Raw genomic sequence first — 72,089 nt, forward strand, 5'->3', positions numbered from 1 at the left:
TCCACTCTCTCTGGCACAACCACTCTCACTCTGGCACCACCACTCTCACTCTGGCACCACCATTCTCACACTGGCATCTCCACTCTCTCTGGCACTACCATTCTCACTCTCGCATCTCCACTCTCACTCTGGCACTACTATTCTCACTCTGGCATCTCCACTCTCACTCTGGCACCACCATTCTCACTCTGGCATCTCCACTCTCTCTGGCACTACCATTCTCACTCTCGCATCTCCACTCTCACTCTCGCACTGCCATTCCTATTCTCGCATCTCCACTCTCACTCTGGCACTACTATTCTCGCTCTCGCATGTCCACTCTCGCACAACCGCTCTCACTCTCGCATCTCCACTCTCACTCTGGCACTGCCATTCTCACTCTCGCATCTCCACTCTTACTCTGGCACTATTATTCTCACTCTCTCATCTCCACTCTCACTCTGGCACAACTCTTCTCACTCTGGCATCTCCACTCTTACCCGATACACAAAACGGTACCAGTCAGCATAATACCAAATTAAATTATACAAGATAGTTTGGTTATCTACCATTTACATTGATTAATTTTGAGTCACCTACCGTGTGGTCATTCTTGTGGGGTGGGGTGGGGGTGGGGGGGATAGAAGACACTGACAGTATAGATAACCTGTTCTGATGACATTTCTTCTCTCACAAAGTACACGAGAACATAAATGAGAAAGAAACTGGCTTACCCGATACACAAAACAGTACCACCTGTTGGGGATAGACATAGGTGTACCACGATCCAGGCGTGGCTATTGGCCCCAACTTGCCCACATCACTCGCAAGCTTCGCGGGGTTTAGCTTCGTGCGCCGAGCTGTTTACGAAAATAGACACTTTTTGCCGCATATTTCTCCATGCCGCACCTCTTTTTCTATAATCGGGATCGTTAGCTTTTTTTCTCTTCCTCATATTCTCCATATTATATTCCTCTGAGCAGCAGTACCGTACGTGCTTGCTTCCGAATTCCCCGAGTGATTTGCGTGACTCGACAGTGATAGGTTTGTCAATGTTTACTATGGTTTGCCCGAGTTCAGACGATGTATCATGGATTTGTAAATTGCGCTGAAGGACAAAAAGAAGAAAGGGGTAGAAGAACTTCTGACTAAGAAATTCCAGGAGAGAGAGAGAGAGAGAGAGAGAGAGAGAGAGAGAGAGAGAGAGAGAGAGAGAGAGAGAGAGAGACTTGGTTGGTTAGTGCAGGGATATGCTGAGAGAGAGAGAGAGAGAGAGAGAGAGAGAGAGAGAGAGAGAGAGAGAGAGAGAGAGAGAGAGAGACTTGGTTGGTTAGTGCAGAGATCTGTTACTATCTCTGGTTGTTGGTTCTTTTGTCTTTCTTTATTTGGTGTTTAACGTCGTTTTCAACCACGAAGGGTTATATCGCGACGGGGAAAGGGGGAAGATGGGATAGAGCCACTTGTCAATTGTTTCTTGTTCACAAAAGCACTAATCAAATCTTTGCTCCAGGGGCTTGCAACGTAGTACAATATATTTACCTTACTGGGAGAATGCAAGTTTCCAGTACAAAGAACTTAACATTTCTTACATACTGCTTGACTAAAATCTGTACAAAAATTGACTATATTCTATACAAGAAACACTTAACAAGGGTAAAAGGAGAAACAGAATCCGTTAGTCGCCTCTTACGACATGCTGGGGAGCATCGGATAAATTCTTCCCCCTAACCCGCGGGGCGACGGGTTAATGGTTACACTGCTAAAGTTTTGACAAAGTGTTTACAGATCAGTAATCGAGACGAGAGTGGTGTATGTCAGTCAGTGTGTGTGTGTGTGTGTGTGTGTGTGTGTGTGTATGTGTGTGTGTGTGTGTAGTGTGTTAGTAGTGTGTGAGTCCGTGTTTGTGTCAGTGTGTACACAGTGTGTGTGTGTGTGTGTGTGTGTGTGTGTGTGTGTGTAGAGCGCTTCCAAGAAAACTCATGCACAGCCTCTACATGAAACTGTATAGGCCTGCAACATACTTCACTGAGATGCTATAATTATTCATAATCCTCAGACGTGTTTTTTTTATACATGTTTTTGATGACGTCAAATCCGTTTTTCCTCACTGAAAGTCGAGGCGGTACTGTAGCGACTTCCAGTAACCACTGCGGAGTTTTTATCAGTTTGACCCAATGCAGGCTATATAGCCTGGGATTGCTTTTAATAATAATAATGATATGGGAGATTTATAGAGCGCTTTTCGTTCTCTAAGCGCGTTACAATGAAAAAACCCATACATATACATACAAAGCAAAGCAAAAAAGCATGTGCAGCAGCATTCAGCACACAAGCTTTCAAGTCTGAAGCTTCAAAATTAATGAATAAGTATGTTAATTAAAATTGTGATTATAAATCTTCTTTTCGACAACAGATTTAAAAATCATTGCATTGTATTCATTATCATCTAATGAATCCCAAAATAAAATACTTATGTTGTGTGTTTGGAGTGAAAATGAGCAAAAAATTAACGCAATTTCGGGCAAGAGAGAGAGAGAGAGTGTGTGTGTGTGTGTGTGTATGTGTGTGTGTGTGTGTGTGTGTGTTTGTGTGTGTGTGTGCACGGTGTGTGTGCGTGCGTGTGTGTGTGTGAGTGTCATTCTGTGACTTCCGTCCAAAGATTGATTAAATGCATTGCCAGATTTCGCTTTACGCGACTTGTTTCGCAACGTCCTTCAACCGATGTGGCTATGCCGGTGGGACCGACAAGAGAGAGAGACTTATGGGGAGAGAGATAAAGCAGTGTGTGTGTATGCCCTGTGTATGTGTGTGTGTGTGTGTGCGTTCGTGCGTGCGTTTGTGTGTGTGTGTGTGTGCGCGTGCCGTGTGTCAGTGCGAGTGTGTGCGTGCGTGGCTTGTATGTGTGCGTGTGTGTGTGTGTGTGTGTGTGATCGTGCCGTGTCAGTGTGCCGCATGTGTGTGTGTGTGTGCGTGCGTGCGTGTGCGCGCGCGCGTGTGTGTGTGAAATTGATGAAGCGACAAGAGACAACGTACTGGCGTGGCTGATTCTGGTTCAATACCACCTTTAAACTAAGGCACAGACTCCTTCCCATGTAGGCTAAACAGGTCGGCTCCCCGTCTCACAGGCCAGTCACGACGATGCATGGCATATAAGACCATCCTTCCACTTCGACACTACAAAAAGTGAACACTGAGCCTTGGTGCTCTCATGAGTGCACAGTGGGATTTTATTTCATGAGTTAATTTCTTTTGATGAATTAGTTTAGGCTGCTACGAAAATTAATTCTTAAAAAAATGCATATAGTGAACCGGTTCAACATAGGAAGCGCCGTCAGGGGGTTGCTTTGGGGTATGTGACAAAGTGGAGGGATGGTCTTCTCCCGCGTAAAAAGCCTGGCTAGACTCACTCTGCGATGGTGGTCCAACTTGAACTTCTTTGGACGGAAAGGCCGGAGTGTGGCTTTAAACCGAGGTGACGTAAGCATATGACCTCAGACACAAGTATATGATCTCAGTCAGTACATGTTCTAATTACTTCTGCCGCAGATCATAGTTTTCCTCATATTCATGACTTCATATGACCTAATTATATGTCGGGCCTGTTGAAAATTTGAGTACGTGATAAAAAAAAATTTAAAAATGGAGAAACTGAACCATCCACGGCAAAATGGTTTTTTTCCCCCCAGTTGATATTGTCAGGTAACAGAAGATCAGTCTCAGAAATGGCGCCAATTGTAATCAAGTTGTTGTACCTTCTCAGTCCCAACATAGTTCTCCCGCTATCTGGACCGCCAGAATGTGGCGCACCTGCAATTAAACTTGGAGCTTTTTACCTGCACACCTTTTGTTCCAGTGATTCCAGATGGGTGCGCTGTTGTAAGCGTGTGCACGCGACTGACGCGACGGCCGTGCGCTCGCATGCAGCTCAAAGCGCATGAAAAATGGGCTCGTGTGTTTACACAATCCATCCGTGGAATTTTGGGCTGAAAATAGCAGCTTCAACTCTGTCGGAAAAGAAAGTGGCGCTCGGAATAGGCCTCTATGGCACACCTCAGTAGCCTATCAGCCAAACTGTGTGAAGTGAGGTTGAGTTAGACCAAAGACTTGGTTGTACTTCCAGCGCTCCACGCACACGGTTCTACACTGAACAGCTCGGCTGCGCCGCCGTCTTGCCTTATTGCTGTACTATCTGTTGTTAAAGTAGTCTATGAGTCTTCGGCATCCCCCTCCAAAACTTTTCAATTATCCTCACTGAAGTGTGGGTGGGAGGGGCGATTCCATTGTGGCTGTGCGCTTGGAAATCAAAACAACAATGCCCGCTGCAGATCCCGTCCCCTTGTCCCAGTGACGATTACTGTCGGCTAGTGCTCAGAGAGGGGTGATCGCAGGCGAAAAGAAGGGTCCACTGTGGCCGGTCAGATGGCCGCGCGCGGCATTGCCACTACAGTGCTGGCAGTCCCATTTTTACAGGGGGGTGTACGGTATTGGGGGAACCAGCCAGTCAGCCTTATCACCTAACCAAGATGGCGGAGCTTCCAATTTCGCATCGTAGGTGAGAAAAAATGTTCGCTTTTGCGTACTTTGTCCATTCTTTTCTTGTATCGTTCTGGCCGGCGGTGATCTTTTTCGTAATCTTTCCTTGAGATGCAAGGTAAGGCGCTTAGGTATGTGTCGTTTCGAAAACTTTTAACCCCCTTTGAAAAATGATTGGGATGGGGGCTGTGTTTTGGCCCGGGAGGTAGGTCGACTAATCGGATGGAAAAGGAAACTGCAAGGCCCTCTCTCTCCGACAAATATAGCCATCTTTTGTGTAAGGACTTCTTCTTCTGTGGGGAACATGAAGTTATTGGGTTTGAGCCGGATTGTGTTGGATGTTGTGCGGTGTTTTGGGAAGTTATGATGGCTGTTGTGTTAACTGTTATCACCTTGATTCGCATAATGAGCCGCGCCAGCTAATCTGATGCTACGGCCCCTTCTCGCTTCACCTCACACACTCCAAGTTTGCAAAGTTACTGGGAAAAGATTTTCTCGCCGCGTTTATCATTCTTTATGTGCATTTATGCTTTGATGTCGAGTTTGGCTTTCGTTGAGTGCAGTGCAAGTGCACTTCAAAGGTGTGAGTCTGGGTGCAAAGTGTCGTCTGTCAAAAGTCGCGTTGGGGTGTGGAGGGGGAGTTCGGATCCAAAGAGGAACAGCTAGAAAGGGAATTAGTTGAACTTGAACGCTTTTCGCTTCTGCTTGAGCAGTAGGTAGAGAATGACAGATGCTTTTATTTTCTTTTTTTCTTTTTCTTTTCGAAGCTATGACTGTATGAAACTTTTATCTTTGAGTTTGAGTGAATGTTTTACTTTCAAAGTAAGCTTAGTGGAAAGTTTATCAATTATCATTTGTTGTGCATAACTGTGATTGAGTTTAATAGGGATACAGCATGAAGAAGGTGAAGCCCTGTGCCTAGTCTTCATCAGAATTCTCTGCCACGCATCATTCTATTTTAAATTCTGGGCGTAATGAAATTTTTCTTCCACTGGTAGAATTTATTCATCATCATAGCTTTCATTATCATAATGTTATTCTGTCTTCTGTATTATTTTTTCACAGTATGTTATTTGTAAAAAAAACCCACAAATTACATACACGTGCAGGGTTTAGCATGGGAGAAAAAGGCAATGTGACATTTGTCCCCCTCTACCAAATTCGGATGGGACATAGTCGAAGGCAAGTAGCGCTTTGACCAAAGATGCAAAATGGTGCAATATGGTGCCATCTGAGAATTAGCCGCTATATTGTGTTATCTCTGTATAGATGTGTGTGTGTAATCCGATGTAAAGTGTACATTTGGTGGCGCAGTGGTATGTTATCTCAATGCGCCCTTTGACGCACTGAAGGGAATTGTGATGGGACATTTTCAGATTTAATGGTGCATGGTGCACTAGTAAATGAAACCCTGCATGTATACCTTCTTCTTCTGCGTTCGTGGGCTGAAACTCCCACGTACACTCGTGTTTTTGCACGAGTGGAATTGTACGTGTATGACCGTTTTTACCCCGCCATTTAGGCAGCCATACGCCGCTTTCGGAGGAAGCATCCTGGGTATTTTCGTGTTTCTATAACCCACCAAACTCTGACATGGATTACAGGATCTTTTCCGTGCGCACTTGGTCTTGTGATTGCGTGTACACACGAAGGGAATAAGCCACTAGCAGGTCTGCACATAAGTTGACCTTGGAGATCGGAAAAATCTCCACACTTAACCCACCAGGCGGCCGCGGCCGGGATTCGAACCCTCGACCTTCCGATTAAGAGGCCGACGTCTTACCACCCCGCCACAGCACCCGTCTGCATGTATACCTAATCACAATATTTCTGTGGTGTGAATGAGAAATCGTCAAGATGAAGTAGAATTCATGTCAAACATACAGGGGTGGGATTTTCCAATTTCAGCAGACAAACAGTTACAACAGTGTTGTTGCCAGGCCTCGGTCTTCAGTCTCTGAAGCATTCCTTTCTGATTTGACGCTTTGGACCAAACCTTGTCCGGTCGATGGACCGATAGTTTTTACGTTTTGGTGGTCAACTGACCGATACATATTCGTACAAGGCGGACAAGGTCTGCAATGAATGGAATGGAAGTTGCAAAGTCGAAAAACAAACCCTGATCGAAATGCTCATGTTCCCTACGAGTGGAACAGTAACAGTATCAATCACTATCACTACAGTGGAACAGTGACAATATCACTATCACTACAGTGGAACAGTGACAGTATCACTACAGTGGAACAGTGACAGTATCACTATCACTACAGTGGAAGAGTGACAGTATCACTATCACTACAGTGGAACAGTGACAGTATCACTATCACTACAGTGGAACAGTATCACTACAGTGGAAGAGTGACAGTATCACTATCACTACAGTGGAACAGTGACAGTATCACTACAGTGGAACAGTGACAGTATCACTATCACTACAGTGGAACAGTGACAGTATCACTATCACTACAGTGGAACAGTGACAGTATCACTATCACTACAGTGGAACAGTGACAATATCACTATCACTACAGTGGAACAGTGACAGTATCACTACAGTGGAACAGTGACAGTATCACTACAGTGGAACAGTGACAGTATCACTACAGTGGAACAGTGACAGTATCACTATCACTACAGTGGAACAGTGACAATATCACGATCACTACAGTGGAACAGTGACAGTATCACTACAGTGGAACAGTGACAGTATCACTATCACTACAGTGGAACAGTGACAATATCACTATCACTACAGTGGAACAGTGACAGTATCACTATCACTACAGTGGAACAGTGACAGTATCACTATCACTACAGTGGAACAGTGACAGTATCACTATCACTACAGTGGAACAGTGACAGTACCACTATCACTACAATGGAACAGTGACAGTATCACTATCACTACAGTGGAACAGTGACAATATCACTATCACTACAGGGGAACAGTGACAGTATCACTACAGTGGAACAGTGACAGTATCACTATCACTACAGTGGAACAGTGACAATATCACTATCACTACAGTGGAACAGTGACAGTATCACTACAGTGGAACAGTGACAGTATCACTATCACTACAGTGGAAGAGTGACAGTATCACTATCACTACAGTGGAACAGTGACAGTATCACTATCACTACAGTGGAACAGTATCACTACAGTGGAAGAGTGACAGTATCACTATCACTACAGTGGAACAGTGACAGTATCACTACAGTGGAACAGTGACAGTATCACTATCACTACAGTGGAACAGTGACAGTATCACTATCACTACAGTGGAACAGTGACAGTATCACTATCACTACAGTGGAACAGTATCACTACAGTGGAAGAGTGACAGTATCACTATCACTACAGTGGAACAGTGACAGTATCACTATCACTACAGTGGAACAGTGACAGTATCATTATCACTACAGTGGAACAGTGACAGTATCACTATCACTACAGTGGAACAGTGACAATATCACTACAGTGGAACAGTGACAGTATCACTATCACTACAGTGGAACAGTGACAGTATCACTATCACTACAGTGGAACAATGACAGTATCACTATCACTACAGTGGAACAGTGACAGTATCACTATCACTACAGTGGAATAGTGACAGTATCACTACAGTGGAACAGTGACAGTATCACTATCACTACAGTGGAACAGTGACAGTATCACTATCACTACAGTGGAACCGTGACAGTATCACTATCACTACAGTGGAACAGTGACAGTATCACTATCACTACAGTGGAACAGTGACAGTATCACTATCACTACAGTGGAACAGTGACAGTATCACTATCACTACAGTGGAACAGTGACAGTATCACTATCACTACAGTGGAACAGTGACAGTATCACTATCACTACAGTGGAACAGTGACAGTATCACTATCACTACAGTGAAACAGTGACAGTATCACTATCACTACAGTGGAACCGTGACAGTATCACTATAGTGGAACAGTGACAGTATCACTATCACTACAGTGGAACAGTGACAGTATCACTATCACTACAGTGGAACAGTGACAGTATCACTATCACTACAGTGGAACAGTGACAGTATCACTACAGTGGAACAGTGACAGTATCACTACAGTGGAACAGTGACAGTATCACTATCACTACTGTGGAACAGTGACAATATCACTATCACTACAGTGGAACAGTGACAGTATCACTATCACTACAGTGGAACCCCTCTTTTCAGACTTTCTCCTTTTTACGACCCTCGTTTCTCAGATTATTTGTTCATAGTAAATTTACCTCCATTTTAAGACTCCCTCCATTTTAAGACTCCCTCCTTTTTAAGACTCCCTCCTTTTTAAGACTCCCTCCATTGTAAGACTCCCTCCTTTTTAAGACCTGATTTTCTCAGATTTTTGCAGGGCTCTTAAAGGGGGGTTCCACTGTATCGCTATCACAGTATCAGGGGACCCATGGTACTTGCGTTGCAGACCAGCTCTCTGGTATGGTCCAGGCATTTTTGGTGTTTGTCAAGAACCAAATCTTTGTCCTGTTGATTTGTTGTTGTTTTCTCTCATTCTTTGTTTGTGTATGACTGTGTTCAAAATGTATGATGCCTGCACATCTTTTAAGGGTTACACTTACAGTGCAGGTTTACTGACATTTTCATTATTTAGTAAGTCACTAAGTAGTAAGTGGCAGGGAAAGTAAAATGCCAAATAAATATGATACTGAAACAAAAGAGACTAACTAAAAGTTATTTACAATATAACAACTGGAAGCATTTGAGGCGAGGTGCATACCTCCGTTGGTATTTCCTTGCGTGTCAAGTGAGGGGAGAAGTTTATTCTAGTTGATAGCATTGTTCAGTACCTTGATGATATCCTAGTTGCGAAAACGTTCAACTGTGCAGATGATTATGCAAAACGTAGTAAAATACCTGTACTGGCAACACCTGTTTCAACATTGAGGTACTATGCTCATTGCTGAGAAGATCTACATGTTGTTAAGGTTATTCGACGGGCGCAGTGGCGTGGTGGTAAGACGTCGGCCTCCTAATCGGGAGGTCGTGAGATCGAATCCCGGTCGCTGCCGTCTGGTGGGTTAAGAGTGGAGATTTTTCCGATCTCCCAGGTCAACTTATGTGCAGACCTGCTAGTGACTTAACCCCCTTGGTGTGTACACGCAAGCACAAGACCAAATGCGCACGGAAAAGATCCTGTAATCCATGTCAGAGTTCGGTGGGTTATAGAAACACGAAAATACCCAGCATGCTTCCTCCGAAAGCGGCGTATGGCTGCCTAAATGGCGGGGTAAAAACGGTCATACACGTAAAATTCCACTCGTGCAAAAACATGAGTGAACGTAGGAGTTTCAGCCCACGAACGCAGAAGAAGAAGAAGTTAAGGTTATTCAAACTGTCCTGTCAGTGAACACTCGGCACAGCTTAGTACTAGTAGTACAGTGGAACCCCTGTTCAGACTCACGCTTCCAATATTTTGTTTTCTGTTTGCTGAGAACATGTGCTTTGCCTAAAAATACTGACCAATCAAATTCATGTCACTATGCTTATATAGCCACGCCCAAACAAGTGCAGGAACAGTTTGACACTGGAGCGCTGTCCAAGCTTTTTTTAAACGCACGAAATGCACGGGATTTGAGAGGAGTTTTGCGCTTGGCATTTTCCAAATAAGGATATCCTACTATGAGTACTACGCTGGAATACTACAATGAATTTTCAAACGGCTACACTGGCTTCGTCTTTCCTGATCGAAAGGGGGTGTATTGTTGATATTTGTAGATAATAGACTCTGCATTTTAATGGTCAAATGGCGATTTCGGTATAAAAATGTAGACAAGGACCTTTAAGACCTTTAAGACCTTGCCTTTTTAGATTTTCTGTTCATCAACATCTGTAAATTGACCTCCATTTTTGGCTCACGTAAGTGTAGCCTATGCGATGATAAACTTTGTCTGTCTGTGCGTGCGTGTGTGTGTGCGTGCGTGTGTGTGTGTGTTTGTGCGTGTGTATGTCTGTGGTAGAAACTCTAACATTTGAAGACGTCACATTACATTGACGTCACATTATGACGTAAGAGGGTTAGACGCGAAGGAAGTACTGAAAGTCTCGGTCATTATTATTTTGAGCGGGCCGAAACTAGTGTACATGCAGACAGACAGATCTAGATCTAGTGTCTCGCTTTCTTGCACAGTTTCACCTATTCTCTTTCTGTGTGTGTGTGTGTGTGTGTGTGTGTACTGTATGTGTGTGTGTGTGACGGAGTGATTGAGTTTGTGTTACTGTTTGTCGATTTCTTACGTGAGCCTTGATGGCTTCGCCTCTTGTTGAGTATTGTAACAAAAAGAGGACACAACAGTAACCTAAGGTCTGGTACATTCTTAATCAGTATAATGAGTATTTCGACAGCTTGTCGCTGCCTTCTTCAGGATGGTAAAAAGTAAGGCAACAAGTATTGTGTATTGTGGAATATAAATGAGATTCAATCAATGACAACTGTTTCGTAATTCAAGCCTTTGCTTAGCTTAAGTAGACTCTCCACAACTCTATTCTGCTTTGAAACTCTCTACCCTGAATGTACTGTATGGTCTCTCTGTCAATGGTATGATTGTGTGTGTGTGTACGTTTAAAAGTTTAACAATGTACGCCCAGTTTGCTTAGTGCTTTGGTTCTTGTTGTTTTAGGCCTAAAAAAAAACCATAGGTGTGGTTACGGTAACCCGACCTACCCTATTTTTAGGGGCCGACCCTATAACTTTTTAATACATTTTTCACAACAACAAAAAACAAAACAAAAACCCGAGTGCAGAAAACGCAATGAAAGCGAAAGCGCTCGAGTCGCACACTTATTTCCCTGTCAAGTAGGTTTAATTTGTACACATTAGAAAAAAAAGTTTTTAAAAAAAAGTGATTGCCTACCTTCCTACCCAATTTTTTGGCTATGTTACCTTAACCGCACCTAATTTTTTTTGTGGCCTTATCTCAGTTATATGTATGCTTGTTTGATTTGTGCTAGTTTATTTTAGAATGAATTTGTAAAGCGCCTGGAGCCAATTGATGGGACTCACGATATAGCTCAGTTGGTAGCGCGCTGGATTTGTATTCAGTTGGCCGCTGTCAGCGTGAGTTCGATCCCAGGTTCGGCGGAAATTTATTTCAGAGTCAACTTTGTGTGCAGACTCTCTTCGGTGTCCGAACTCCCCCCCCCCCCCCCTGCCCCCCCCCCCCCCCGTGTACACTACATTGGGTGTGCACGTTAAAGATCCCACGATTGACAAAAGGGTCTTTCCTGGCAAAATTGCTAAGGCACAGTTAATAATTGTCTACCTATACCCGTGTGACTTGGAATAATAGGCCGTGAAAGGTAAATATGCGCCGAAATGGCTGCAATTACTGGCCGTATAAAATTTCATCTCACACGGCATCACTGCAGAGCGCCTAGAACTGTACCCACGGAATATGCGCGATATAAGCGTCATTGATTGATTGATTGATTGATTTATTATTATTATTATTTAACTGACATGACCTTCTGTCTACTTCTATATATCGTAGTAGTCTGGTACGGGTGATGCTGAAACAAAAAATGGTATACTATAAAGACTCACTTCCATGTTTTATTGTTGATATTGAGCGTACACTGACTTAACACTGGCACAGGCAGGGCCGTTTAATTTGGTACAAGGAGAGTGACTGTCATCCTAATGGGAAGATTACGTTTACAACCGTTTATGGGCAGCCTCACTACATATTCATAGGAAGGATTTTACAATGAAGCTTCCGTCACACAGCCTAAAGATTGTGAGGAGGGAACCATAGGATAAGAAGTACAGGACCATATCTGATCTTTGAAGTTTAATTTCTTTTAAATCCCAAAACAAAACAATAGAGAGAAACCGTGCAAATTCGAGAATCTTGATAACCTCATGAACAATAAGTACCTAGTACCTTGGACAGACAAGCCAGTTCATGGCCTGAGTACAGCTAGGTAGGGGATGCATTCCAAGTCAGCCAGTTTTAATGCCAGTAAATCTTTGTAAACATATCACTTTACCCTATCAGACAAATCTTGCGGTGGGTAGAACATGTATGAGACAGTGACAAAAGGTCAGGTGTCATGTCTACTGTCCCGAATGACACACGATTGCTGACATTTCACCATTGCCAACAGAATAAACAAATAAGAAATAGGTAGAAAATGAATGTGAAAACTGACCTTAATTGTTGATCAGTATTTTCTATACCACTAACAAATAATCTACTTGCACATAGCTGTTTGGCAAATGTATGTTGCATGGGACACACTGACATGAAAGTGGAAGATGTTTTTCCCTCTAGAGAAACTACATATCAAGTTACACTTTTTGTGCTCTTCCATTCCAGTTGGCAATCAATTGTTAACGCATGTTATTGGAAAAAATAGAACGAAAACAGATTAGATAGAATGAAAAATGTACTGGTGATGTCATTTGGGACATACTGACATGAAAACGTCACCTTTTGTCATTGTCTCGTATACACACAATGTCTAATGCATTGTAAGGCCAGTGAGGGAGATATCTGACCTGTGGCCTGACTTCAAATACAGTGGAACCCCCCCGCCTCCCACAATTTAAGACTCACTTCCTTCTAAGAACCTTTTTTCTCCGAATTTTTTTCTCATAACCTCTGCAAATTTACCTCCATTTTAAGACTCTCGTTTTTTAGGACCTGATTTTTTCAGAGTTTTGGAGGTCTGAAAACATAGGTTCCACTGTATTCTTCTTCTTCTTCTTCTTCTTCTTCTTCTTCTTCTTCTTCTTCTTCTTCTTCTTCTTCTTCTGCGTTCGTGGGCTGAAGCTCCCACGCACACTCGTGTTTTTTGCATGAGTGGAAGTTTACGTGTATGACCGTTTTTTACCCCGTCATTTAGGCAGCCATACGCCGTTTTCGGAGGAAGCATGCTGGGTATTTTCGTGTTTCTATAACCCACCGAACTCTGACATAGATTACAGGATCTTTTTCGTGCGCACTTGGTCTTGTGCTTGCGTGTACACATGGGGGGTGTTCGGACACCGAGGAGAGTCTGCACACAAAGTTGACTCTGAGAAAAGAAATCTCTCGCCGAACGTGGGGACGAACTCACGCTGACAGCGGCCAACTGGATACAAATCCAGCGCGCTACCGACTGAGCTACATCCCCGCATGGTTCCACTGTATTGAAAATGGAGGTCAAGTTTGGGTGACCTTGTTTTGTACACAGGACATGTGACACGCTTTGTCTGCTGTTGTCTACAAGAATTTGTGGATCTTCTTATCGTATAGTCTTCTTACAGCATTCTACATATTGATGTTTATGTTTCAAGTTCGGGAAAAAGAGAGCTTTAAAAAAGAGTACTGTCAAGTTTTTCAAGTGATACAAATAGAGTTCATGAATTCATTGGATTAGAATAGAAGATTGCACAAGTTTGCCTAGTGTGATGCGTGGCAGATATATTTCTTGCAGTGAATTTCTCTGGCAGGTATCTACTGTCTTACCACTAAACACATAAATGGCTGAGATTTTACACACATGTATACACATGCACATACACACACATATATATGTGAGCACACACACACACACACACACACACACACACACACACACACACACACACACATGCACACAAAGATGAGAACATGTGTAATCCTGAAAAAATAAAAGGACTGAAGCTCCTTTAGCTTTTTGTTTTGTTTTGCTGGTACATTTCATGGAGTTTCAATTTCAAATGATTTTTCTGCGAATATTATTTATCTTTTGTATTTTGTGTAACTGTAACACCTCACCTATTTTTTTATCTTCAGGATGTCACCACAAACTTACATTTAGTGCAGCTTGACATGAGTTCTTATCTTAAATCTGTGTGCAAAGCCTGCCAAAATCCAATCTTTTTATAGCAAACCACTGATCTTTCTGGGCCTTTTGTATCTGCATTCATTGTGGCTTTTCTGTTCTTGTTTGGTTAGATTTGATTTTGCAGAAGAAATATTCTTATTTGGAGTGCTAATTTAATTACTTTATCTTGTGTGCTTCACAAAGACATTTAGATGTCCAGTGTTTTCAGTTTTTTTGTCAAGAGTTAAGTAACACTATGCATTTACTCTTGCTGTCAGGTATGCTTTTGTCATTGGCTCACGAAGTGTAGCCTATGCGATCGTAACTTTGTCTGTCTGTGCGTTTGTGCGTGTGTGTGTGCGTGTGTGTGTTTGTGCGTGTGTATGTCTGTGGTAGAAACTTTAACATTTCCGAGTCTATGTGTGAGTGGTTATCCAAGACTATGGATAAAGCTCGCATAAGATTACGTCACGGTCAAAAGTGTTTGACGTCAATTAATGCATCATGACGGCATGCCTCCCTGTAGTCTTTCTCTCTCGCGTGGTGTGTGTGGTCTCGGTCATTGTTATTTTGAGCGGGCCGAGACTATTTGGCAGTCGTGTCCCTGTAAGTAGACTACATGCAGACAGACAGATCTAGATCTAGTGTCTCTCTTTCTTGCACAGTGTCACCTAAGCTTACTGTGTGTGTGGGTGTGTATGTGTGACGGAGTGATTGAGTTTGTGTAACTGTTTGTCTATTTCTTACGTGAGCCTTGAAGGCTTCGCCTCTTGTTTTAACATAAGTATCGCGATGGTTAGCAGAACCATGCCCCCCGCGGGTTAGGGGGAAGAATTTACCCGATGCTTCCCAGCATGTCGTAAGAGGCGACTAACGGATTCTGTTTCTCCTTTTACCCTTGTTAAGTGTTTCTTGTATAGAATATAGTCAATTTTTGTAAAGATTTTAGTCAAGCAGTATGTAAGAAATGTTAAGTCCTTTGTACTGGAAACTTGCATTCTCCCAATATCCCCCCTTTCCCCGTCGCGATATAACCTTCGTGGTTGAAAACGACGTTAAACACCAAATAAAGAAAGAAAGGTTAGCAGAACCATTGTTATATATATAGTTGAACCTGTCCTAATGGCCACCAAAAATACTGATCCAAAAGTGGTCTTTATACTACTTTAAGACAGGCGGTCACTATAGAAAGGCGAATTCAAAGGAAGAAACTTCTCAGGGATCCTTGGGGGGGGGGGGGGTGTCCTTGTGGACAGGTGGTTGCTTTAGAGAGGTGGTCACAAAGGCATGTTCGACTGTACTACTTCTTGCACTAGGGATTGTCTACTTCCCTGAAACTGTTTTCTTTGTTTAAACTCTGATACAGCCTAAGTTAGTGTATCTTGAAATTATGCTGATTTTTGATGTCTGAGAACTTGATTTTCTTTTGTGTCTGTATCTCATGAGTAACTATGTTTTCTGTGGCAGTTAACTTTATTGTGTATGTTGTTAGGACAGCCCCTTTAAGATGTGAAGCCGGCCAACAGACTTTTTGTTCATAACCTCTGTAAATTTACCTCCATTTTAATGCTTCCTACTTTTTAAGACCTGGTTTTCTCAGAGTTTTAGAGGTCTTAAAAGGGGGGTACCACTGTAAGTGTAACATAACAAGATGTCATCCGGTTTTCAGTGACTGATACTGATATTTTTGTGTTGCAGGTTACCCACGGACCACACTGTGACGAAACAGAAGACAGAAATTAATCAGAAGTAACAGGGGGTGCACTGTTGTGTTTGTTAGAAACAGTATCTCACAGTGGAGATGTAGAGAAACCAGTTGTTAGTAGTGTAAGGATATATAGCCTGTGTGACTTTAGGAGTGCAGTTTAGTGATTGGATTCCAGGGAAACGCTCAGCTTGCTTAGTACACGTGATTCATTGTGATCCCGAGCTCTCTGTTGTGTCACAGAGGTGTGTTTCCAATTCCTGTTCCATGAAGATCAGCTGGTCAGTGTAAATTACACTGCTGAGTGAAACTAAAAGTGACTGCTGTGCAGACAAGTCGTCAAACTATAGATCCCGGAAAGTTTTTATCTTTAAATGACATACTTGTCTTCTGATACTGATAGCTAAACAGAAGTGTTGCACACAGTTGGTGGCCTAGCACGCTTGCATCACCCATCACAATGTGGACTGAACCAAAGACTTAACAGAGTAGCAGCTCTTCTCTCTATCGGTGGTGTCCTGAGCCTGCCCAGCCTCACTGAGGGATGGAAGTGAAGGGAGACGGCGGTGAAGGGGGTGGGGATGGGGACGAGAACACCCTGTCCAGCTCCCCCCTCACCATACCCAAGTCCAGTTCCTTCTCACCCAAAGTGGCGCGCCCTAAGCTCCCCGCCTGTGCCGGCAGTCGCTCGCCCTCACGATCCAAGACAGACCCAGGGCGAGAAGAGATCAAAGCCATCCTCGAGGACATCAAGAACCTGAAGAAGATCGACTTCAAGACTTTCATACGTCCGCGCAATGTTGCTGGACAGCCGCAGCAGCAGCACGTGCAGCATCCAGGCGGTTACTCCACGCTGCCGTACCGGTCACAGTCCACCACCACCTCCCCGAGTCACTCTCCTCGCATCGGCTCTCCCACAGTGGACGACCCGCGTCTCACCCGCGACCGCTCTCGCAGTTTGAAGATGCTGACAGACCGCTTGAAGAGCAAGAGCGGCAAGCTTCTCAGTGAACACGCCTTGCAGCGAGGGCAAGGAGACAGCGCAGAGTTCATACGAGAGGGCTCCGTGCCCACAGAGTTCATGCGAGTGTCGCACGGACCCAGCCCCGAGCGCCTGTCTGTAGAGCGTCTGGACGAGGAGGAGGAAGAGGCAGCAGAGTCCCCCGAGCCGCAGAAAACAGCCGACCGCAAAACAAGCGCCAACACCATGATGAGGCTCTCCCCCCAGCACAGCGACGACGGTAGTTTAGACAGCAAGGAGGCCTATCCTCACAGTCGCCATGACACCCCGGACCCCCACCCTGGCTCTCAGCACCCGCACAGTGACAGAGAGCGGACCCCGGACAGTGATGCTCAATTAGGGGCCAGGGAGAAGTCTCCGCTCAGTGACGATGGCCTCAAAACGCCTGACGACGAAACGGGCGACCAACCCAAGATGGTTCGCGACCGCTTGCCAGAAGACGAGGGGGTAAGCGAGATCTGTGACACACCGAGGCCAATCATCAGCGCCCACACTTACCACCCCACCATCGGTCGCAACAAGAAGTTCCTCAAGCTCGTGGCCACAGCCCCTTGCCCCCAGCGCAGAACGGGGATCACTACTCTGGCCACGCTGGGCCGTGTGCAGGCCATGTACGGCAAACCGACGGGTGAGGAGGGAGCTGGGGCGGGGCCTGTGGGAGCCGCAGAGGAAACCAGCGCCCGGCCTCGCTACCAGAGACGCAGCGAAGCTGGTCCCCCCACCAGTCAGAAGGTGAAGTCTTTTTTCATAAATGTATGTCTGTTAGTGTTACTAGTGTTGGTTACTTTTTATGTTTGGAATTCTATTGAATTGTTTTGTTGAAAGGTGGCTGAGAACAGATTTTGTTGGTTTAAAAAGATTACAGTGGGTCCCCACGTTTAAGACCTCCAAAGCAGGGCGGGGATGTAGCTCAGTCAGGGCGGGGATGTAGCTCAGTCAGGGCGGGGATGTAGCTCAGTCAGGGCGGGGATGTAGCTCAGTCAGGGCGGGGATGTAGCTCAGTCAGGGCGGGGATGTAGCTCAGTCGGTAGCGCGCTGGATTTGTATCCAGTTGGCCGCTGTCAGCGTGAGTTCGTCCCCACGTTCGGCGACAGATTTATTTCTCAGAGTCAACTTTGTGTGCAGACTCTCCTCGGTGTCCGAACACCCCCGTGTGTACACGCAAGCACAAGACCAAGTGCGCACGAAAAAGATCCTGTAATCCATGTCAGAGTTCGGTGGGTTATAGAAACACGAAAATACCCAGCATGCTTCCTCCGAAAGCGGCGTATGGCTGCCTAAATGGCGGGGTAAAAACGGTCATACACGTAAAAGCCGTGGGAGTTTCAGCCCATGAACGAACAAACAAACAAGACCTCCAAACATGTAGGAAAATCAGGTTAATACAAAGGAGGGAGTCTCAAAATGGGGGTAAACTTACTGAGGAGATGATTACAGAGTCTAGAAAAACAGAGTCTTAAAAGGGAGGGAGTCTTAAATTGGGGGTTCCACTGTATATCAACATTCATCAGGCGAAACTGGAACTGTTCAGGTTGAGGCTGTTGAAATTCAAATGCTGGTAGAATAATTTAAGCAGACCAAGGTCTTTCACTGAGTGAAACTTTCAGTTGCTTTGTGATTACTTAATTGATCTTGCAGTTCCAAGCACTGAGGTGGAATCTCATTGTTGTGTTTTGTGTTGATTGAGAATCTGTGATAGCAGCTCATTAGTTAACTGAGAAAAGTCATTGCTTAATGAGGTACGATAACGATACACGCACAGCCTGGTGGTGACCTTACTACTACTAGAGTTTTTCCTCTGCTGGTAGCACGAAGTCGCCGAGACAAACTTTTGTCCCAACATTCTTTGTCATTTCCTCGGGAGACTTACATATGAAGTGATAGAACTTAACTGACACCATTATTTGCACTAATGACGTCTCCTCGAACTGCGCTTTGTTTTTGACGTCGGAGATCTTACTTGAGATGGGAGGGTCAAGAAGAGATGTCTTGGTTTGTTCAATCGATACTGAATCTCATTAACATTGTATGTAATTGTATGGTTGCAGGCTACCACCCGCTTCACCACTCATCCTCTACTGAATCTCATTAACATTGTATGTAATTGTATGGTTGCAGGCTACCACCCGCTTCACCACTCATCCTCTACTGAATCTCATTAACATTGTATGTAATTGTATGGTTGCAGGCTACCACCCGCTTCACCACTCATCCTCCACACAAGAAGGGCTCAATACGAGAGGAGGGTTCGGTGGACAGCAACGGCTTTTCGGCGCTCAAGAATTCGTCCGGTGATAGTGACGAGGAAGGGAAGCAGCAGTCTCAGACGTCCCTGGCGGACTCCCAGCTGACATCGGAGGGTGCTGATGCCCTGACCTATCAGGACGTAGTTGACAGTGTTGTGGGAGGCCCAGCCTCCGAATCCTCCGACTCGGACAAGGCGGAGCGAAAGAACGGCAAAGCGGGGAAGCAGAAGTCTCGGTCCGATCCCAACGGGGATCGCTCTCGGGAGAGCCTGGACTTTGCCCCTCACCTGGACGCGAGCCAGTCACACAGTGCCCCCATGCTAAACAAGGACGAAGAAGATGACTCAGTGATTGAAGACGATTACCGCGCGACCCGCTCTGATAACGCTCTGTCCCCGCCACCCCACGGCTTGGCGGAGGAGAGCGGCGGGGAACGGACGTCGGAAGACGAGGATAACTTGGACATGGAGGGAAGCGCGGAGAGTGGTGACGTTTTAGCACTGCCCGCCACCAGCGTGGCCTTCTGTTCAGGACCCCCTACCCCGGTCAGCCACTCCCCCACCAGCACGCTCGAGCGTCCGTCTTCTCATGCCCAGGTCACCCTCCTCACCGTCCCGTCTTCGGCCTCGGGGTTACGCAAACCCATCTCAAGGTCGGCCAGCTCGGCCAGCGTCTTGCAGAGTCGCAAGCACCTGACTGCGGGTGGCCGTGGCCTTGAGGGGCCCCGCAAATACAGCATCACGGCCGACGAGTCCATGACGCCCTCTCGCTCCGCCACGCATCTGGTGCCAGACTTCACTCCCTTGGCGGACTGCAACGCGGCCACCAGCATGCCGGTAGTGTGGAAGGACCGCCTGTCCAGCTCCGACTCTCCGGAGAGGGAGCCAGGCTTCATAAAGGTGAGTTGTGGCTTGTTTTGCTGTGGATAATCTTATTGTTTTTCATGAGTTTTTTTCTTTTCATCAAGCTCAGTCATGTCTTGGTTTGGCTGTGGACAATCTTGATGTTTTTCCTGCGGTTTTTTTTTTCATCCCGGCCAGTCATTTCTTGATTTGCTGTGGATAATCTTGTTGTTTTTCCGGAGTTTTTTTGTCATCAAGGTCAGTCATGTCTTGTTTTGCTGTGGATAATCTTGTTCTTTTTCCTGAGGTTTTTTTCTTCTTGTTCAGATAGACAAAGATGAACATTTGCAATGTTGTTCTCAATCTCAGGCATGAATGAGTCAAGTTTTTTGATCTGACGCATTGTTCTGACCCCAGGCCGGTCAATTGTCCAATAGTCTTAACAGTGACACAACAATTTGATTGCGGCCAGGACATTTAACTGCGGCCAGGATATATATATTTTTTAATCCAAGTCCGGCTGACCAATTGTTTTGTTTTATGTCTGAGAGTGGGAACAGCACTGCCTCTGTGTTGGTGCACGGTTTTTTTTCTTCTTCATCTGTTCTGCTTATGAGAATAGGGAAGTAATTAATCATCAACGGCTGTCAGAAAGGTGCACCCTTGCATGGGAGAGGTCAAGATTTATTTGGGTAAGATGTTTGTGATGTGGGCTTTTACAGTTTTATTGTCATCAATTTTACTAGAGAAGAAGGACGCAATGGCCTAGTGGATTTAGACATCAGCCTCCCAAGCGGAAGATCGCGGGTTAGAATCCCGGCCGCACCAGGTTGGTTAAAGGAGGAGATTTTTCCGATCTCCCCGGTCAACTTATGTGCAGACCTGCTAGTGCCTTAATTATCCCCCTTTGTGTGTACACACAAGCACAAGACCAAGTGCGCACGGAAAAGATCCTGTAGTAATCCATGTCAGATCTTGGTGAGTTATAGAAATACGTCATACACATAAAAACCCACTCGTGCAAAAAACACGAGTGTATGTGGGAGATTCAGCCCATGAACGCAGAAGAAGAAGAACTAGAGCAGAACTTTGGGGCATTGTAAACATTGAAACGCTCAAAACAAAGGAGCTCCAGACAGAAGCAGGCACCCAGTCACTGCATTGTTCCTACACCTGTGCCCAGAGACAACAAGAATTGTGTCGGTGTCACTAGCACAGGTCACACTAGAAGGGGACAGAAGCTGTATGCTAACTGGATTGATTTTGTCTCCCTTGTTTGTATCACTATCAGAATTTGTTGTGTCAACAGAATGGTATTTTGAATTTACGACTCTGTGTCACTGTCAGTGTCAGACACCTACTGCAGCCAGTTTAAGTTTACATGTACTTTGACGATGTAAACTTGGATCAGCTATAGTACCCCTTACCACTACCAGACACACCCACCAGCCATGGGCAAAATAATTGAAAAATGTCATCACTTAGCAACAGTAAATGAGTAATACTGAAAACTTCTGATGGTTCTGACAACAAAATACCATTCATCTTTAAAAAGTTAGATATTTCAGCTAGGAAGACGATTTTCAATTCATCTTGTATTCAGATCTTGGCATTCCAGAAAATCAACAACACTTGTTGCTTTGACTATGAGAGATGGTAAACGGACATGATTCTGTTTGTGTACTAAATCAGCATTGTTCCCAGACTGAGGACAAATAGGTCCGTTGGATCTGGATTGAAAGTATCATTAGTATGTATAGGCCCATTTGCCCTGGCTACAGAAACATTGTTCTTCTAGAAGACCTCCTAGTCCTAGTCCCAAATGTCAAAACCTTCGGATGGTCAAACCTGTAACTTGTCAGAACAGTCATAATAAGCAGAATATGCAGTCATCTGATTCTGAACATCCTCTCCCCAAAGAGAGAGAGAGAGAGAGAGAGAGAGAGAGAGAGAGAGAGAGAGAGAGAGAGAGAGAGAGAGAGAGAGAGAGAGAGGGGGGAGGGGGGGGAGGGGGGGAGAGAGAAGGAGAGAGAAAGATCATTACAAAAGAGTGTAGCAATACGCCAACAGAGCCCGAAATCTCTTTCTTTCTAGAAGATATAATGACAACGACAATTCGTTGTTTTACAAGTGTACTGGAATTAGCAGTCATCTGATTCTAAACATCCTCTTCTTAGAGAGAGAGAGAGAGAGAGAGAGAGAGAGAGAGAGAGAGAGAGAGAGAGAGAGAGAGAGAGAGAGAGAGAGAGAGAGAGAGAGAGAGATCATAACAACAACAAAAGTTTATCAGAAGGACCAGCAGGCACTTTGTTACAGCTAGAGAGGGAGGGGAGAAAGAGAGAGAGGGGGGGGGGGGGGGAGGCCCAGAGAAAGAGAGAGGGATTAAAAAAAAGTGTATCACTATCAGATTAGACCAGAAGGCAGTTTGTTATAGACTTAGAGAGAGTGAGGGTGGAGAGAGAAACAGACCCTGCAGGGCCTAGGAGGCTAGGCAGGCAGTGAGGTGAATCAAAAGCAGCAGCCCACCTGCCCTACCTGCCACTTCCTGTCTGCCAGTTCCACTATATCCTGCAGAGGATAGAAGGGGGGGGGGGGGAGGGGTGTCTATTTTTAGCGGCCAGGTATCCTCTGCAAGTAGCTGAGGCTGGAACACAGGAGGGAGAAGACAGCAGTTAGCAGCAAAGGTTGTGCGAAGAGGAGAAGAGGAAGAAGAAAGCGTGCACAGTGTTTGTGTTGCCAAACTCTGGCACCGACTGGTTTGTGCTCCCATTCTTTCCAGTAAACTTCACTTCACCCGCACGCTTCTTCTCTTCTTCGCCAAGCTGCAGTGTGTGCGCGCGCTTGTGTGTTTTTGTGTGTACTAGTGCTCTCAATTTGGCGACTTGTAACAATAAACTGCAGGGTGTTACGGGTGTTGTGCTAACATTCTTGCAATAACAGCTTCATCTCCACAAATTGAACATCGATGACTGAGATCATTTTGATAACCTGGTATGTCAGGTGCTCAGAATAGTATGATTTTTAAATTCACTAAAGATATATTTTGTGGGTGTTCATGTGAATGAAAAGTCAAGTCTTCCATGTAGGCCATGAATCTGTAACAGGCGCATGCTTTTGGATTTGAATTTTTTAGTTCAGTACAATTTTTGTTTGTCTAAAAAAATTGATTTCTGTGTACCAGATTAAAGGGAGCTTGCTCAAACAAAGTGAATATGAACCCTGAATGTTTGGGATGAAAAAAGTGCTGGGGGCCTTTTTGAGTTTTGTTTTTGTGGAAGACTGGAAAGTTGCCTTGGATAACTAGTGCATTCAATCTAACAGTAAATGAGTAATTGTGCTAAAGGTGAGTCTGCCTATCAATCTAAAGCTTGGACAACAGAATGATTATGAAAGAAGGTTTGAGAGGCAAAGAAGTCACAGAAAATACCCACCTCTACCCTCTCATTATACCCCCCCCCCCCCCCTCTTTTCCCCCTACAAAACATACACACACATGCACAAATGCACATATGAGTGGATTTTTGGGAACAACGAGTTTTAGTCATTATTTTTTAATTTGGCAATGTGCATTCATGGGGATATTTCTGATCAGTATACAAATTATGACTTGCATGTGAATTTGTATACAGATATTTGGTCAGTGAATATAAAAACTCACCTGTGCCATTGAGACTTGAACAATTCTTTCTGGGACTCTTCAGCAACAGGGTGAATGATTTCCTTGCAAGAAAATGAGCTGCACAGTACAGAAAATAATGCAGCAGGCGTTTTCTTTTCAGTGAAGGAAACTGGGATTTAATGCTGTAGCGTCATCTAGTCGACACCTTGACGTCGTCTTGGAAATAGAGAGAACTAGAGTTTCTGGAGAGACAAAACAATTTTTTTTTAAATTATGAAATACTCAAATAGTGTTTATATTCGTTCCTGATATGGTTGGAAAGATGCATTGCCAATCGTATCTAAGAGAATATTTTTCATGGAGAATGATTTACTTAGTTAGTCTAAATCTCTAAAACATCCAAATCGCAAAGAATCAAGTTACGCCAAATTTCCATGACAACATCAATCTGTACAAAATCATTAAATGGTACAAGCAGCTACTGATCTAGACAGGTCAGAGAAAAACGATATCAGCTCTCATACCTGTGTCTCATTTATCACACAGAGATGGGACAGGTGTGTAGCAATGAAAAATGTCTGTGCAGCATTTGGGGGTGTTGGTATACTAGACTGTGTTTTTTGTCACAATGCAGTGTTTCTTAACGTTGTTGCAAGTACAGTTGAACTTATCCATGAGCAAGAATTGTCTTATTGATTTGTTCATGCAGTTTGGTTGTTTGTTTGATTACATTTTTCATTTCCCACTGTTCTTTTTATGTTTGTGTTGTAAAACTTGTAGCAAGGACTAGCTGTTTACCTAACACTTATAATATTATTAACAACCCTTATTCCCCCCTGTGCTTCTTTCTCTCTGTAAACGTGTAGGGCTAGTTATTTTTCGGTAACTTACCCAACAACCAAAATCACTTACCCAACAACGGGCCTGAATCCTTGATAGCTCACAGGTTGATGAGTTAGACTTTGAGGGAACTACTTTAGCGATTGAAAAGTTCCGAACGCTCCAGTGTACGAAATATACATCTCTAGACCAAACAATACAAACATACTGCATTTAAACTGGCAACTACAGGCTTGAGCACATTAATCTCCATATAGAATCCATGAGTTTGGTTGTTATCTAAATCCAAATCTAACGATCAGTGCCGAGAGACTCGCTTCAGATCTCTTATGAGTGCACGCAAACTACCAAGGCAAGTAACTCTCGTACGACAAGAGTAGTTCCCCTTCCAAATTTTCTGAACTGAGTTGCTTGGACAAAAGACTGCAATCTGACGGTTAGTTTTCGACAATATTTCATTTTATAAACAGATCACACGGAACCAAATGCACACATCGCATCAATTTGAAGAACATACAGCGGTTTCATACACTATTTTGCCCCAGAAAACTGAACTTCATGCAGTTTTTAACGTTGGAACACAGGTGCAAAACTTCATCTGCTTGTCCCATTCGAAGAAAGAACATTTCCTAAGCGATACCAAAACATGAACAGAACACACACTATCTGCCTTTACCGCCACAGCAGAATAACAACATAACTGTGTACTTGATTTTAGTCCAAAACAGGGAAGCTGACAAGAAGTGTTAACAGAATTGATTGATTTTCCCTGAACTATACAACCGCGCATTATTCAATCGCCTGCGCAGGTAGACTGGTTGAGTGATTTGGATTCGATCAAACTTTCGCACAAAAACTCCTCTTTTCTTTGAATAACTGAAGAAAGGAGGAATAAAGAGGTTACATACCTCGTCTCAGTGATTATTAAAAATAATGGTCTCAGTTCGCGGTCATGAAAAAGCTTGCTGAAGCTTGCATTTTTCATGATCCGCTAACTTCGACCATTATTTTTAATAATCACTGAGACTCGGCATGTAACCTCTACTTCCGTATAAATGGTTTTTGTGTTTTGTTCTCTCTCTCTTGTAGTTGGAACCATAGTGTGAATTTAAGATCCTTTTTAGACAGTCATGTACTTTCACCGTGGTGTCATTTAAATGTCTTAGTTCAGTCATTTTGGTGACAGTATTTGTAACTGTCTGCTGTTTTTTCTCCCCAGGACAAGCGGTACCATATAGTGGAGGAACTGTATAGAAACGAGAGAGAATATGTCGAAGCATTACGGGTTCTTAAAGAGGTAAGCGTTGCTAGATTTATAACTTTGTGTCTGGTCTTTCTGGTCTGTCTGTCTGCATGTCTGTCTCACTTTTTATTGTGGTCAAAATGTTGGCCTTGTGGTTAGGCCAAACAAAAAAATAGGTCTGTTTACGGTAACCCGACCGACCCTAGTTTTTTCGCGCGACCCTAGACTTTTTTTTGGCATTTGGGAAAAGAAAAAAAAGAAAAAAAATCTTGTTTTTTGGGCAAAATAACGTAAAAATATGGTTTTTTGGGAAAAAAAAAATATGAAAAAAAATCCCGACCTATCGACCCTATTTTTTTGGCCTATGTTACCGTAAACAGACCTATTTTTTTTTTGGCCTTATGTATTCAATCATCATGTCAGTTACTTTTCATGTCAGGTAGTTTTTCATAATGTTTGTTGAAATTTGAACTCTAGATAAAATTGTTCATGGTTTGAAAGCTAGCTTTTAAAACTGGTGTATCGTCTAATAAATAGGGGCTGATTTATGTAGAGAAGGGCTCATTTTCTATGTACATGTACATACAAACCGGTTACAAGCTCAAGGTGTGATTTGTTGGTGGGTTACTGTGTGTGTGTGTGTGTGTGTGTGTGTGTGTGTGTGTGTGTGTGTGTGCGTGCCTGCATGTGTGTGCACGCCTGCGTGCATATGTGCAAGTGTCTGCTGTGCGTGAGTGTGTGTGTGTGTGTGTGTACACAAGAATGCACTTCCATATTTAGTATTTTTCTGTATCTGATGATCCATTGATCCGCACCGTTTTCTTTGCTGCACAGAAATACATGACACCGCTGAAAAACTCCAACAATGTAGAAGATGCCATTGTAGACAACATTTTCTACATGATTCCGGAGATTCTGATGCACCACTCGGTTTACCTGGACCTGCTGGACAAAGTCTGGAAGAACTGGGATTCCAAATCTTCCACCGTCGGCAACCTTATCCTAGCTATAGTAAGTACAGCCCCTTTAAATGGTACCTCGTTGCATGTGTGTTGGTGTTCCGTTTGTCTGGAAAATACAGTAGCACCCCCCCCCCCCCCCCCACCTTCAAGACCCTTCGATTTAGTAAGTACAGCTCTTTTGTATGGCACCTCGCTGCATGTGCATTGGTTCTGTTTTTAGGGAAAAAACAGTGGAAGTACAGTGGAACCCTCCTTAAAAACCCTCCGATTTAAGACTCCTGATCAGTTTGCTTTCAAGGAGAAGTTCGTGTAAAGAAGTTTTCTCAATTGGCAATTTATAGAATTGATAATAATTAAACATCCTGGTTTTGGTAACATGACTGACCCTATTTTATGCTGCCATCCCAATAACTAATTTTCAACTGGAAAAAAAAGAAAAGAAACAAGTGAGATGTACACACACACCCCCACACCCCCCCCCCCAAAAGTGGAAAAAAACGCACACACTAATAATCAAAAAAACAAAAACAAGAAAAAGCTTGGCATACTTGAATTTCACATTATTTTGGCAATGAAACCACAACTGTTCATTTGGTAAATGGTTGCTTTACCATTAGGAATTGACATGATAAACATTATTTTTCTAATGTGAAAAGAAAGAGAAAACGAAACCAAAACCAAAAACATTCTTTCAATCTCTAGAAGGGGTCAGCCCTTGGACACTTCATGACTGAATTTATATGTTTGGCTAGTTAGTGAAGGCACCAGCAAAGGCTCGTGGGAATAATTATATTCTGTACTGAATGACTCTGGTCGCACACATTTAGCATCTGTGGTGCTGACATTTTTATTATCACAGTTAATTTTGGCAGGTCTCTCTTTAAGATGCCAGGGTTTTTCAGCCTGCAATGCATAATTCCAAGTTGGGCATGATTTAGTGTTTCTTGGTGTGGCACTTATGGGCTTTTTTTCATTCATATTTGGAGTGAAAGCTGAGGGCAGCATCAAGTTAGACCTCAATCACTATCTCAAATTCGCCGGTATTTTGTGCTGGAGGCTTATCTGAAGAAAATGTTGCAACTGCAAGACAAGAACTAAGAAGAATTTGTCATTACTATGAAAAATGGGTATTCTTGTTGGTATAATTTAGAAAATACCAATGTCTGTTGCTTGTCCCAGAGCATTTAAGGTTTGATAAAGCAGAGCTGCCAACGGCTACGCTTTAAACGTAGCATGCTACGTTTTAAGACAAATTGCTACGCTAAGCTTAGAATTGCTAGGCTCTAACAAATATTCACAAGCATGCAATAGTTTGCCCTTTCTTGTGAGTCCTGGTACTCCTTTCTGATTCTCACTCTGTGTAGCGGTCAGAATTTGCGTCATTAAACATGGTCCACACTGAAAGTGGCACTGCAGACACTCTCTGTTGGCCATTATGTTTCTTTTTTCTTTTATTATTGTTTTACAATTACACACACGCGCACATGCATGCACATATACGCATATGCACGCATCAAGTAGAAGAGAGAATAGCCGAATTAGAAATGACCAGCTCTAAGACCAATTAAGTCATGCTTTTAGATGCACGGTCAGATTAGTGGGGTTGAGTGTTTTACAACAGATATTTTAGTACAGAAAATGAGATGTATTTCCCTCACACCCACACGCATGCATACACACACATCAGCAGATGGGGGAGAGGGGGGGGGGGGGGGGAGGCAGCAGCTAGCAAACCTAGCTGTTACATTTAACCACCTTGGGGAAATCTGATACACAAATAAAACAAAAACAAGAAGAAAGAAAACCTAGTCAATCTGGAAGAAGAATAAACAGCAGCAACAACAACAACACTCTTTTAAACAGTTAACATCACTCTGTTAGGTATGTCTGTACAGGCATTTTATTGAATGTTCAGACTGTTTCAGTTAACATCACTCTGTTAGGTAAGTCTGTACAGGCATTTTATTGAATGTTCAGACTGTTTCAGTTAACATCACTCTGTTAGGTAAGTCTGTACAGGCATTTTATTGAATGTTCAGACTGTTTCTGTTAACATCACTCTGTTAGGTAAGTCTGTACAGGCATTTTATTGAATGTTCAGACTGTTTCAGTTAACATCACTCTGTTAGGTAAGTCTGTACAGGCATTTTATTGAATGTTCAGACTGTTTCAGTTAACATCACTCTGTTAGGTAAGTCTGTACAGGCATTTTATTGAATGTTCAGACTGTTTCTGTAACTTCACACCCTGTCTGCTACTGTCTGCTACAGATACTCGTGGAGCTGTCATGTTTGACAATGTGATGTATTGGCATGTTTGGCAGAGTGTGCAGAAAATAGAATTCTTAGTCTTGTGTCGGTGCCAATCTTATTGTGGCCATTGAGAGTGTATTAGTATAACAGTACAGTGGAACCCCTTTTTAAAGACCTAACAATCTGAGAAAATCTGGTCTTAAAAAGAAGAGTCTTAAAAGGGAGGTAAATTAACGGAGGTTATGAACAGAAAGTCTGAGAAAACAAGGTCTTAAAAAGGACGGAGTCTTAAATTTGGGGGTCTTAAAAGGGGGTTCCACTGTACCAGCTTTTCTTACATACAGGTGTGTAGGGCAAAGTTGAACAAATCAGGGAATCACAATTCGTGCCGATGGCAATGGCTGTCTAGCCACCTCGAGAATGCCACTTGGTTACCCCCTTGTCTATTGATCAGCGGATATTGTGCACGGCAACGTGTTAGAAAAAAAGGGGGAATTCCTGGACTTCCTGCATGGTGCCGTCCTGAGTTATGCTACTTGCTTTACCTCACCTCTGTGTGTGTGTGTTTGTTTGCGTGCGTGCATCATGCATGTGTGTGTGTGTGTACACATGTGTGCGTCATGTGTGTGTGCGTACGTGTGTGTGTGTGTGTGTACTCGTATGTGTGTGTGTGCGTGTGTGTGTGCATGCGTGTGTGTACGTGCATGCGCATGGGTGCGCTGAGACAGTGGTAACAGTAGCAGCTTCTAGCTGTTGTTTTCTCAATATTTTTTGGCGGCACGAATTTGATGCATTTCACAGCCTCTGTATACCAGAGAATACTGATGATAGTAAATAGATCAGTGCTCTACATCCAGTGCTGAGAAGGGAGGGAGAGATCAGACTAGTTTGGCTCTTTGACAGCAGAAGGAGACATTGCTCTCTCTGGCTCTAGTGCAGAGGGGAAGGTTTGTACTTCAGGTTTCTGTGACTCAGGGCAAACTTTGGTTCATGTTTATGATGACACTGAAGGTGAAGCTCTCATGGTGGTGGCACTTTTTCCAAGGTTAGGTGAACTCTGCCTGCAGGGTGGTAGCAATTCTGTCTTTCTGTTATTGAACAGGGTACGGTGAGAAAGAGAGATGAAGCTTTTCAGGGTCACAGAGGAGTTGCTTGGATTTGGTGACTTGTGGAAAGTGTTTGTAACCTATCAAATAGTGTGTCAGGCTGACATGACAGTGTCTGTAACGTACCAAATAGTGTGTCAGACTGACACGACAGTGTCTGTAACGTACCAAATAGTGTGTCAGACTGACATGACAGTGTCTGTAACGTATCAAATAGTGTGTCAGACTGACATGACAGTGTCTGTAACGTATCAAATAGTGTGTCAAACTGACATGACAGTGTCTCGCTGTGTTTTAAACGTGTTCTATTTCTGTTTTCTTCTTTTTCAGTTTTCCAAGCAGACAATCCTTGAAAGTTACCTGTCATTTGTGGAGAACTACAACACGTCAGGAAAGGTCATAGAAAATGCTCTCACCACCAAGTCTTCCATGCAGAAATTCATTGAGGTTTGTGGCTTAATTATTTTCACTTGTGCTCAAAACTGCACATGTTTTTGCTCTTTTTAGCTGCATGTTTTCATTTAAAACTTTACATTTTTGTTAAGCTGATGAAACATTTGACTGTTATTTTGAGTAACTTGGTTATGAAAAAATGAAAGTTGAAATGGAAAAAAAAAATTGTTTATTGAAACTATACTGCATGAACTTGAAAAACACTGTCAATGATTTTACTTGGGATGGAATGTCCTCGCAGCGTTAAACCTGTTGGTGTTATTTTTTTTTTATCAGTTTTTTATGCTTTACCACATCCCAAAAAGATTTTATGTCAAGTTTTTATGGTAACATTCACAGTGAAACGCTTTCCAAGACCCTGCTTGTTATGGATAGCTGTGCACCTTTTCTCCTCTCAGTAATAGTATTAACTTTTTGTGATCATTTCTTTATGTTATACCACATATTATACTATGTCATGTTTTCATCATGTCATGTTTCTATGGTAACGTTGACAGCAATGTCAGAGGGAGAGTGGCAGCAAGCTTTCTATGAAAGATCTGATCGTGCGGCCTATTCAGCGCATTCCTCGCTACGAGCTTTTGATACAGGTTAGTGCTAGTAAACTGTCTTTCTTGAGCTTCTTTGCGGGGCGGGGATATAGCTCAGTCGGTAGCGCGCTGGATTTGTATCCAGTTGGCCGCTGTCAGCGTGAGTTCGTCCCCACGTTCGCCGAGAGATTTATTTCTCAGAGTCAACTTTGTGTGCAGACTCTCCTCGGTGTCCTAACACCCCCGTGTGTACACGCAAGCACAAGACCAAGTGCGCACGAAAAAGATCCTGTAATCCATGTCAGAGTTCGGTGGGTTATAGAAACACGAAAATACCCAGCATGCTTCCCCCGAAAGCGGCGTATGGCTGCCTAAATGGCGGGGTAAAAACGGTCATACACGTAAAATTCCACTCGTGCAAAAAACACGTAGTGTACGTGGGAGTTTCAGCCCACGAACGCAGAAGAAGAAGAAGAAGAGCATCTTTGCAGTGGTAGTTCGAAGGTAAAGAAATCCCAAAACAAAAAGACTGCCAACGTTTCAAAATTCAGAATAAAAAAACAAGAAAAATATGTTGTTGGAACGTTTAATTATTTACAAAACAAAACGTTACTTTCACAGATATTTTGACCCAGCAGTATTTTAACTGCTAATTTAAACACTAATTATACAGAAAAATACCTTATCTGACGAAATGTTCACTCGCTTGCAGGAAAAACACAAGCGAGGCAATCAATCAATCTATCAATCGTTTTGTTTTTTAAAGTAAAGGTTTGTGTGGACTAGCTGTTATGTTTGGACTTCTCATTCATTTCTTCATATTAGTGATCCTATTACAGATTAATCAAGATTGATTAATTATTTAAAATGAAAATTGCTTGTTCATTTCAATCCTTTTTTTTTATCATGTCCAAGGAGGTTTCCGCATAACTCTTGCCATATAAATACCTAGTATTATTATTATTAAAGTGTTACGTTTTACTTTACAGCGCCTGTTGGATAACACCCCAGTGGATCACCCTGACTATGTCTTGCTGCAACAGGCGTGTCGAGCCATGCACGAGCTGGCCATGAAAATTGGAACTGTCACCGACTCACAGCACGAAGAAGACATGCAGGAAACGCTGAAAAAACTGGAGCTGCTCTTGATCACTGATGTAAGTTTTTGCTTGTGTGAAATCATTCATGGATAAAACATTTCTTTCTCTTACTTCAACTTCGTAAAATCCGTCATACATGTAAAAATCCACTCGTGCAAAAAACATGAGTGTACGTGGGAGTTTCCGCCCATAAACGCAGGAAAAAAAAAAGAAGACTTCAACTTGTGAATGGTGTTTGTGGCACTTTCAAGGCGTGGTCAAGAACAAGAAGAACAAGAATTTATTCCGTCATATAGCAGAACAGACATTGGTATTTGTCCTGGTGTGGATAACATTCGTACACCCATACACTCCTTGCAAATACATATTGGTTACACACTCCGAGTTCTAAATATCGTGCATATTTTCCCTAGGGTCGATTTTCAGGTATTATCCAGAATAATCACCTCCTCAGCTAACAGAGACAAAGAGGCAGGTCATGGGATAAGATGCAATAATGAAGAAAAAAGGTATATAGGCTTACAATAACAAGTCTAAGTCATCAATGAAGTACACATACAAGGAAGTAATCAATTTTGGTCATCTTATCTTCTAAATAGTTGTTAATTGTTCTGGAATGTGGAGGCAAAAAAATAGAATTTATAATAAATAACATTCAATGTGGGAAGACGAGAATATCATATGCCACATGGATTCTTTTACGTTTACTTTTACTTCTATTCCTATGTGTCCTGGGTCTAGCAGTGGGCAGTTTTGAATGAGCGCGTGGCACCCTGTGTCATGTTACTGTATGTGTGTGCGGAGGTCACATGTGCTGTGTTGTTATTGATTGCTTGTTTCTGTCCCACAGTTGGTTGCTCCAGAGAGAGCATATATTCGCCATGACATGGTACAGCTGCTGGTAGGTGGGGTATGTGTCAACCTTCCCTCAAAGCTATTTTTATTATTAACCTAATTTTACCACCAGTGACAGTGCTTCACAGCAGCTGCTTTTAGTCAGCAGATCGATGACGATCAGACAATATGCTTCAGCATCATTGCAAAATGCCCACTAAAGGCTATTGTAATTCTATCAAGCTGGGTTTATATAATGCAACAAATTCTGTGATTGGTCAGATTATCTGGCTTCAATGATGCTTTGATCGGGCATCAGTTCACAATGACAACCTCAAAGTTTCAAATGGAAGCCTTAATCAATGTATAATTGGTTTATTTGATATATTGTTTGAATATTGTGGGTGAGTTATTATACACGGAACCAATAAGAAGCGGGGAGGTTTAAGGTTTTAGGTTATCTTCATAGTAAAGGTTATGCGGCATTGCTGTTGAGATACGTTACTGGTGGTAAGAGGGTTAAACGTTCAGACACTTGATGTTTCTAACACTGCATCTCAGTTGCTGGGATGAGTCAAATGTGCAGTTATTAAGAAAATCTTTTTTTTCTTCTTTTTTAAATTATTTTTTTTAGAATCTTATGTTCACAACCATTGGCAGTTTGCAGTCTAAAAATGTCTGCAGAATTTGTTGAAGGAAGTAACGTGCTGGAAAAAAAAAGAGATTGTTTCCTGAGCTGTAAGCTTGCAGCAGAACAGATACTGTGACACTGGTGTGCAATTGTGATGTCATATAAAACGTTTTAGTGATTTTTGTTATATGACCCTGATAATTGCACTATAGTTCCTTTGCTAAACGATTTTTGTTCTGTGCTGTACAGTTGAAGGTGAAAAGTATTGTATCTTGGGCAGTATTGAAAATATGAACATAGTTAAGCAGTTACTGAAAAAGTCGGCATAAAATGAAGTGTGAAAACGCGTCGGGTGTATCTGTTGCATTTGCTTTTTAAGGAGACTTGCCAGTAACTGTTTCCGAAAAATAACTCTTGTCGGATTAGTATGGGTTATGACAGAGTGAATGCCCTGCGTTTTACTCAGACAAACGTTTGAGGGTCCAATCACTAGGGAAGGGTGTGTTGGAAACACATGGACAGGAGCATGTGGGAAGTTATTTGTCAGAGGTAAAGCAAGGGTATTCACTCTTTCACAACCCACACAAACCTGACAGAGTTATTTACGAAAATCGTCTATTATACATTTGTAGGCTGAGGGTTAAGAATGGTGTACTTCCCACAGGTAGGTAAAAGTGTGGTATGCTGTAGGGTAACAATGAGAAAAGCAAGGGTGTTCACTCTTTCACAACCTATACAAACCCGACAGAGTTATTTCCGAAAATCGTCGTATCATGCATTTGTAGGCTGAGGGTTTAGTTTGGTGTACTTCCCATGAGTATTTAAAAATGTTGTACGCTGTGGGGTAACGATGTCTGTGTGGTTACCTGTGCAGAACAAGAAGGACCAGTGCTGCATATGGCTCTTCTCTGACCTCATCATCATCAGCAGCATGAAACGTAAAAGTGGCCCAGTCACACGCAAAGTCTCCATCATACTGTGAGTCAATTACTGTATTTTGTGCTGCAGTTAATTAAACGTTTGTCTCAAAGCCAAGACTTGTGGATATATACATGCTCTAACAGCTGGACAAATATCGTCATAAAATACCTGTTTTAGTCAGAATCATTGCTTCAGAAGTAGGTTACTTTGATTTTGAAGTGTACATGTATAGTGACAAATTATGTCAAAGAACATAGACTGGAAATCGAGACGAGGGTGGTGCTGTATGTGTGTATCTCAGAAAACTACTCGACAGATCTTCATGAAACTTTACATACAAAATCCTCCAGATGATATCCCCAGACCATTTTCTCCTTCTTTTGATGAATGTCTGATGATGTCATATCCAGTATGTTTAATTTGCTTGATAGCACTGGAAGAAAGTGAGGGTGCTTTGTGACGTTGTTGTGATTTTCGAATTGCAGCAAGACCCCTGGCGGCCAAGACTTCACGGAGAACATAAAACACAAAGTCTGGCTGAAGGTGGGACTGGACTGCCTGGAGATTGTCAAAAGTAAGTTGTCTGCCCCATCTCTCAAAGTGCTGGAATGCTGTGGAATCTCCTTTTAAGAACCCCCCTCCTCCCAACCCACCCCACCCCCCCCCCCCCCCCCCCTCCTCTCTTAAGACATTACTTTTTCAAAATTTCTGTTTATCAACTCTGTAAGTTAACTTCCATTTTATTATTCCCTCCTTTTTTAGACCCAATTTGTTTCTCAGAATTTTGGAGGTCTTATGTTGGGGGTTCCACTGTTTATGTTTTTTAGCTTCTGTATAAGATTGTGTGTGTTTCAATTTTTCTCCTGCTCAGCGGTGTTCATCTGTCTTCATGCAGCTCAACAGGTGTCGCCTGAAAGACTTGTGTGTGTTCTGCTTGCTCTGTTCTTTACACTTTTCCCAGTTGAAATGAACCTTTCAACATGAAGGGCATTTAACTCTGCCCAAAGAGTTATTCATATGCCTTGCAGTTCTTGGTGATAACACTGACAAGCTTTTCCGTGTTATTAGTTCAAATAATTGGTTCATAAGTGTGTACGTGTGTCGAATAGATTTTATTTTGTGTCTTTGCTTCTTAGATCTTTGTTGCATATTTGCATCTAATTTCATTACATTGCGTCTTTACATCTCAGATGATTGCAATGTGTGTGTGCGTGCGTGGGTGCATGAGTGTGTTTTACTTTTAACTCAGGTGGCAGGCTGACCATTGCATTATGTCTTTACACCTCAGATGACTGTGTTCTGTGTGTTTTCAGATCAAGCCAGCACACTAAGTTGCAAGCGGACCATTGCATTGTGTCCTTGCACCTTGAATGATTGGGTTGTGTGTGTGTTTCAGCTCACGCAAGCACACTGACCATTGCATTATGTCTTTACACCTCTAATGTCTGTGTTGTATGTGTGTGTTTCAGTTTATTGCATAATGTGTGTGTGTGTGTTTCAGCTCACGCCAGCACACTGAGTCGCAAGCCAACCATCGACAAGGAGCAGGTAGAGGACGACCTTCAGACCGTCAACCAGATCACCGACCTCTGCACTCGCCTCTCCGCCTCGCACCAGGTAACAGACTTAGTTGAGTCCTCATATTTGACACCTGCTTTGGGGGAACTTTATTTATTTAACCCAATGACTCCCAGATGGCCCAATATTGCCTGTTCGAGAACCCATATGCAGATCCCTCAATGGCCTGAAACACCTGCTATACACAAGATGAGGGATATCTAGACCTGGGAACCAATACGATTTTGGCGTATTTTGTACGCATTATTGTCTAGAATATGAGCAGTACGGTCAGTGGAAAAAAATACGACCAGAACAAATTCCTAGACTTCTTTTCTTCACAAGCGCATCCCGAAGCGGATCCTGTATTTTGACACATGATTAGGAGCACTGGATGACCTGGAAAGAACGTCCATGTTCATGGCATCCTCCGGATTCCGAGCCTGACACAACCGTCGTACGAAGAAGAAGAAGAAGAAACATGATTACAGTTTTTGTCAGTAAATATTGAAAGAAGCATTTGTTTTAAAAGGATTGGTAAACTTAATTAACGGTGCAACAGACGCATGTGAAATAAGTTTGAATCATGGATGTTCAAATGCTGTGTGGAGTACGCTCATTTTTCTGAAAATACACCAAGTTTGCTTGAGCATACTCAAAGTGCAAAACAGGGGTTCCCAGGTCTGGATATCTGTTTAGGTTTCTATGATGGCTTTCTGTAAGGTTTAAGCATTTATGATTTTTGGAAAACTGGCAGTGCTTACTTTGCTACGATTATTAAAGTTTGTTTGTTCGTTCATGGGCTGAAACTCCCATGGCTTTTACGTGTATGACCGTTTTTACCCCGCCATTTAGGCAGCCATACGCCGCTTTCGGAGGAAGCATGCTGGGTATTTTCGTGTTTCTATAACCCACCGAACTCTGACATGGATTACAGGATCTTTTTCGTGCGCACTTGGTCTTGTGCTTGCGTGTACACACGGGGGTGTTCGGACACCGAGGAGAGTCTGCACACAAAGTTGACTCTGAGAAATAAATCTCTCGCCGAACGTGGGGACGAACTCACGCTGACAGCGGCCAACTGGATACAAATCCAGCGCGCTACCGACTGAGCTACATCCCCGCCTTATTAAAGTTTGAAATTGATGGTGTTATATGCTGTAGGGTTACGGGTACTTTGATGTGCTTCAATGAAATCATTTTGAGTGAAAGTTGAAGTTAGAGATGTGGAAAGGAAATGTGATGCAAACCGCATGTTTCAGCAGACCTATAACTGTTTTGTTTGCAGATATATATATATATATCCCATGACCTCCCTTCTTTGTCTCTGTTACTTCAGTATGGGTATATATGTTGTATTTTTATAGCTCAATAAATACATCATGGACTCCAAAAAATATATGATAGTGCAGATTCCGATTTGGGCAAAGGACTACTTTCCTCCCGACCTTTGACCTCGCTCGCGCCGAACAATGTGACACATTTGTATGAAGTTCTAAAATCGTATTGCACGGCTCAGAAAACCATATCAGTTGCACGCAAAAATGAATCTCAGAACTGATCTGATGTATGAGATGCAATAAGCAAAAGTTTCTTTCATTATGAAAGCAATGCAGGTCGAAAAAAACGAACATTCAACTTACAAGATAACCAGATGCTAGCGAACCAAAACAAAAACACGAGTACCCTCCCCTTGCATCGTTAGCAGACGACTTTTGAGAATCTGTCGGTAGTGTGTTTTGCCGGTGTGCGCCTTCAGCTATTAAACATCGGCTGTTTCACGTGTTTTGCGAGCAAGTCTACTCTTTTGCCTGGCTCTGCAGTAAGTCCACATATTTTTCCGTAATCCAGTCATATTCCTTCAAAATGCAATCAATCGGCGGTGACAGACGTGTCGGTCGCGTTTTCCTCTCACCCATACCAGTTTAAGTTCATCCATGCAAACACACTCGCAAAACAGTTTATCACGTAGATACATTTCAAATAGGGAGCAAATGGGCTAAACCTACATATTTGTTCCCTAAGATTTGCTTCTCTGTCAATAAGCCTAATTACACACGTTCGAGAAAAACAACGTGGAATCAATTCTGAATCGAGTAAGCCAAATGGGTCCCAAACCCGTTTCGCCCGTTCTGCCGACCTGAAACGCAAAACAAAAGAATTGTGCGCTTCAACTAAATTAATTTCTATTCGACTTCATTACTTTCTTGCAACTTATGAACCTTTACTTAAAGCTTTTAAATGGTCTGAAAGTAGTGTTACCGCGTACTTATCGATGCACTCATTCGTTTTATTTTTTCAGCGACGGTCACTTAGTTTAAGGTTGCAAAAGGGCTAAGTCTCGCTGGCAACAGTTTTACCCTGCACAGATCGCAACAGTGCCGCTAGTAGTCTACACTTTGTGTTTGATGGTAGAATGGGATATACAGATTACAACACTCGTGGTTTTTTATATGGCTTGTATTTCAGTCAAGACCCAGCGGGAATATCAATCGAGAGACACTCGCCAGAGGCTCGTGTCTCCCGATGATATTCATCCGCTAGGTCTTGACTGAAATACAAGCCATATAAAAAACCACTCGTGTTGTAACCTATACATATACTATAACTTCAAAACAAAAAGAAAACACAACGGTAACCAGGTTTGCTACATTCATAATCAACGTTTTTTAATCAATATTTAAATATTTGATGCTAAAACTTTTCAACGCCATGTTTAAGCAGGGCCTGGAGGAGGCAGTGAGAGAACTGAGCACAAACCTCAACAAACAGCTGACGGAAGTTACGCTACGCAGTATAGCCTTTGACTCTAACAAGCTGGAACTACTGGTTACTACACAGTGAGTTGTGACTGGGTGTGTGTGTGTGTGTGTGTGTGTGTGTGTGTGTGAGTGTGTGTGTGTATGTGTGTGTGGTTGTGTGTGTGCGCGGGTTTGTGTATCCTTGTGCATGTGTGTCGCAATAATTTTTCTGCTGAGTTTAGTTATCTTAGTTACCAGATTATGACGTATGTGTTGTATGGTTTCATGGCCAAATTTTTTCTTGACCGATGATTTCGATGATGTCTTTTATTTGTTTGTTTTGATCATATGTTTGCATTTGAGTGTGATAATTTACTGCTTTTCCATTTACCATGAGAGAAAAAGAAATGAGAGAGATAGCTACACACAAAAAATGCTTTGCTTGGTTTGGCTGTCTGTGTTGTGTATAAAGTTATTGTGAACAAAAATCAACATGGATGAAAATGACACTTACAGGGAAGGTGTCCATCACTTGGAGATTACGTTTTCCTCAGCAGAAAAGCGAGGCTCATGGGAGTCAGCTTTCAGCGATGCAAAGAACAAACTATGTGAGTATGATAATTATAATCCTATGAAACTTGATTTTCCTTTTTTCACTACGAAGTTGGGATTTGTGTGCTGGGATTTGTGTGATGCAAAGAACAAACTATGTGAGTATGATAATTATAATCCTATGAAACTTGATTTTCCTTTTTTCACTACGAAGTTGGGATTTGTGTGCTGGGATTTGTGTGATGTAACTTGTTCTTCATGCAATGGGAAATGAGAAAACAGAATTGTAGCTAAGTTTAATTTTCCACTGAATGTAACCCTTATGTTAGCTAAAAATGTATCTAGGTGTGTGTGTGTGTGTATGTGGTGTGTGTGTGTGTGTGTGTGTGGTGTGTGTGTGTGTGTGGCGTGTGTGTGGGTGGGGTGTGTGTGTGGGTGTGTGGGTGTGTGTGTGTGTGTATGTGGTGTGTGTGTGTGTGTGGCGTGTGTGTGGGTGGGGTGTGTGTGTGGGTGTATGTGGGGTGTGTGTGTGTGTGTGTTTTGGTGTGGTCAATGCCTGACCATGAATATTTGTCTTGAAGAGAGGGGTTATGACAGATATGTGCACATGCTTATAAATGTTATCACATCCAAGGGTGGGAAACAATAATATGCACCGTGTGTATTTCAGCCTTACTGACGGACAAGAGGGCCCCAGAGTTCCTGCAACCTTTACAGATCACCAAGACGCGTGCCGGCATGCAGGTACGGAAGTCTCTCACACAGGGTTTAACTCTTTGTCTCCCAGGTACGGATATATCCATACCCACTCATATGGCTCTATCTGACCAGGTACGGATATATCCGCTCAGACTGTTAGCTTCAGTCACTTCCTGTAACGTTCATCTAACGCCTGCATTCCAGCGTGTTGATACACAGTTCCTACACACTTACTACAATTCTGAGTGACCCGCTGCAGCACAGCTGGTCTCGACTTAAAAAAACTTGGTCAACATAGGTGGGGTAGAAAGTGTTAAGACCTCCGAGAATTTGAGAAAATCAAGTCTTGAAAAGGAGGGAGTCTCCAACTTGAAGTAAAGTTGAGTATGAAAATCTGGAAAAATCAAATTCTTAAAAAGGGAGAAGTCTTAAAATTAACCTATTTTTTAACAAATGTAACGTTCAAATAACGTACCTTTTTTTTTTGATTTGTAAAGATAAGGACTGGGTGGCCGAGTGGTAACGCACTTGTGCTCGGAAGCGAGAGGTTGCGAGTTCGACCCTGGGTCAGGGCGTTAGCAATTTTATCCCCCCTTTCCTAACCTAGGTGGTGGGTTCAAGTGCTAGTCTTTCGGATGAGACGAAAAACCAAGGTCCCTTCATGTACACTACATTGGGGTGTGCACGTTAAAGATCCCTCGATTGACAAAAGGCAAAATTGTACAGCAGTCCCTCTCATGAACGGACACCCTTGGGCCATAGCAAAACTGTCCGTACATTGCAGGTGTCCGGTCACGGGAGGGGTGACCACACCACCCCCTCCGCCATACACTCACACAGAGACACACAAACAACAGGATTGAGTCTATATGCTAATAACTTCTTGTGGCTACTAAAGAATAAACTCCTAATACTTCTTTAAACGTTCTGTAAAAAATGATTTGTATGAAAAGTGTTGAAAAGAAGAGATAAAATAAATCCTCCGGGCAGTGAACACACTCACCATGCACTGACATACGAAAGCAGCCACACAAACACAGCACAGAGGAGCGTGTGCAGATGCTTTGCAAGAATAAGCTTGAAAACCAGTTTGAATAAATAGCAGCAGATAGAGCTGCATGTCATAATCATGTAATTTATTTTCATCTTGTCTGGCTTTGTTGACATGCATGCCGATCATGTGGCATGGCAGTGACTTTTCACTCTTCAGTCGGAAATACACTGTACATAACACAGCTCCCACTCTCCCTCACTAATGCCTACCCCAAGCTGTGACAACTGATGCTTGCAAATTGTGTGGAAGAGTACACCTCTCTATTTCTCTCCAATGCTCTTCCTGCTGACATGCAGTGACACCGGACACCCCACAGAGTTTAGCCAGCTACCCCTCCACCCCCCCACCTCCCTCTCTCTCTCACTCCCTCCAGCCATGTACTGTTTGAGGCTGTGGCCAGAGAGGTCAGCTCCAACTGTTCACTCAGAGCAAAACCAGTTGACTGTGTCGTAACTTTTGACAAAGCAAGACAACTGAAGGGTTCACAGATTAGGCAACCGACTCACTGGTCAAGGCTGAGGGGAAACAAGAGTATCTTGTCAATGAAAGAGGTTACACACAGACACACGATGCTGAGAACTGTCGCCGGTTTTTCACTCTCTTTCGCTCAGGACCTTCATCGACTGTGGTTTCTGTTGTTTACGTCCAACAGACAAGAATAAAGAGCACAGTGCAGTTTCATGTTGGCATCTTCGCATGTACTCCACTCCTGACCAAAACTACCCCCCCTCCTGATGGGTACAGGTGCACTCAAGTTACCAGTGACTGTCGTCACGCCATTGCGGCTGTGATCTTTGTACCAAGAGCCGGACTGCTCTGTTATCGATTTTGTTGTGGTGAAAATTTGACGATGGTCTGTCCGTACATTGGAGGTATGACCTGCTGTTGGGACCGAAAATGAGTGTCCGCGTCCACGTTTTGCAGGTGTCCGTTTAAGGGGGGGCAAATATAGAAGGAAAACACTCCGTGCCGAGCAAATGTGTCCGTACATGTCAGGTGTCCGCTCACGCCGGGGGCCGTACATTGCAGGTACTGCTGTATAGGCATAGATAAAAAATGTCCACCAAAATACCTGTGTGACTTGGAATAATAGGCCGTGAAAAGTAGGATATGCGCCGAAATGGCTGCGATCCGCTGGTCGATGTGAATGCGTGATGTATTGTGTAAAAAATTCCATCTCACACGGCATAAATAGATCCCTGCGCCTTGAGTCCGAGTCTGGAGATACGCGCGCGATATAAGACTTCATATAATAATAATAATAATAATGATTTACGAATGATGTCACGTTTTAATATATCACTTAAGGTGATTATGAAACGGTTAGTTACTTCTAACTAACTAACCACACCACGATCCACACTCGCAGTCATACAATTAATGGAAACAACAAAAGTATAAGTTTCAGACGCCTGTTTATGTAATAACTCGCCACCTCCCTCGAGACTTCACTCAAAATATGTTCTTTTACGTTCAAAAAACGTAAAACCAATGGTCACTGACAAAATGCCAGTTAGAATATAGAAAATTATAGTAACACGCTGATCCCGTGTAAAGTTAGGAAAATATAACTGTTCTGCTCAAAAGTGCTAGTTAATGCAGGTGTCACACACCCCACGTTGTCACTACTCGAATATAATCACAGATAGAAAAAATGACAACGGTGGTCAACGGGGTGCAAAGACATGGTGCACTTAGCTTTTCTGCTGCCACTGAGTGGACGGCCTGTAATTTGTCTTTAGTCTCCACAACTGCTCCGTCGAATGAAGTGCTGGTTAGCGTGGTGACGAAGCAGGGAACTGTGGAGACATCAGGCGCCGCACCCAGTCGCTGGTTAGCTGGTTAGCCGGTTTGCTGGTTAGCCGGTTAGCTGGTTACATCACTCCCGGTTACAGCGTCTGCAGCTAGCAGTGTCCCGCAGATAGGCAGCCGAACAGAAGATAGAAAGGCTGCAACAGAAAGCATCGGTGCACTAAACATGCCAGCTACCCCTCAACCTCCACCTTTAAACATGTCATCTTTACATATCTCATCGAGCACGTGGGCCTGCACAAACGGACTTTTTACAACAACAAATCAGCCATTTTCCGTCCTTCTCTCCATATCTGCAAAAACCATATACAGATTAGTATTTTAGCGTCACAAAGAGCAAATTATGCGCTAACCTGGAAAGAACAACAGAGAGTATTTCATTCCACAAACACAGACTCGTCAACAGCGTTAAATAATGATTTATTACCTCAAAAAGCCTATGAATGTAGCACTCATGGAAGCAAAACCCGCTTCCTCCCTGGAATGGCCTCTGTTCGTCAACAGTGACACACCATCCAAACCCCTTGCCGAATACTTTATGCGGTGAAGACCATCCCCGCACGGCGAAGAGAAATTGACGACTCGTCCTCAGCAAACATGTAACTGTGAGAAGGTGGTATCTCGTTGAAGTTCCAATAGAGCCCTATCTGTGCTAGCAGAAACGGCACGTAGATAGAAGTGAAATATCTAGTCGTGATGAAAACCATCAAACTCTAGGGACGCAAAACACCGACCCTTCTCCTCTTGCCGCTGATTGTCAAGTGTCCAGTTATCGTGTCTCAGACAGACAACCTTGACAATAACACGTGACTAACCTTGTCACATATCAAGTTCAGCTATCCACAATTCTGCCTCGCAAGCAGAATCACGCACGCGGAACCACTGAATCACGAAATTCCCGTGCTCGCTGTCAGCAAAAACCGACACCCCTTGACAGAAATTACAACAGGCGCTTTCTGTCGCAATTGACCAAGAGAAGGCACCCCACCGAGTGACACTTTCTTGATCCATGTCACTAGATCGTGACAAATGATACCATTTTGGTGTGCAGTTCTCCTGCGCAGCGCCTATTGACGGAGTGAACGCCAGCGGCTATCGAGACGTGTGGGTGTGCAACAGCGACGGCTACGTGGGTCACATGTGCTTACTCAGTCTTCAGCCAGAGCCAATCGTCACACTCAACACGCCTGTCCCAGGGTGCAACGCTCGCATCCTCTGTATATGCGCAGTGCCAGCGTTCAGCGGTGCATTCAGGCGGTAAGGGAAAGGCTGTGTGTTTGTCTGTTTGTGAAATGCTTTGCTTGCTGTATGTGATACTCATCGTTTTGTACAGTTTAGGACCTCAAAAAATCTGAGAAAATCAGGTTTTAAAAGAGGGGAGTCTTAAAATAGCGTAGACGGGCGCTGTGGCGGGGGTGGTAAGACGTCGGCCTCTTAATCGGAAGGTCGAGGGTTCGAATCCCGGCCGCGGCCGCCTGGTGGGTTAAGTGTGGAGATTTTTCCGATCTCCCAGGTCAACTCATGTGCAGACCTGCTAGTGGCTTATCCCCCTTCGTCAGTTCGTGTGTACATGCAAGCACAAGACCAAGTGCGCACGGAAAAGATCCTGTAATCCATGTCAGTTATAGAAACACGAAAATACCCAGCATGCTTCCTCCGAAAGCGGCGTATGGCTGCCTAAATGGCGGGGTAAAAACGGTCATACACGTAAAATTCCACTCGTGCAAAACCATGAGTGTACATGGGAGTTTCAGCCCACGAACGCAGAAGAAAAATAGGGGTAAAGTCACAGATATTAAATTTAATGTCTTAATTAATTTAACACTTAATTTGTTTTTTTATTCAGACATTATGAACAGAAGATCTAACACATCACGGTCTTTAAAAAGAGAAAGTTTTAAAGTTGGGGGGGGGGGGGGGATTAAGAGTGGGGTTCAACTGTGTTTCTTTTTATTGCGGTAAGAGAGTGGCTGTTTGCCCATTTAGAAATTCTTTGGTTGCAGTGAGATTGATCACTTTATGTTAATTTGTAATGGGTGAGATTGATAACTTTCTGTTATTTTGTTATGGGTGAGATTAATAACTGTATGTTAATTTGTTATGGGTGAGATTGATAACTTTGTTATGGGTGAGATTGATAACTTTGTTATTTTGTTATGGGTGAGATTGATAACTTTATGTTAATTTGTTATGGGTGAGATTGATAACTTTATGTTAATTTGTAATGGGTGAGATTGATAACTTAATGTTATTTTGTTATGGATGAGATTGATAGCTTTATGTTAATTTGTTATGGGTGAGATTGATAACTATGTTAATTTGTTATGGGTGAGATTGATCGCTTTCTGTTATTTTGTTATGGGTGAGATTGATAACTTTATGTTAATTTGTTATGGGTGAGATTGATAACTTTGTTATTTTGTTATGGGTGAGATTGATAACTTTGTTATTTTGTTATGGGTGAGATTGATAACTTTATGTTAATTTGTTATGGGTGAGATTGATAACTTTATGTTAATTTGTAATGGGTGAGATTGATAACTTAATGTTATTTTGTTATGGGTGAGATTGATAACTTTATGTTAATTTGTTATGGGTGAGATTGGTAACTATGTTAATTTGTTATGGGTGAGATTGATCGCTTTATGTTAATTTGTTATGGGTGAGATTGATAACTTTATGTTAATTTGTTATGGGTGAGATTGATAACTTTGTTAATTTGTTATGGGTGAGATTGATAACTTTATGTTAATTTGTTATGGGTGAGATTGATAACTTTATGTTAATTTGTAATGGGTGAGATTTATAACTTTATGTTAATTTGTTATGGGTGAGATTGATAACTTTATGTTAATTTGTAATGGGTGAGATTGATCGCTTTATGTTAATTTGTTGCGGGTGAGATTGATCGCTTTACGTTAATTTGTTATAGCTGTCTGTTGACAGGAATAAGGAGTTCCAAAGTACATTAGTGATTCATTTTTTCCATGGAGCCATACCCTTTAAATGTGACACTTGCGTAGGGCACGTAATATAAGCGTTCGCTTGAGTTCGTGTCCCTATTGCTTCTCGTTTTATTATTGAATCATGATTAATTGAATAAAATTGAATTGAATTGAATAGTTTAAACCAAATGTGACACTGTTACAGGCGCAGCAGCCAGAAGGGGCGAACCCAGCGAGGTATCGGCGACCGGGAGCAGCGACCACTCATCCAGGTGGAGTGTCCGGAACAGGAGGAAGTGGAGGAGGAGGAGAAGGAGAAAACCCCGGCTCTCGAGCGGCACCGCCGCGTGGTGGCGCGAGGGGGCAGCAGGTCGCGTGAACGTTCCGGAAAGCGAGACTCGGAGCGGGAGGAGGAGGAGGGGAACATAACGGAGGAGGGATACCAGTCAGACTCGGACACCAGCGATGATGATGACGATGACGACGCCATGCCTTTCATGAGGAACAACGACCTTTATGTCTCAGGTGAGCAACCACTCTGAAGAAGATTTAATATGTCTTCCATATGACCATTGGGAAGGATACAAGAATTGTTTATGCTTGACAATCCTCTTTCTGATGTTGATTTTGGGATGCTAGAAAATTTAATATGTCTTCCTTGGCATGTCTTCCAGAACTGTTCATGGCAATACTGTTCATGAATTTTATGAATATTATAATGATGATAATAACAGCTTGTATAGTGCGAACCACAGGAATCCATGCTCTCCGCGCTTTACCTAATAACTACAAATAAAAACATACTATTTGAACATCAAATTCAAATATACATTCTAACAAAATTACGTAACAATAAACTTACAACTACACATCAGCCACTTATTAGCTATATGGACAATCTTATGAATCTTTCATGAATTTTTATGAACCTAATGAAATCCGTTTTGCCAGGATTGTCAGACGAAGAGGTGCACCGCCCCAAGGTGTCAGAGCTGACGCAGAGCTTGCCGGACCCCATCACCACGTCTGGCAGTTGGCTGCAAGATCCGCTCAAATCCACCATGTGGCTCGGCACAGAGGACGGCTGGTAAGCTCTAACTTCCACTTCAGACTCAAAGTTTGACGGGCACAGTGGCCTAGTGGATGAGACACCGGCCTCCCATGCAGAAGGTCGCGAGTTCGAATCCCAGCCGCACCTGGTGGGTTAAGGCTGGAGATTTATCCTTCTTCTTCTTCGTTCGTGGGCTGAAACTCCCACATACACTCGTGTTTTTTGCACGAGTGGAATTTTACGTGTATGACCGTTTTTTTACCCCGCCATTTAGGCAGCCATACGCCGTTTTCGGAGGAAGCATGCTGGGTATTTTTGTGTTTCTATAACCCACCGAACTCTGACATGGATTACAGGATCTTTTTCGTGCGCACTTGGTCTTGTGCTTGCGTGTACACACGGGGGTGTTTGGACACCGAGGAGAGTCTGCACACAAAGTTGACTCTGAGAAATAAATCTCTCGCCGAACATGGGGACGAACTCACGCTGACAGCGGCCAACCGGATACAAATCCAGCGCGCTACCGACTGAGCTACATCCCCGCCCGGCCTAGTGGATGAGACACCGGCCTCCCTGGCAGAAGGTCGCGAGTTCGAATCCCAGCCGCACCTGGTGGGTTAAGGCTGGAGATTTATCCGATCTCCCAGGTCAACTTATGTGAAGACTTGCTAGTGCCCTATCCCCCTTCGTGTGTACTTGCAAGCACGAGACCAAGTGCGCACGAAAAAGATCCTGTAATCCATGTCAGAGTTCGGTGGGTCATAGAAATATGGAAATGTCCAGCATGCTTCCCCCGAAAGCAGCATATACGCCTGAATGGCTGGGTAAAATTGGTCATACACATAGAAACCCACTCATGCATCAACATGAATGAACGGAGAAAAAGAAGAAGACTGAAATTTTCTTTGAATAACAGCTGGCCCTAAGACCCTCTCAAGTCCACCTTGTGGTTAGGCACAGAGGATAGCTGGTAAGCTCTACCTGCCACTTTGGGTTTGAACATTGGTCTTAAGTTGGACTGAAGGGCTTCCATTGTTAAATACTTTTAACTGCCCATCACCACATTTTCTTTCCCTCCCCTTTCTGTGTGTACGAAATGTTCAGAGGAGCTGCAAGAGTTGTGGATGGCCTGATGTTGAGAGAGATCTTCTTCTTCTTCTTCTGCGTTCGTGGGCTGAAACTCCCTCGTACACTCGTGTTTTTTGCACGAGTGGAATTTTACGTGTATGACCGTTTTTTACCCCGCCATTTAGGCAGCCATACGCCGTCTTCGGAGGAAGCATGCTGAGTATTTTCGTGTTTCTATAACCCACCGAACTCGGACATGGATTACAGGATCTTTTTCGTTGCGCACTTGGTCTTGTGCTTGCGTGTACACACGGGGGTGTTCGGACACCGAGGAGAGTCTGCACACAAAGTTGACTCTGAGAAATAAATCTCTCGCCGAACGTGGGGACGAACTCACGCTGACAGCGGCCAACTGGATACAAATCCAGCGCGCTACCGACTGAGCTACATCCCCGCCCATGTTGAGAGAGATGAGACATTGTTCAATATTATCATTTGTTTATCTTTTCTTTTCAGCATCCACATTTTCCAGTGCACAGACAACATCAAGACAACAAAGAACAAGCTGAAGATACAGCACGGATCACCCGTATACTGCATTATGTAAGTAGCATAGAGTATCTCGCTTGTGTCTTCCAAGCGAGCTTCTGGACAATTTGTCAGATAAATGTATTTTCAAATTGTCAGATAAGTGTATTTTCTGTATTAAAAGTGTATGTCTGTCTGTCCACTTGTTATAAATATAAAGTTCCAATACCATACCTTTCTTGTTATGACCAGACTTCAGCTTCAGACAGACAGAGAAATGTTCTTGCATCCACTCCATGCATGCAGCAACAACCCAATGAAACTGACAGCTTCGGCGGGATTTTAATCCAGTAGCTATAAAGCAAGGTTGGCAAAATAAGGGCACAAAGGCGGCAGTAGGCATGGCTTTTAAAAACCCTATCCCCCCTAAGCTGAAGAAGCCTAATCCGTTATAGGACCGGAGGTTGTTTCGTATTCTACGAACTGATATATTCTTTTACCCCCTACGCTGCCTCTTTTTCACGTAGACTTCCGGCTCTTTGGCAGCGGGCCCCGCGTGCATACGGCCGCTGAAGGAAATGTACCCTTTCAGATTCCAGTCGTATGCCAGCATGCGATCTGATCCTAGTTACCATTCGTAGATGGAGAAAAGGTCAACAACTAGGGGACCCAGTATCCGTTCATACCTCCGCTTACATCGGCGTTCGGGCATTCCAGAATCCTGGGTATTTGGTGCGCTTTGCGCAACCACACCTTTGTATTTAGGTGTCTACATTGAATTTCTTGGCTAAAGCCTATGTTACATTTTATGTAAGCCACAGTTACTTGTATTAGCCATGTCTACTTATGCCATCAAACTGGCTATTCCATATTTTCTCAAAAGTTTGGTAAGAGCCAGTTTCCGCCACCCCTGTGCCCTGCCCCAACCCTCGTACGCTGTCGAAAACTTGATCTGAAAACAACAAATTTGTTTGAAGAAATCTTAGATTATTTAGAGATGAACTTTACAGTCGGTGAATTTTACAAGTGTATCGACAGCTTACTGAAGGTTAAGGAACAATGGGAATCTGAAATTAGCATAGGATTGAAGTCAGCCCCCCCTCAAAGTCTGTTGCGAAGATGTCCAGGCCTTCTCAAGTAAGATGGACACCGTCCGGCGCCAAAAAGTTCCCTTTTTCGAGTATGGGGTGGGCAATAATAGTGCCGCTTGCCCCATGGAACACGCTCCTTGCGCGACGTTGGTATCTCTTGCGAGTAGCCTCAGCAGCTACAGTCTTTTAAAAAAATCGCCAGTTTGTTCTGGGTAGCATGTCTGAAAAAACCAGCCTGCTGGCAGGGTACCTTGAGTGAAGTACAGCGACTAGTTCGAGCACCGCGTGGTGCCACTGCCAGCTGTCCAGGGAGCCAATGTCATTTGCACCGACATGGAGAACAATATATGCAGGGTGGGTTGCTGTTATGCTGCTCTGTAGCAGCGCGAGCACGTCCTTGATGCGCAGACCTGGTTTGCCGACAAGGGTGTACGGGAGGGGAACGCATACGTGCCTTCTGGTTGCATGCAGGTGTGACTGCAGCCGTGTAACAAGGCTGGAACCAGCAATGAGGATGCCTGAAACTGGCTGTAGGTCATGGGCGACACCTTCGGTTGCATCTCCTGTGATGGTGGCTGACGGGGTATGGTCGCCTCTTGCCTCCCACCAGGGAGTGGGGTCACGCATGGCCTGGTGATTGGGCGCCGTCTGAGCAGCCTGAGCTCCCCTCGCCTCTGGCTCTGTGGGTGCCGCCCGGGTTTTGCGGGTTGCTCGCGTTGAGTGGGTTCGGCCACGACCGGACTTCTTCTTAAGACAGACGTCAAGTGAGTCGATGTTGACCAAAAATATCACACGAAGTCGATATAATTTTCGTCCGCGAAAACACGTCTTCTCGCGCTGTGTTCAAGACGGAAAAGGAAGTTGGGAGGTTTAACTCTCTTGAATTATCGTGGGTTTGACTTTCTACAGAAAAGCGACCAAATTATCTTTTCCGATGGTCTTACGGAGGTCTCAGCCGAACCAGGTCATAACCAAATCTAAGTAAAGACTTAAATTGTTTTATTTGATTCTGTAAGTAGCATTGATCAGCCGAATACTGCATTGTGTAAGAAGTAAGGTCTACATCTTGAAAAACTGTGAGGCTTCTTCTCCTTGATTAAATAGCTTTTTTGTGGGTAGATTATATTTTGTTTAATGTTCTCTGAAAAGATTGTGCTGTGTGTCATTTTTGTACAAAGATAAATGATCAGCTTGGTCATTCTGTGAATTGCAGATATCTGGATAAGGCCAAAAAAAAAAATTTGTCTGTTTCTGGTCACCCGACCGACCCTAAATTTCGGCGCCGACCCTAAACTTTTTTTTTCCAAACTCCAATTTTTTTTTTTTTTTTTTTGTGGTATAAGGACAGGGTGAGAAAATGAACAACAAAAACGTGTGAAAACGAAAGTCCGCTGACGATTTGTAAATGTGTTGAGTGTCTTGTCTCTATGTATAGTGAATCCAGTCTCTTTGCGCGATTTTTAAAGTTAGTTTTATTGGTCTACATTTGGGGGAAAAAAAAAAAAAAAAAAAAAAAAAAAAAAAAAAAAAAAAAAAGCCGACCTACCGACCCTATTTTTTTTAGCCATGTTACCAGAAACAGACAATTTTTTTTTTTTGGCCTAACAATGATTGTGCTGTGTGTCATTTTTGTACAATGATAAATGATTAGCTTGGTCATTCTGTGAATTGCAGATATCTGGATAACAAGGTTTTTGCCTCCCTTGTCAACGGTGACCTTATTGTCTACAAGAGAGATTCAGGTACGGAGCGTTGCAGACAGAATGTGAAGAGTATAGGGAGGGCTGGATCTAAGGGCAGGGGGGCTCCTGGATTCCGAGACACCCCCCCCCCCTTCTTTACCCAGCCAATGTACCTTTTTGTTTTCACAGAGGGACCAAAAATACCCCTGTCAAATGCTAAATTTTAACAGCAGCTAGGGGGCCTTGCCCGCAATACCCCTGCCTGGCCAGCCCTTGTACCCCTGCCTCATTTTAGAAGCCCCTCCGACTCATACACTAAGTCCAGCCCTTATGGGGATTCTGATCTCTCATTTTATCACACCGTACCGGTCATGCTATATAACTGGGTATCAATGTTGGTGACATGTATCTTTTGGTATTTTGTTTGAGACCCTTTCAGTCTGAACCGAACAGTTGTGAACAACCGTCTTGGCTCAGTCGAGCAAGGTTGTTACATTACACTTTGTGTGTACGGTTGAACCCCCTTGTTAAGACCCCACAATTGAAGACTTCCTCGGCGGGTGAAGTGGTGCAGTGGTAAGACGTCGGCCTCCTAATCGGGAGGTCGTGAGTTCGAAGCCCGGTCGCTACCGCCTGGTGGGTTAAGAGTGGGGATTTTTCCGATCTCCCAGGTCAACTTGTGTGCAGACCTGCTAGTGACTAAACCCCTTTCGTGTGTACACGCAAGCACAAGACCAAGTGCTCACGGAAAAGATCCTGTAATCCATGTCGGAGTTCGGTGGGTTATGGAAACACGAAAATACCCAGCATGCCTACCCAACAAAAACAGAGTGAAGCTGACTATGCTCTCATAGTATAGTGTGGGGAACCCAACTGGGCAAACGAGCTCACACGTCACCAGAATTTCTGGAACGCTGAAGAAGACTCCCTCCCTTGTTAGACACTGGTTTTTTTCTCCAGACTTTCTGTTCATAACCTCTGTGAATTTACCCCCATTTTAAGATCTGATTTTTGTCTGATTTGTTTGAGGTCTTTAAAGGGGGGTTCCACTGCATTCTTTTTTGGGGTGCCTATTAATATTAACAAGGGTATTTATATGGCGCAAATCCTAAAAATAGTTCTAAGGGCCTTACAATCAATCTTCTGAAGTTTTATAAAAAGCATAAAAGTAGACATCGAAATTTGTGCACTTTAGCCTGGGTTTTTTTTTCATGCAGTGTGACATATCTGAATGCAGGAGTCTAGCCTTAGTCTGTCGGTAGCATTGGGGTGATGTTGGTCTAGCCTTAGTCTGTCGGTAGCATTGGGGTGATGTTGGTCTGTGTTTTTTAAGAAGGCGTGTGGGACACGGAACATCCATATACGCGCACCATCGGCTCGGCGACGGCTCCCATCACACGCATGCTGGCGGTGGCCGGCAAACTGTGGTGTGGCTGTCAGAGCACCGTGCATGTCATCAACCCTCTGGCCCTCAACATTGAGGTAAATAGAGAATGATGGTCACTTGTTGGTTGATGATGTTGTGTCGTAACCTAGGCTGTCATAACCCAGTGCTCTGTTTAACAAGGTACATTTGATGACACTGATATGCTGTTTCAAGAAAAGTGTAAGGGTCACATCCGTATCTGAAAATAGAAATAAAACAGTTGCAAGAGAGAATTAAGTACATGATGTGTTGACCATCACTCAGAGCTAAGTTATACAAGTTTTTATTCAGTGACTACTACTGAGGTTATACAAATAGAAAACAGTGGACATGCACTTTGCAATTATATTTTACTTCTGCATCTGCATTTTCTGCATGTAAAAAACAGTACTTGTAATTGTATTTTACCTCTGCAATTTGTGCTTGTAAAAAAAGTAAAACTGTACTGTGCATTTGTATTTGACTTGTGCCTTTCAGCGATCATTCCAAGTGACCTCTGACCCGAGTCGCGCGGTGCAGTGCATGGTGTGCTCGGGGCAGGGCGTATGGGTGGCGTGTCAGCACAGTTCAAAGGTCAGCCTGTTCCACGCCACGACCTATGAGTTCTTGATGGAGGTCAGCGTGGCCCAGGCCGTGTCGCACAAACTGCAGTGTGAGTGGCATTGTTTTATTCCATTTACCTTATGATCCCTTTGCTGGGAAAATTTGTGTGGCTTCCTCCCAGTGGAAAGCTAGCAGCAAAATTAGTCATAGTTTACGTTGGGACAGATCTCGAAGAAAATGTTCTCATCTTCAAAGCCAGCCAAGGTGTACGTGCTTATCAGTTCTGTATGGAAACAAGCAGATGTGAACTGTCTGAAAACATTAGGATGTTACTCATAACGCAGTTAGTGCGTAGCCGGACCCCCTTCAAGAATTTCTAATACGGTTTTTATATTTAGTCAAGTTTTGACTAAATATTTTAACGTAGAGGGGGGAATGGAGACGAGGGTCGTGGTGTATGTGCGTGTGTGTGTGTGTGTGTGTGTGTGTGTGTGTGTGTGTGTGTGTGTGTGTGTGTAGAGCGATTCAGACTAAACTACTGGACCGATCTTTATGAAATTTGACATGAGAGTTCCTGGGTATGAAATCCCCGAACGTTTTTTTCATTTTTTTGATAAATGTCTTTGATGACGTCATATCCGGCTTTTCGTGAAAGTTGAGGCGGCACTGTCACGCCCTCATTTTTCAACCAAATTGGTTGAAATTTTGGTCCAGTAATCTTCGACGAAGCCCGGACTTCGGTATTGCATTTCAGCTTGGTGGCTTAAAAATTAATTAATGACTTTGGTCATTAAAAATCGGAAAATTGTAAAAAAAAAAAAAAATTTATAAAACGATCCAAATTTACGTTCATCTTATTTTCCATCATTTTCTGATTCCAAAAACATATACATATGTTATATTTGGATTAAAAACAAGCTCTGAAAATTAAATATATAAAAATTATTATCAAAATTAAATTGTCGAAATCAATTTAAAAACACTTTCATCTTATTTCTTGTCGGTTCCTGATTCCAAAAACATATAGATATGATATGTTTGGATTAAAAACACGCTCAGAAAGTTAAAACAAAGAGAGGTACAGAAAAGCGTGCTATCCTTCTTAGCGCAACTACTACCCCGCTCTTCTTGTCAATTTCACTGCCTTTGCCATGAGCGGTGGACTGACGATGGTACGAGTATACGGTCTTGCTGAAAAATGGCATTGCGTTCAGTTTCATTTTGTGAGTTCGACAGCTACTTGACTAAATGTTGTATTTTCGCCTTACACGACTTGTTTTCTAGTGCATATTGGACGCAGAGTTGTCCAGTTCTTGGAGCCATGAGAGGTAACATTTTCTCTATCATGCTTATAAAAGGGGTGTGTGTGTGTGTGTTTCGTTTTCAGCGGCGGACGACATCATCCGGCAGCACAAGGCGGCGTGTCTGCGCATCACGGCGCTGCTGGTGTGCAAGGACTTGCTCTGGGTGGGAACCAGTGCTGGCGTCATCCTCACCATCCCCATCCCCAAGATCACCTCCACCACCACAAACGGTGCCCTGGCTACCCCCACTGTTACAGGTTTGTGTGTGTGCGTGTCTGTGTCTGTACCTCTCTCTCTCAATTTGTTTCTCTTGTGTGTGTGTGGGTTTGTGTGTCCTTCTCTCTGTGTCTCTCTGTATTTTTATTTGTTTATTTGTGTGTGTGTGCTCTCTCTCTCTCTCTTTCTCTCTCTCTCTCTCTCTCTCTCTCTCTCTCTCTCTCTCTCTCTCTCTCTCTCTCTCTCTCTCTCTCTGTCTCTCTCTCCCCCCTCTCTCTGTCTCTCTCTCTCTCTAGTCGGGCACACGCGTGAATATGTGTTTGTGTGAATGTAAAGGGCACATTGTAAGATTAAGCCTATGGCCTAAAATGTCTACCCTTTATGTGAATAAAATGTTCTAAGTCTCTCTCTCTCTCTCTCTCTCTCTCTCTCTCTCTCTCTCTCTCTCTCTCTCTCTCTCTCTCTCTGTATGTAGCGGTGGTGACAGGTATGTCGATACAGCAGAGCCTGTACAGGATGATAGTGACCAGACCCTTGCTTGGCTGTTGGGACAATAAAAAGAACAATAACCAACAACCTAGACATATAGAAATAGAAGACTTTATTATCTCAACAGAGAAATTTGTTTTTGTGATGTGTATAGATGACAACAAACATAAAACATGACATAGAACAACATTAAACATTGAGATTCAGTAAAAGTATTAAATATGAATAATTCCTTGAACATGACAGCAAACACTCGGTGCAAATCATCATGTCAAATCACAATTCATAAATCTCCCAACTCTCTATTTTTGACCTAACCGTGTCTTGATATGTGCAGGGTTGGTGTACGGCCACACCGGACATGTCCGCTTCCTCACCGCCGTAGAGCTGTGGAGCGGTCTCCCCACGCCTAAACCTGAAAGCGCCGCGTCAAGGGAGACGCATATCAGCGAGGGGGTCATCCCCGACATCCATCGCCGCTCGTCCATGGCCGCCACAACCGCTACCATGGCAACCAGGATGCTGGTCATCAGCGGCGGCGATGGCTACGAGGATTTCCGCAACAACTCAAGCAACGAAGCAGCCGGGCGAGACGACAGCACCAACCACCTGCTGTTATGGCAGGTCTGAGAAGCGATGACCTTCGCTGACCTTGAGAAGCGACGTCATTTGCTGACCTTGGGAAGCGACGTCCTTCGCTGACCTTCAGCGCCCCTCGATGACCTTTCACCTCACAGGACTGTTGTTAAAGCTGCTGTTGTGGCATGTCTGAGAAGGGACGTCCTCCGTTGACCTTTCATAACCATCGCTGATCTTCAATGCCCTTCGCTCACCTTTCACTGCATAGGACTGTTGGCTGTACTACAGTCGAAGCTGCTGTTGTGGCAGGTTTGAGAAGCGACGTCCTTCGCCTGACCTTTGACCCAAAGGACTGTGGGTTATATTTACAGTCCACAACTGTTCCATTGCTCAGAATGTGACACATTTGTTTTTCTGACTTGACGATCTCATCTTGACAAAGGATGCCATGACGCTTTCAGTAGCTAGCTGTGGGAAGAAAGAAAGGACCGAGGGTGAGATGGAGGGGGGGGGGGGGGGGGGGGGGGGTGAGATGGAGGGAGGAAGTGGGGGTTGGGGTGGCATAATTGAAAGTAGCGGAAGATGAGGGTTGAATTAAGAGTCTGTGGTAGTGTGACTGCACAAAGGAATCACTCCGCGGTGTGATTGGTATGCTGGGTGTGTATAATTATAAAGGACTCTTGCCTATAGCGGGCTTCCGTGCTTTCGTAGGTTCTCTAAACACCTGTTTTAAAAGCCGTGGTTGTGATTTCAAGATTTGAAAATGATATTTTTGTGTAATGCTCACCTAGTACATTTTCTATTTGTCTGAAAGAGTACTTGTGATGTCATCTCTTCATTGAAGGAAGGAAGGAAGGGAGGGTTAACAATCGAAAATGATGTAGACGTAAATTATCAATGTTAATTATCTATGTTATCAGTAAAAAGTGATGGAAAATTCCCCTTGTGTAAATGTCTGCATTGTTGGACAAAGGGGTTTATACCTTGGCTTGAGACATGTATTTTTGACTGAATTCAGAGAGGCAGTGACACGCTCTGCTCTTCTTTTTGTCTTCTTTCCCTGATGGAAGAGCTTTCATCAGTACATTATGGTTGGGGAATGCGTCACAATGAGGACTCCACAGAAAGTGTGAAAGATCTGTGTAACTGAGTGCCCGAAGCGCAACAATCACCTTTGGAGGCAAAGCCTGTTAAACAGGGTTGAGATTTTAGAGCAGCCCTACAAAAACTGCCATGGGTAAGCAAAGGTTCCCAACAGCATACAAGGAGACAGCAACAGCCAGACCCCATCACAAACACAACTCTACAATTGACAGGTGTCCAGCCGACGACGTTGAAGAAAAGTCAAGCTACTATAAATAGCTCATGCTCTTTGCAGGCAGACAACTCTGCAGAGCACTGCTGTGAAGGGAGACTAACCCTGTCACACCTGCATACAGCTGAGCTGTCTTCAGCAAGGCTTAAAACTGACTGCGCTCCATCTGTGCTTTGTGTGTGGCTGTACCTTCGCGTAGTTTGATTTGCCCCCGTTAACTGACTTGGGTTGAATTGCCCTCGTCAACTGACTTGGGTTGAATTGACAGACACACGCTACACAGACACACAAACGTGTCATGGCGTACGTCATTGCACACACAGTTGGTATCGTCACAAGAGTTGAATGCTTTATTACAACAGACTCAGACTTCTCATGCAGCGCATCATAGACTGATGTTGACACCGGAGATTGGAAACAGGCAAGAAAGTGTATGTGTTTATGCAGGAAAGAAAATTCAGCCAGTGGTCTTTCGGTGACTATGGTTACTGATAAGCTGGTGTGTTTGTGTGTGGTTGAAAGTGACTGGATTACACATGCTTTTCTTGACAAATGTTGAAGAGAGTATAACCACCATGTGTGGCATATTCCAGGTGATGAAAAGTGAGTGTTGGTGTAGAGTTGAAGTAGGTGGTGATGAAGAAAGTCCAGTGAGTCGAACCGTCAGCGGAAGGGAAAACTTACATTGGAAAGGGAAACCTACATTGGGAAACCCACATTGGAAGGGTAAACCCACCTTGGAAGGGGAAACCCACATTGGAAAGGTAAACCTACATTGGAAGGGCAAACCTACTGCGATGGAGACCCGCGGGCTCTTTGGAGGTGCTGACTGCTGTAGTAATTTGTGACACAAATCAGAGCTTTTCTCGTTCGCTTGTGATACCTGTAACAGTGCATTTATATGGCGCAGCCGTTGGATCGGCATGCCCGCCTTCCTGACGTTCCACATGAACTTTGACCTAGCCGACATCATTTTTTTCTTTAAAAGAGGAGGATGTGTTTGGCGTTATATTGCTCTCACCAAATTGAGAAATCACGCAAATGAGAAATTCCCCAGTTTATTAGATGCAGGTGTACATATTTTGGCGCATTAAGCAGTATTGAGTCGTATCGTTTTGTGGATAAAATAATGGAGTATATGACTGGCATGAGGGGCCTTGTGTTCGCACTTGAAATGTATAATTTGTTCAAACACTGTTTCTGATATGATTATATAGTGTACATATATTCGTAGAAATGAATAATTTTGTCTTCTTGTCTTGTATTAGTGATGAAGAAAAATGTTACTAGAATTTGTCACCGACTCAAACCTCGTGATCTTGCTGAGGTGCAAAAACTAACCCATTCTGCGAAGCAAAATGAGCGTCCTGCTTTTGAAAAAGTAACCGTGTCTGATGCTTGAAAATAAAGTGCATCAAAATACTGACCAGCGCAATGACTTGTTGAGACAAAAGTACACTGTAATCCAACTTCAGTTGAGCTGAAACTGTAATAAAAGTCATGATGTTTTAAGGCATCAGGAAGAACTTAATTCAGGATTTTGGACAGTTCTTTTGTATCTTTCGCAGATAAGATGATCACTTTGTATGTACATAGCAGTAATAGCATGTATTTGTTTCTTCTGAACGACATAAAGTTTGTTTCATTGTCAGGAGTTAGCTTCTGCTGCTTTTGAGTGTCACATTGGTCCATGAATGTTTTTGCCACCAAGTATTTGAATTAGCTAACCTTGGCTTTAACGTGGAGGATCTTTACATTGGTTTTATTCTCCGTGTTCGTTAGAATATTTTTGAATGGTTTTTTTTTTAAGACATATGTTGCAGCTGGTATTTTTCCTGTAACTTCTGTCTCGTCACTAAGATATTTTACACGGCAGCATTTTCTGCTGTGTATCTCACACATAGCCCCAATCCAAGCTTTTTATTTTGATTCCTTTTTCCAGTCTGGTCTCTCAATCCGTTTAGTCAGTATTATCCGCACAGCTTTCGGCCATTTTTCGGCTTCTTTCACCTCTGTTATGACCAAATCTCTGTTTGGGGGTAAGGGATTGTCCAATTAGGATGTCACTTAATGATGTACGATACCAATTAGGATGTCACTTAATGATGTACGATACCAATACATGCACAGCCTGGTGGTGACCTCGTGAGTAATGCTGATAGTGATATGACCAAGTCACCCAGACAATTTCTTTTGTTAATTCTGATTCTTCCTGATACCCCCCGCAGGTTAGGGGGAAGAATTTACCCGATGCTCCCCAGCATGTCGTAAGAGGCGACTAACGGATTCTGTTTCTCCTTTTACCCTTGTTAAGTGTTTCTTGTATAGAATATAGTCAATTTTTGTAAAGATTTTAGTCAAGCAGTATGTAAGAAATGTTAAGTCCTTTGTACTGGAAACTTGCATTCTTCCAGTAAGGTAATATATTGTACTACGTTGCAAGCCCCTGGAGCAAATTTTTGATTAGTGCTTTTGTGAACAAGAAACAATTGACAAGTGGCTCTATCCCATCTCCCCCCTTTCCCCGTCGCGATATAACCTTCGTGGTTGAAAACGACGTTAAACACCAAATAAAGAAAAGAAAAAAATTCTTTTGTCAGTTCCTCGGGAAACATGCAGAAAAAGTGACAAAATGTTATTTACGTGACGCCATTTATTAATTCCCGTTATGACGTCTTCTCAAACTGTGTTGCACTTTTGACGTAAGAGATTTTACTCTCGAAGAGAACCTCAAGAAGAGAAGTCTTGGTTTGTTTAATGGTTGTCGTGTCTCATTAAATATGGTTTAAACTTCGTAGCAACAACTCATGGAGGGTATAGTCGTGATCAGTATTTGTTTAATGGTTGTCGCTTCTCATTAAATATGGTTTAAACTTCGTAGCAACAACTCATGGAGGGTATAGTAGTGATCAGTATTTAGCCGTCTGCCTGTTAAACTCTGCACATGCACCCACCCCCTCCCCCTTGTTGATTTGTTTACCTGGGAGCGGGACACAAGACCTGGAATAAAAAATTAAAAGAAATATCCAGGAAAAAAACATGACTTCTTGGCATACTTTCACTTGGCACCAAAAAATACACAGCTTTAATAAGTTCCTGTGCTTTTCAGCCATTTTGGTTGGAATGGGGGGGGGGGGGGGGGTACAGACAGGGCACTTTGATGAAGAAAGTGAAAGTTTTGGCACAGACATTGTCATATCAATGTGCTTTGCGCTCTTATCATGGATACAGGGGAATGCACTCTGCTAATATGGAAAGTGCTTGAGTTCAATAAGTGTGCATGTTTCTTGCAGATCTGTTTACTCTCAGAATAACTCGGAGTACATGTATCTTCTCAGTAGTGAAACTGCAGCCTTTTTTTTAATGTTTTACTCATGAGTATTTCATGGAAGATTTCTCCAATATCTCCAATCATTGTGTCTTCGTAGTAGACCATGTTGTTTTCAGTTCAAGTAATAATATGTCATTTATCAATAGCCAATCTCCTCCCGCGGGTTAGGGGGAAGAATTTACCAGATGCTCCCCAGCATGTCGTAAGAGGCGACTAACGGATTCTGTTTCTCCTTTTACCCTTGTTAAGTTTTTCTTGTTAGAATATAGTCAATGTTTGTAAAGATTTTAGTCAAGCAGTATGTAAGAAATGTTAAGTCCTTTGTACAGTGAAGTCCGGCTGTAGTGATAGACCCATATAGTGATAGTCCGGCGGTATTAACAGGTACACCAAAGTGATTTTTGAAGTTAGGATATTATTTTCAAAGTTAGTATTTTCTGATAGATCTTTTTATTCTGATTCCAATGGTACCAAAATCATTTGTGTATGTCAATTAGAACCAAAGTTATGATTTTTTAATCATTTAATTTTAGCGCGCGCTTTTAGGACACTTTACAAATTAGCAAATTAGGCAACTTTGAAGGACAACACTAAAGCAACCAAATGCATGATTTGTGTCAATTTCACTTTTATTACTTCTACTGAAAACATACAACAAGCCTAATTTTTTTGCAAGGGACCTGATGTCAGGAAATGTATGAAATCATCTCTCAAAAACTGCAAAACATGCGATTTTACTAGGGATTTAACAGATACACAGCATAACGCACAATATGCTACTTTGGCATTTTTCATAACTTCTGTTCTAATTCACCTACAAAAACGGTTTTGGTATCATTGGAATCAGCATTAAACACTGAACTCAACTAAAGTACTTAAAAGACTTGAAAACATGAAATATGTTTTTGTATTTATTACATAATACATTTTGTAATAGCGACATAACGTTAGATCATTCCTCACCACAGTAGTTGTTGCCATTCATGTTGGATTGTTACACAGGATGATGTGACAGGCTAACAGTTTATTTAATGAACATTTTCTTGCTCAAAAGTTCTGCTTTCTTCATGTTTTGATCACACACAAAACAAAAAAACAAAAAAATGGAGTCTCCCCCCCCTTCCCCCCCCCCCCTTCCTGAGAAAAAAATCAAATCCCTTAGGCTGTATAGTGTATCTAATCTCCTACAAAGTCAAAGGTTGGTCATTCTGTCTCCATCCTAGGCCTACATCTCAGGGATGGTCTCAGCAACAGCAGTAGGCCTACTCTGCTGTCCGCTTGCCGGCAGACGGAAAATTTGCGAAGGTCACGTGACCATTAAAAAATGACATTTTTGGCAACATATAGATGCAATACTCAAGTAAAAAGTTGCGTAAACAATAATACAACATATTCCCTACAAAAGCAATGTAAAGTTACGCTGCATAATGTAAAGGAAGTTAATTCACAAGTGAACTTTACCACCCTACCCCAGCTCGCTTTTCATCGATCTCTTCAGGCAGACAACCACCATTTTCAAAGACAAAATATACGAACAAAGTGTTTGTTTTGGGGCAAAATAACAACGCAAACAAACAAAATATAAGTTCAATTTTACCAACAAGCATCTCCCATGTGAATGGGGATGAACAACTGGACGGATCGCTGCATTGTTGTGGTGACGGGTCACGCTCAGTCACTTCGCCGCAGGCAGCCATTGTGGTCATTGACCCGACGTGAAAACTTTCACACTTCACATCTTTGATCGGGCTACACGTCGCGTGAGTGTCGAAACAAGTTAAACAAACTTGACAGTTTTGAAGAAAAAGGTGCGTTCTTTCACATGGTGGGCTCCTTTCGATGGTATTTTCAACAAATCAAGTAGAAAAAACGCGTAGTAGTTTTCATTCACAGATTTTACTTGTAAAGCGCGCGAGTATGGATCAATGAATTATACAGAAACGAGGCCCACAACCTCCTCTTTCATTCATTGGTGGTTATTTTTAGATTTGATGATCTCACCCGATGCACTTTGGAGAGAAGTGAACCTACCCATCGTAAAATTGACCGGCCCAACCGCGGGAGCCATCTTCGCTGCGGCACACACATCACTTTTTCAAACTACGATTTCCCCAATTTCTAAGCTATCAAACTAATAAAGAATAGAACAGAATAAAAGACAAAAGAATAAACTTTCACCCAGTATAAATTTTATTTCATCCATCGCCATACACACAGAGAAAATAGAGGAGAAAGATAGGGTAAAATTGGGGAAATTCCACTCAGCGGACAGCTGATTGACTGACTTTGGTGTACCTGGTATTAATAGAATTTCTGGGTCCCGGTCCCAGTTGTTCATGTTCTTTGTTAACTTAGTCCGGTTGTAGTGATATTTTTCAGTCCGGATATAGTGATAGTCCGCTTGTAGTGATACTATTTTCAAGTCCCGGGGAAGCTAAAGTCCGGCTGTAGTGATAATGTTCGAGAGTAATCTCCCTTTACCAAAATGGCGAGCAAAAGCCAGCCACGCACTGTGCTTACCCTGAAGCGGAAAATTGATCTGACAATTTTTCATTTAACCCTTATTTTTAAGTGGCCCCCTCTGTCAATATAACACTTACCTCGACAGTACTATTCTTGCACATTATCTATTATAGGCCGAAAAAATTGGACAAAACGCTGCGTGGGTACAATTATCTCCCATAACCATGCGCCACCGTGGATCCCAAGCACTGTCTGAGTGCTTCCCCCTTACAGGATGTAGGTGGCGCGTCCTCTTTCTTTTTTCGCGCGTGACAGTAGGCTGTGTTTCTGCTGCGCTCCCGGATTATTTTGGATTCTAGAGTCTTCTTTTCTGTGTGGATTACCACCTGTTGGATTTTTGTGTGTTATTCCACTTCTGGCTTGAGGCTACGTTGTTTTTCTTCCAACTTGTGCCTCCGTTGTTGTGTGGCGGACTCGGCGTGCCTACCGTCCTACTTCGTGGTGACCGGTCGTCTGCTTCTCGTTTCGCCTCATTCACTTGAGTATTGACCTAATTTTCTTTGAATTTTGTTAATTCTCGATTTTTTAAGGTTACGTACAGGGCGAGGTAGGATGTCTCGTCTTGTTTTGGGCTCTGGTTCTACGGAACCAGAGTCTGCCGGGGGCAACCCTTCTCCGGGCGCACAGCGTCATGTTTTGCGCACGGACAGGGGGACCTTTCGGCGCTCCGACTCTCCCTCCCCAAACGCTTTGCGTTTGCGGCGAGGGAGGGCGGAGAAAGCCTGTTTGAGCAAGCTCAATGCGAGCTTGCTCAAACAGGCTGGGCTTGAACCTGGGACTTCGGGCGGGGCTGCGCCGTCGAAGGTTCGGGGAAGGTCGAGGGGAAAGAAAAAGCGTCTTTCTCCTTCTCCTTCCGTGGAACACGCTTCCCCCCCTTCGACGCCGTTGTCCGGCCCTCAGTCTCAGGCTTCAGCTCCTCCCGGTTTCGAGCCTGGGGGGAAGGTTTCCTTCTCCTCCCTGGCTCGAATCCGGGGGCGGGTCGATTCCCAAACCTCTTTGGGGGTTGGTGAATCTGATCTAGGGGCTACGGGAGAGACTCAGGTTTCGACTTCTTTCTTTTCCGGTGCCTCTCCTGTGCCCTCCTCGGTTTCCACCGCTGTGGAAGCCAGGAGGGACACGGGTCCTCCTCTGAACTCCCTCGCTGGGTCGTCTACTGCTGTTTCGACAGTAGTCTCGGACTCATGGGGGGGGAGATCGGAGGAGATGACGGGGTCTATGAATTCCCTCCCCGCTGGGGTTGGGATGCGAATTGACCCCGTTCAGGGCGGTCCTGTGGGGGCAGGGGTTTCAGGCATCGTGCCTACGACCACTGCTACTACGGTTCCCTCTGACGTCCGTGTGACTGGTGGCTGTCCCTCTATGAAACGCTCCGGCCGACTAGTTACTGGACGTGGAGGTGTTCGACAGAACGTGGTACTTCTGTCGAATGGTCAGGGCGACGGGAACATTGTTTCTGTTGCTCAGACCGACACCTCCGACCGGACCGTCTTGACCCCACGCCATTCCTTAGCGTCTGGTGTTCGGGTGACGGATGGTCCGGACCAAGGGTCCGGAACGGTCCAGGCTTACGGGTCGGGATCGAACCGGACCCACGGGTCCCGACTGGACTTGACCTCCGGGTTTGGTCCGGACGGGACCCATGGTACGGGACCGTACCGGACCTTAGGGTCCGGTGCGGGACAGTACCTCTGGCCCTTGCCGGACCCCCGGACCTACGGGTCCGGATGGTACGGTACGGGACCAGTGGTCCGGTCGGGACCGGACCACCCGACCACCTCTGTTGGTCCGGGTGGTCTGGCACCGAACCGGAACACACCGGACCACCGGACCTACGGGTCCGGATGGTACGGTACGGGACCAGTGGTCCGGTCGGGACCGGACCACCCGACCACCTCTGTTGGTCCGGGTGGTCTGGCACCGAACCGGAACACACCGGACCACCGGACCTACGGGTCCGGATGGTACGGTGTTTCCACGTCCGGACCGAACCACCCGAACACTTTTGTGGGTACGGATGGTTCTGTGCCGAACGGGACCTCCGGATGGTACGGGACCGGACCGGACCACCGGACCGGACCACCGGAACACCGGACCACTCGACCGGACCGGACCACCGGAACACCGGACCACCCGACCGGACCGGATCGGCACCCCCGACCGGACCGGACCATTTCTTTTCTGATCAGACCCGATGGGTCCCTGTTCAGTCTATAAATGGCGGGGGTTCGTTGGCTGGACTGACCCAACAGTCGCAGGGTTTTTGTTGTTCTCTCCCTTCGGCTTCTGGAGACGTTTCGTCTTTGGGGCAGGGGTCTTCGCGGCCTCTTGCTTCAGTGGGCGTTTCGTCACAGCCTACTTCATCACTTTCGGCTCTTCCCCCTCAAGCTCCCTACACTCCTGCTTTTGAGGAGTTGTCGGGAAGTGAAGAGGAGAGTGAGTCGGAGGACGATAGGGAGGAGGATCAGGGTCGCCCTGAGGTTAACACTGATCCTCTACCCTTGCCGGTTTCTGATGGAACTTCCGAAGCTATGCTTCGTACTTTCCAACAGTACATGACAGACATCACGCGGCGTCTTGACGCCACGGATGCCTCTCTTAAGCGTCTGTCGTCTAGTGTTCCCAACCCTTCGGTTGACACACAGGACGTGGAGTCTGAGGACGAGAGGCAGGAGGCTCTCCCTCGTCACAACCTCCATTGTCCGCTCTACCTTTGACGTTCCCCCCTCCTCGAGACCCTGCCAGATGGCAGGCTCTTCAAGACGAGGTGAACTCGTTGGTCGAGAAGAAGGCTGTCTACCCCCTTTCTCAGCCTTCTCCGGGGTTCTACTCCCGCCTGTTCACTGTCCCCAAAAAGGACGGCAGGTTCAGGCCGGTGTTGGACCTCTCCACCTTGAACTTGTACCTTCGCAGGTGCAAGTTCAAGATGGAAACCCCTTCGTCGGTCCGGTTGGCCATCCGGCCAAACGATTGGGCCACGTCTGTGGACCTCCAGGATGCTTACTTCCACATCCTGGTGGCCCCGGGGTACCGACATCTGCTCCGGTTTGTTTGGGAGGGCACAGTGTTCGAGTTTCGGGCCCTCCCATTCGGCCTGTCCTTGGCCCCGCTGATTTTTACAAAGGTGGTCAAGGAGCTGGCGGCGTTGGTCAGAGCTCAGGGTGTGCGTCTGCGTCAATATTTGGACGATTGGCTCACCCTGGCCCAGTCTCGCGATCAATGCCTCCAACACACCCGGCAGGTCCTGGAACGGACCCATGCTTTGGGGTTCCAGATACAGTGGCACAAGTCGGACCTCGTGCCAGCCCAGCAGTTTTGCTACTTGGGGATGGCGTTCGACACAGTGCTTTACACTGTGTCTCCCTCCCCGGACAGAATCCTCTCCCTGAGGCGAAAGATCCTCTCCATTCAGGCTTGCCGCGCTGTTCCTCACAGACGGCTGGCGGAACTGTTGGGTTCCATGGAGTCTGTCGCTCTGCTGCTGCCCCTTGCAAGGCTACACAAACGTCCCCTGCAACGGGCAGTAGCAGATCGGACTTCCAGGCCTCTCGATTACACCGAGTTGGTCCAGATCGGGCCTTGGTTTCACGAGGCTGTAGTCCAATGGCTGGACCCGATCTGGCTCAACTCTGCGGTGCCTATCCAACCGAGAAGGCCGTCTCTCTTCCTGTACACCGACGCTTCTACGCGGGGTTGGGGGGCCCACCTGGACCTGCACGAGGCCCAGGGGGTCTGGACCCAGGAGGAGTCCCTCCTACACATCAACTTTCTAGAGTTGGAGGCGGTTCGTCGGGCTCTGCTGGAGTTTCGCCTCCTGATTCGGGATCAGGATGTGTTGGTCCACGGGGACAACACCACATGCCTAGCTTACCTTCGCCACCAGGGGGGCACCAATTCTCGGTCCCTCTCCCTGTTAGCGGAGGAGATTCTGCTCTGGTGCCAGACCAATCAGGTCCGGATGTCAGTCCAATTCGTTCCGGGGAAACTGAACGCCCTGGCCGACATTCTCAGTCGGGGCGATCAGGTTCTCCCCACAGAATGGACCATCGCTCACAACGTTCTACGGCGTCTGTGGGCAAGGTGGGACCGTCCTCTGATCGATCTGTTCGCAACTCGATTCAGCGCTCGGCTTCCCAGGTACGTCAGCCCCTTTCGAGACACGAATGCGTTCCACGTGGACGCATTCACTCTCTCGTGGAGGCTCCTCGATGCTTACGCCTATCCCCCGACATCTCTGATTCCGAGGGTACTGGCAAAGTATCTGCAGGAACGGCCAAGACTGATTTTGGTCGCGCCTTACTGGCCAACAGCTCCGTGGTTTCCAGATCTTCGCGGTCTCACCCACGTAGACCCTCTACCTCTGAATCTGGACGGGGGAAGTCTGCTCCAGCCTCGATCAGGCCTCCCTCATCCACGTCCAGAGAGTCTGTGCTTGACCGCATGGCTCTTGTGCGCTCCAAACTGCTTGCACTAGGATTGCACAAGAGTTCAGTAGAGTTTTCCTTGAACGCTAAGAGGCGATCAACTAATCAGCTCTATGACTTACGCTGGAGAGCTTGGGCCTCCTTCGCCTTGTCCAAGGGGATAAAGCCGCTTTATCCCTCAACACAGGACTTGGCCAACTTCCTGGTGGAAGTGTATCAAAAGAAGAGTCTTTCTTCTAAGACTCTTCTTGGATACAAATCTGCCATCACTTCCACGATTGCGGCTGCTACTGGTCGCAGACCTGAACACTTGATCAGTTCCTCCCTCATTGCTAATGTCCTTTCGGGTATTAGCAATGCAGCGGTGTCTAAACCTCGGGTTTCATTTCCCAAGTGGGATGTCTTCCTGGTTCTCAAACTCCTGCGTAGCAAGGAGTTTGAACCCCTGGCAGGCATTAGTATCAAGTTCCTGACTTTTAAGACTGTGTTCCTCATCGCTTTAGCCACTTGCCGTAGACTCAGTGGTATTCAAGCTTTGAGTGGCCTGGAATTTGACATTGAGTTCACCACACATCAGGTGACGTTGGCTTTCCTACCAGACTTTCGAGCCAAGAATCAGAATGCCTCGGAGTTGTCCAAACCAGTAGTCATTCAAGCCTTGGCTCCCACTCTTGAACATGATGACCCTGATCGCTTCCTCTGCCCAGTACGTGCCCTTAGAGTGTACCTGGATAGAACACGTAGCTTTCGGTCTTCTAAGCGGTCACTGTTTGTCTCGCTTAATCCGAAGTACCAATCGGATATTTCTAGACAAACTTTAGCTCGTTGGCTGACCTTGCTTATCAAACAGGCTTATGTTCATGCTCAAGTGGATGTGGTCCCTGACATCAGGGCACACGAGATTCGGGCTATCGGCTCCTCGTTGGCGCACGTGCGGGGTGCCTCGCTCCAAAGCATAATGGCGGTCGCGTTCTGGAAGACTCCAGCCACGTTTATTAACCACTATATGCGAGACTTTTCCAGTCTCAGGCTTGACCAGTCGTATGGCATTGCCAAAGCAGTGGTTGCCAGCATGGTCACGTCAGTCTAAGGTATTTTTCTTGGGTATATTTTCTTTTACGGTAGTACTGTTCGAAAATTGCCTGGGTATCTTAATCCTTGGATTTAAGTGATTTTGATTAAGGAGTTTAATACTCTACATATCACCCTCACACCACTCTGGTATTCTGTGCAAGAATAGTACTGTCGAGGTAAGTGTTATATTGACTGTAAGGCTTCTTTTTAAGCCTACTGTCTATATGATACTTACCGAGACAGTACTATTAGAGTTTCCCTCCCGCCTCCCCTCTTGATATGTTATGGGCTTTTTGAGGGTCTGCAGCTCATAAAGAAAGAGGACGCGCCACCTACATCCTGTAAGGGGGAAGCACTCAGACAGTGCTTGGGATCCACGGTGGCGCATGGTTATGGGAGATAATTGTACCCACGCAGCGTTTTGTCCAATTTTTTCGGCCTATAATAGATAATGTGCAAGAATAGTACTGTCTCGGTAAGTATCATATAGACAGTAGGCTTAAAAAGAAGCCTTACACTCTCTCTCTCTCTCTAAAAAACACACACGCACGCACGCACGCACGCACACACACACACACACACACACACACACACACACACACACACACACACACACACACACACACACACACATCGGCTGTTGAACTGCCAGGACGGGGGTAGGTTAACACAGGACATTTGCAAGCCTGACAAAGACGACAGAAGAAACGTCACAAAACGAAATCAATAGTGGTTCCAAAATCACCTTGTTACTGCCTTGAGGCTAGTTTACCAAATGTGCCGCCGCATGTAGCAATAAAAGCTTTGAAGATATCACTACAACTACAAGCGATTGGCCGGATGTAGTAATAAAACCTACAAAAATATCACGATAACCGGACGTCCGGATGTAGTGATAAAACCTACAAAAATATCACTATAACCGGACGTCCGGATGTAGTGATAAAACCTACAAAAATATCACTATAACCGGACGTCCGGATGTAGTGATAAAACCTACAAAAATATCACTATAACCGGACGTCCGGATGTAGTGATAAAACCTACAAAAATATCACTATAACCGGACGTCCTGGTGTAATGATAGTCCGGATGTAGTGATAAAAAATTTGGTCCCGAGGGCTATCACTACATCCGGACTTCACTGTACTGGAAACTTGCATTCTCCCAGTGAGGTCATATATTGTACTACGTTGCAAGCCCCTGGAGCAATTTTTTTATTAGTGCTTTTGTGAACAAGAAACAATTAACAAGTGGCTCTATCCCCTTTCCCCGTCGCAATATAACCTTGAACGGTTGAAAACGACGTTAAACACCAAATAAAGAAAGAAAGAAATAGCCAATCAGCATTTGGGAATATTATTTCAAGGAGTTTTTGTTTGATGGTTAATTCCATTTTTCTAGTGTTGATGAACTTGTAGAGTTGAGAAAGGATCTTCAGTTCTGCATCTCAGAAAGACCTCACGAAACTGATGACTGCATCGGACAGTCACATATTCCCACCCAAATGCTTGTAATGCTTTCTGTATCTCGTGAAGAAATGGTTGTAACTAGACATAAGGTCAAAGTTTTTGTTGTGCGTGTCGGTTTTTACATTTAGTCAAGTTTTGACTAAATGTTTTAACGTAGAGGGGGTAATCGAGACGAGGGTCGTGGTGTATGTGTGTGTGTGTAGAGCGATTCAGAGTAAACTACCGGACCGATCTTTATGAAATTTGACATGAGAGTTCCTGGGTATGATATCCCCAGACTTTTTTTTCATTTTTTCGATAAATGTCTTTTATGACGTCATATCCGGCTTTTTGTAAAAGTTGAGGCGGCACTGTCACACCTTCATTTTTCAATCAAATTGATTGAAATTTTTGCCAAGCAATCTTCGACGAAGGCCGGACTTCGGTATTGCATTTCAGCATGGAGGCTTAAAAATTAATTTATGACTTTGGTCATTAAAAATCGGAAAATTGTAATTAAAATTATTTTTTTATAAAACGATCCAAAATTACTTTTATTTTATTCTTCATCATGTTCTGATTCCAAAAACATATAAATATGTTATATTCGGATTAAAAACAAGCTCTGAAAATTAAAAATATAAAAATTATGATTAAAATTAAATTTCCGAAATCGTTTTAGAAACAATTTCATCTTATTCCTTGTCGGTTCCTGATTCAAAAAACATATAGATATGATATGTTTGGATTAAAAACACGCTCAGAAAGTTAAAACGAAGAGAGGTACAGTAAAGCGTGCTATGCAGCACAGCGAAACCGCTACCGCGCTAAACAGGCTCGTCACTTTCACTGCCTTTTGCACTAGCGGCGGACTACGGTCATTGTGAAAAAATGCAGTCCGTTCAGTTTCATTCTGTGAGTTCCACAGCTTGACTAAATGTAGTAATTTCGCCTTACGCGACTTGTTTGCTCTTGTCCTTGTATGGATTGAACAGGGTGCATGTGTATACTTAAGTGTTGACTTTTTTTTTCTCAGCACACAAGAAGTCATTTTTTGTTGTTATATTAGCGTGGTACTGTGTACTGTTATGGTTAATGAAATGCTACAGATTTTGTTTGAACAGGGTCACTGTCACTGTAACACCCCAAGGAAAGTGCAATGATCTTATTCGGAAGGAAAATAATGTTTGACAATCATGTATTTTGAGCTGCCATTGTTTGATGGAGCTGTGTGAAACGGAGTAATGAGTGTATGCGTATGTGTGTGTAGATGTGCACGCACACATGGACCATCTGTAAAACTGGTTTTATGTGAGTCAGATATTTTCTCTTTTTTCTTCAGTTTCCTTCATTTTCCCGCTCATATTCATTCAATTCAGAGACATCCTGCTTGCTGCCGCGCGGGCAGAGAAAATGTTCCCTCTTTATCTTCACCGCGCTGGCATCAAAACCCCTCACGCGGAGGTGTTTTCAGATAGGCCAGACACAGGTTGTCCTGGAGGTGTTTTCAGATAGGCCAGACACAGGTTGTCCTGGAGGTGTTTTCAGATAGGCCAGACACAGGTTGTCCCGGAGGTGCATTGTGAACGTGCTACATGAACAGCAGATGTTTTATTCTACACTTTTAAAAATTAAAGATTGATGGGGGAGGGGGGGGCGGCAGATTTGTTTCCTTCTTGGTTTAACAGTACAAGGTAATCCAACTGTTGCAGAGAGAAGTAAGATATCACAGATTTAAAGAACAGCTGCAGTTTGTCAGATCTCTTAACAATAACAACACTTTATTGTCCATAAAATAATACATTAAAATGAAACATTTTATTTGACTTTTCAGGTAAACATGTGGTACACTGAGCACAGTTTATCTTTGCTCAATGTACATTACATGTGCTGTCATGGGTCGAGTTTTTTTTTTAATGCTTTGGAAAAGGTAATGTAATGTAGTCATGTAGTCAAGTGTCTGTCCTCA

The 72,089-nt window shown here is 44.0% G+C and overlaps 1 protein-coding gene across 1 annotated transcript; it reads left to right on the forward strand.

Moving 5' to 3' along the window:
• The first annotated feature begins 15,988 nt into the window (after positions 1-15,988).
• On the forward strand, positions 15,989-56,499 carry LOC138968385 (rho guanine nucleotide exchange factor 17-like). The gene is made up of 23 exons (XM_070340964.1): positions 15,989-17,821; positions 19,278-20,234; positions 25,856-25,933; positions 26,714-26,890; positions 30,530-30,646; positions 31,150-31,242; positions 32,172-32,339; positions 33,133-33,192; positions 34,622-34,725; positions 35,154-35,242; positions 36,170-36,285; positions 38,950-39,065; positions 39,483-39,574; positions 40,189-40,262; positions 44,135-44,340; positions 46,234-46,553; positions 46,980-47,115; positions 48,664-48,750; positions 51,441-51,508; positions 52,782-52,930; positions 53,352-53,526; positions 54,805-54,978; positions 55,764-56,499. Exons 1-23 carry the CDS (start codon positions 16,613-16,615, stop codon positions 56,054-56,056), a joined length of 5,058 nt encoding a protein of 1,685 aa, XP_070197065.1. The 5' UTR covers positions 15,989-16,612; the 3' UTR covers positions 56,057-56,499.
• The last annotated feature ends 15,590 nt before the right edge of the window (positions 56,500-72,089 follow it).

Source organism: Littorina saxatilis, linkage group LG6, assembly GCF_037325665.1.
Source record: "Littorina saxatilis isolate snail1 linkage group LG6, US_GU_Lsax_2.0, whole genome shotgun sequence".
NCBI classification, from domain to species: Eukaryota; Metazoa; Mollusca; class Gastropoda; order Littorinimorpha; family Littorinidae; genus Littorina; species Littorina saxatilis.

Coding starts and splice junctions, on each gene's coding strand:
- LOC138968385 (XM_070340964.1), top strand. CDS start 16,613: ATGGAAGTGAAGGGAGACGGCGGTGAAGGGGGTGGGGATGGGGACGAG. Junction 26,891..30,529: donor GCAACCTTATCCTAGCTATA/GTAAGTACAGCC, acceptor CTTCTTTTTCAG/TTTTCCAAGCAGACAATCCT. Junction 39,575..40,188: donor CGATGCAAAGAACAAACTAT/GTGAGTATGATA, acceptor TGTGTATTTCAG/CCTTACTGACGGACAAGAGG.